Here is a 72,089-nt window from a genome sequence, read left to right on the forward strand (position 1 = left end):
CTTCCTCCCTCCCTTCCTTCCTTCCTTCCTCTCACCCTCACTTTATTCCCTTCTCTTATCTCCTTCCTTCCTTCCTCTCTCCCTTCCTCCCTCCCTCCCTCCCTCCCTTGCTTCCTCTCATCCTCCCTTTATTCCCTTCTCTTATCTCCTTCCTTCCTCTCTCCCTTCCTCCCTCCCTCCCTTCCTTCCTCTATCCCTTTATTCCCTTCTCTTATCTCCTTCCTTCCTTCCTCTCTGCCTCCCTCCCTCCCTTCCTTCCTTCCTCTCATCTTCCCTTTATTCCCTTCTCTTATCGTCCTTCCTTCCTTCCTTCCTTCCTTCCTTCCTTCCTTCCTTCCTTCCTTCCTTCCTTCCTTCCTTCCTTCCTTTCTTCCTTCCTTCCTTCCGTCCTCTCACCCTCCCTTTATTCCCTTCTCTTATCTCCTTCCTCCCTTCCTTCCTTCCTTCCTTCCTTCCTCTCATCCTCCCTTTATTCCCTTCTCTTATCCCCTGTCCTTCATTCGTCCCTCCCTCCCTCCCTCCCTTCCTTCCTTCCTTCCTTCCTTCTTCTCACCCTCCCTGTATTCCCTTCTCTTATCTCCTTCCTTCCTCTCTCCCTTCTTTCCTCCCTTCCTTCCTCTATCCCTCCCTATACTTCCCTCCTATAACCCTCCCTCTCTTTCCTTGGTCCCCACTCAATCCTTCGACTCATCCCCCCATTCCCTCCCCTGTCTCCTGCCCTCTCCTCTGCACCTCTCCCTGATTCCTTCCTCTCTGCCTTCATCCCCCCCCCCATCTCCTTCCCCTCTGCCACCACTCGCTTTCCTCCCACGTTCCCTTCTGACCTGTAAACGTCTCCTGCCCAGGGACGGCCCGCGCTCCATCTGACACGGAGGGGTGGGGGGGGGGGGGGTGATTGAATTAGGAAGGAGCCCCTTACGGGGCGACATTGAAAGCCAGGTCCGCTTTCAGTGAGAGTTAATGGCTCCATTAACCAGTTAATGACCAGAGGCATGGAGACGCCCCTTGCCTCCCTCGCTATCTGTCTGCGCCCAAATGTACCCTTATTCCGGTCACCTGCCGGGGGCGTGGGGGGGGGGGGGGGGGGCGCCGCAAACCTGGCAGGGGCATTACATCGCCGGGTTCCGGAAGCCACCTCCCTTTTACACCCTATCGAAAATGAGCTCCAATTGCTTACGCTCATATGCCCGCGGTAAGGTTTTGTTTTTTAGTAAATGCATATAAACGTGTGTGCATATGCACACACACATATACACACACACACACACAAACACAGCGTATATAATCGCAGTGCACAGGCCATCCATCTTTAAATGCAGCCGCCCGCTCCTTCACTATGCGACGGCTGTCACAGGAAGTAAATAAAGCGTGTGTGTATTAAATAGGTGTGTACATACGTATGCACAATTTCTGCATGTATATCAATGTATGTGTATCTATAATAGATATAATTTAATTATAGTGCGGCAGCCGCTTCTCTATAGTTGAGGTAAAACAAACGTGCATGTACTTTTCTGAAAATGTTACTCCTACCGTCTTCGCTTGTGTGTGTGTGTGTGTGTGTGTGTGTGTGTATCGCACACATATGTCAGATGGCATTGGTTGTAGATTACACGCGCACGCACGGACTCTCAGATGAAATGCGGGCACGGTCGGGCTGTTGTGATCAATTGTATACGAATAATAAGCAGATATTCTACAAACACACGAAATATACAAAGTTAAAATAAAGCATTTGAATACTGCAATTTCCCAATTTCACCATTTTTTGGCAGACTGCGGATACTCCTTTTCGATTAGAAATAGTTGCGTTTGTCTCGATTCTTTGAGGCGTCCCGGAACGGTTCGAACTCAGCGCGGCAACGATAATCCTTTTCGTGGTTGCGCGGGCTACACCGCGCGTGTCTTGCCGCGGAGGCAGGTCGGCTACTATCGAAATAATAACCCCGATTGGATAATATAGTAAGGCCGATATCTGGCATCGCCGACGGTTGGGGGCAACAGAAAGGTGCAGCGAGGCGGGTATAAATGCGCCTACTGTGCGTTTACAATAATATGACATGTTCGTAGAGCGCTTCGTGCTGATTTCCTGTCCGTTCTAAGCGCTGTAACAGCGTCGTTAAATCGGCGTTGGTGTTAATTGCTCTTCAGTAGAATCGCATTTTTTCGATTGCAGAAACGGATGTTGTGGGGTGCAGGGGACGGCAACACAACAACCTGGGACTCCTGACATCCACTTATTTAGAAAACGGGGCTGGCGGATAAAATGCGAATCGCAAACTAGAGCTGTGCGAATCATACGCCGGTGGTTGCTTGGAACGGGGTGTAAGTGCGGATATTTAGATGCTCTTGGCAGCTGTGAAGCGCCGTCAGCAAATTAATAATACAGCACGCATCTACCTCCACCCACTTATGGGCTGAAACGCGGGGTGCAGGGGTGTGGGGAGCGCCCCGGATCGGAAGAAAAGAGAAGGGGGTACAGGGAGAACGGACCAAGGAAAAGGAGGTGTGCGAAAAGAAAGGATCACGGAAGGAAGCTGTGGAGGGGAGAGGGCGGGGGGGGGGGGTGACATAAAGGGCCTACAATCGGGAACATGGAGAAAAAAGAAGGAAACTAGCGAAAGTGAAAGGAAAGGAGGAGGGGAGGGGTGGGGGGGGGGGCAGGAGAAGGAACGTGAAATGAACCAACACGTGCCAATGAAATAGAAGTGAAACGACACGAAAATAAAGACACGTAATAGAAACGGGGGAGCAGAGCAATCACAGAGAAGTGAAACAGAGCCCACGGAAACGAAAAGAGGAGGAAAAAAGCGACGGAGAGAACACACCAAACGGGGGCTAAGAAAGAAACAAGAAAGAGGGAAAATACACACGAGGGAAGGAAAACGAGAAAGAAATCCTGCCCCCCTGAAGGGGAAAGCGCGAGGTACTAGGGGGGAGTCAGGAGAAAACGGGACAGGTGCAGGGTGAGCTTGAAGGCAGAGGAGGGGGTCACTGGGGGCGGGGAGGGATGAGCGGAGCTGGGGAGGGGATACAAGGAAGACAGGCGGCTAAAATCAGACGGGAGACGCCAAAGAACACACGGCACAAAAGCGAGAGTCCGGATTCTCTCTGGAAGGAGGGAGGGGAGGAAAGAGGAGAGGGAGGAGAGGGAGGGAACGAGGGATGGAAGGGAGGAAGGAGAAGAGGGAAGGGAGTGAAGGAAGGGAGGACGGGGAGCGGGAGGGCAGGAAGGAGAGTGGGGAGAACAGGGTGGGGAGGAAGGAAGGCGAGAGGGTCGAGAGAGGGAAGGACGGAAAGGGCCGGGAGGAAATAATGAAGGAAGGAATGGAGGGGGGACAGGCGAGGAGGAAAGAAGAGTGGAAGGAAGGGAGGATGGAATGAGGGGAGAAAGGATGGAAAGACGTAAAACCGATGGAAGGGAGGGATGGAAACGTGAAGGGAGGAGGCGAAAAGGTAGGAAGAGAAGGACGGATGAGGCGTCTGATGCTGCAGGTGCGGTGCATGGGCCCTGAGTGCAGACACCTGGGGCCCTGAGTGCAGACACCTGGGCGTCTGATTCTGCAGGTGTGGTGCATGTTCCCTGAGTGCAGACACCTGGTTATCCGATGCAGGCGGTGTGGTGCATGGGCCCTGAGTGCAGACGCCTGGGCGTCAGGTGGTGCAGATGTGGTGCATGGGCCCCGAGTGCAGACACCAGGGCTTCTGATGCTGCAGGTGTGGTGCATGGGCCCTGAGTGCAGACACCTGGGCGTCAGGTGGTGCAGATGTGGTGCATGGGCCCCGAGTGCAGACACCAGGATTCTGATGCTGCAGGTGTGGTGCATGGGTCCTGAGTGCAGACACCTGGGGTCCTGAGTGCAGACACCTGGGCGTCTGATGCTGCAGGTGCGGTGCATGGGACCTGAGTGCAGACACCTGGTTATCCGATGCTGCAGGTGAGGTGCATGGGCCCTGAGTGCAGACACCTGGTTATCCGATGCTGCAGGCGTGGTGGATGGGCCCTGAGTGCAGACACTGTGGCGTCTGATGCTGCAGGTGGGGTGCATGGGCCCTGAGCGCAGACACCTGGGCGTCTGATGCTGCAGGTGAGGTGCATGGGCCCTGAGTGCAGACACCTGGTTATCCGATGCTGCAGGCGTGGTGCATGGGCCCTGAGTGCAGACACTGTGGCGTCTGATGCTGCAGGTGGGGTGCATGGGCCCTGAGCGCAGACACCTGGGCGTCTGATGCTGCAGGTGTGGTGCATGGGCCCTGAGTGCAGACACCTGGGGCCCTCAGTGCAGACACCTGGACGTCTGATTCTGCAGGTGTGATGCATGGGCCCTGAGTGCAGACACCTGGTTATCCGATGCTGCAGGCGTGGTGCATGGGCCCTGAGTGCAGACACCTGGGCGTGAGATGCTGCAGGTGCGGTGCATGGGCCCTGAGTGCAGACACCTGGTTATCCGATGCTGCAGGTGTGGTGCATGGGGCCTGAGTGCAGACACCTGGGGCCCTGAGTGCAGACACCTGGGCGTCTGATGCTGCAGGTGTGGTGCATGGGCCCTGAGTGCAGACACCTGGGCGTCTGATGCTGCAGGTGCGGTGCATGGGCCCTGAGTGCAGACCCCTGGTTATCCGATGCTGCAGGTGGGGTGCATGGGCCCTGAGCGCAGACACCTGGGGGTCTGATGCTGCAGGTGTGGTGCATGGGCCCTGAGTGCAGACACCTGGGGCCCTCAGTGCAGACAACTGGGCGTCTGATGCTGCAGGTGTGATGCATGGGCCCTGAGTGCAGACACCTGGTTATCCGATGCTGCAGGTGCGGTGCATGGGACCTGAGTGCATTCACCTGGGCGTCAGGTGGTGCAGATGTGGTGCATGGGCCCTGAGTGCAGACACCTGGGCGTCTGATGCTGCAGGTGCGGTGCATGGGCGCAGAGTGCAGACCCCTGGTTATCCGATGCTGCAGGTGTGGTGCATGGGCCCTGAGTGCAGACACCTGGGCGTCAGGTGGTGCAGATGTGGTGCATGGGCCCCGCGTGCAGACACCAGGGCTTCTGATGCTGCAGGTGTGGTGCATGGGCCCTGAGTGCAGACACCTGGGGTCCTGAGTGCAGACACCTGGGCGTCCGATGCTGCAGGTGAGGTGCATGGGCCCTGAGTGCAGACACCTGGTTATCCGATGCTGCAGGTGGGGTGCATTAGCCCTGAGTGCAGACACTGTGGCGTCTGATGCTGCAGGCGTGGTGCATGGGCCCTGAGTGCAGACACCTGGGCGTCTGATGCTGCAGGTGAGGTGCATGGGCCCTGAGTGCAGACCCCTGGTTATCCGATGCTGCAGGTGGGGTGCATGGGCCCTGAGTGCAGACACCTGGTTATCCGATGCTGCAGGTGTGGTGCATGGGGCCTGAGTGCAGACACCTGGGGCCCTGAGTGCAGACACCTGGGCGTCTGATGCTGCAGGTGTGGTGCATGGGCCCTGAGTGCAGACACCTGGGCGTCGGATGCTGCAGGTGCGGTGCATGGGCCCTGAGTGCAGACCCCTGGTTATCCGATGCTGCAGGTGGGGTGCATGGGCCCTGAGCGCAGACACCTGGGCGTCTGATGCTGCAGGTGTGGTGCATGGGCCCTGAGTGCAGACACCTGGGGCCCTCAGTGCAGACAACTGGGCGTCTGATGCTGCAGGTGTGGTGCATGGGCCCTGAGTGCAGACACCTGGACGTCTGATTCTGCAGGTGTGATGCATGGGCCCTGAGTGCAGACACCTGGTTATCCGATGCTGCAGGCGTGGTGCATGGGCCCTGAGTGCAGACACCTGGGCGTCTGATGCTGCAGGTGCGGTGCATGGGCCCTGAGTGCAGACACCTGGTTATCCGATGCTGCAGGTGTGGTGCATGGGGCCTGAGTGCCGACACCTGGGGCCCTGAGTGCAGACACCTGGGCGTCTGATGCTGCAGGTGTGGTGCATGGGCCCTGAGTGCAGACACCTGGGCGTCTGATGCTGCAGGTGCGGTGCATGGGCCCTGAGTGCAGACACCTGGGCGTCTGATGCTGCAGGTGTGGTGCATGGGCCCTGAGTGCAGACACCTGGGGCCCTCAGTGCAGACAACTGGGCGTCTGATGCTGCATGTGTGGTGCATGGGCCCTGAGTGCAGACACCTGGACGTCTAATTCTGCAGGTGTGATGCATGGGCCCTGAGTGCAGACACCTGGTTATCCGATGCTGCAGGTGCGGTGCATGGGACCTGAGTGCATTCACCTGGGCGTCAGGTGGTGCAGATGTGGTGCATGGGCCCCGAGTGCAGACACCTGGGCGTCTGATGCTGCAGGTGTGGTGCATGGGCCCTGAGTCCAGACACCTGTGCGTCAGGTGGTGCAGATGTGGTGCATGGGCCCCGCATGCAGACACCTGGGTGTCAGATGCTGCCGGTACATGGGCCCTGAGTGCAGACACCTGGGCGTCAGGTGGCGCATGGGCCCTGAGTGCAGACCCCTGGGCGTCAGATGCTGCAGGTGTGGTGCGTGGGCCCCGAGTGCAGACACCTGGGCGTATGATGCTGCAGGTGTGGTGCATGGGCCCTGAGTCCAGACACCTGGGCGCCTAATGCTGCAGGTGCAGTGCATGGTTACTGAGTGCAGACACCTGGATGTCTGATGTTGCAGGTGACACCTGGTTGTCTGATACTGCAGGTGTGGTGCGTGGGCACTGAGTGAAGACACCTGGGCATCTAATGCTGCAGGTGCAGTGCATGGGTAGTGAGTGCAGACACCTGGGTGTCTAATGCTGCAGGTGCGGTGCGTGGGACCTGAGTGCAGACACCTGGGCGCCAAATGCTGCAGATGCCGTTTATGGGCACTGCGAGTAGACACCTGGGCGTCAGGTGCTGCAGGCGCTGCGCATGGGCCCTGGCCGCCCTGACTGCAGACACCCGGGCGCCGTAGCCCGTTCAGCACCCTTCGATATCTAGCACCCAATGCCCAGAACTCTCTCCTCACTTCCCAGACTCTCCTTCCAGGAAACCACTGCAGCGCGCCCGGTGTCTGACGCACGCCCTCTGTTGCCCCCTCCCCTCTCCCATCCACCCCTGGCTGGCTTGCGCCCTGTCCCTCCCTTGGAACGGCTGATGCCCCGCCCACCCCCCTCTCCCCTCCCTGACAGGCCTTATGCCCTGTGGGCGTGCTCGGAAAACATATTTAGCTTATTGTTAAAAAAGGCCAATTAGGTGCTGTTGCAGAAACGACGCCATTGCGAGCTTTCAAGCCCACACGGGCCTCTTGATCAGCCGGGTAAAGGCACGCCTCTGTACGGTCCTGCCGCTGTGTTGGCTGAATGTGTCCCCTTTCCGCATATCTGGACCTTGGGCCCGATTTTCCCGGATCCAAGAACCGTCCAAATAAGGTCTCCTTGGATTTGGGGAAATCGCTTACACCCTTCAGAGTTTTAATGCTTTTAATTTGCTAATGGACTCAGACCCACAAATCACCTTCCACCACAACACAGTACTACTGATGGACCCAGCCCCACCAATCACCTTCCACCACAACACACTACTGATGGACTCAGACCCACCAATCACCTTCCACCACAACACATTACTGATGGACCCTGCCCCACCAATCACCTTCCACCACAACACAGTACTACTGATGGACCCAGCCCCACCAATCACCTTCCACCACAACACATTACTGATGGACCCTGCCCCACCAATCACCTTCCACCACAACACAGTACTGATGGACCCAGCCCCACCAATCACCTTCCACCACACCACAATACTGATGGACCCAGCCCCACCAAACACCTTCCACCACAACACAGTACTGATGGACCCAGCCCCACCAATCACCTTCCACCACAACACACTACTGATGCACTCAGACCCACCAATCACCTTCCACTACAACACATTACTGATGGACCCTGCCCCACCAATCACCTTCCACCACAACACAGTACTGATGCACCCAGCCCCATCAATCACCTTCCACCACAACACACTACTAATTGACTCAGACCCACCAATCACCTTCCACCACAACACATTACTGATGCACCCAGCCCCATCAATCACCTTCCACCACAACACAGCACTGATGGACTCAGACACACCGATCACCTCCACAACACAGTATTAATGGTCCCAACCCCACCAATCGGCTTCCTGAACAGAACTCTCTTGATGGACCCTGTGCCATCAATTGCCTCCTTCCCCAGCACTCCATATGTGGATCATGACCCACCAATCACCTTTTACCCCAGCACTCTACCAATGAACTGAGCCCCAGCAATCACCTTTCAGCACAACACAGTACTGATGGGCCCAGCCCCACCAACCACCTTCCACCACAACACAGTACTGATGGACCCAGCCCCACCAATCACCTTCCACCACACCACAATACTGATGGACCCAGCCCCACCAATCACCTTCCACCACACCACAATACTGATGGACCCAGCCCCACCAAACACCTTCCACCACAACACACTACTGATGGACCCAGCCCCAAGAAACACCTTCCACCACAACACAGTACTGATGGACCCAGCCCCACCAATCACCTTCCACCACACCACAATACTGATGGACCCAGGCCCACCAAACACCTTCCACCACAACACAGTACTGATGGACCCATTCCAACCAATCACCTTCCACCACAACACACTACTGATGGACTCAGACCCACCAACCACCTTCCACCACAACACAGTACTGATGGACCCAGCCCCACCAATCACCTTCCACCACACCACAATACTGATGGACCCAGCCCCACCAATCACCTTCCACCACACCACAATACTGATGGACCCAGCCCCACCAAACACCTTCCACCACAACACACTACTGATGGACCCAGCCCCACGAAACACCTTCCACCACAACACAGTACTGATGGACCCAGCCCCACCAATCACCTTCCACCACACCACAATACTGATGGACCCAGGCCCACCAAACACCTTCCACCACAACACACTACTGATGGACTCAGACCCACCAATCACCTTCCACCACAACACATTACTGATGGACCCAGCCTCACCAATCACCTTCCACCACAACACATTACTGATGGACCCTGCCCCACAAATCACCTTCCACCAGAACACAGTACTGATGCACCCAGCCCCATCAATCACCTTCCACTACAACACACTACTAATGGTCACAGACCCACCAATCACCTTCCACCACAACACAGTACTACTGATGGACCCAGTCCCACCAATCACCTTCCACCACAACACACTACTGATGAACTCAGACCCACCAATCACCTTCCACCACAACACATTACTGATGGACCCAGCCCCACCAATCACCTTCCACCACAACACACTACTGATGGACCCAGACCCACCAATCACCTTCCACCACAACATATTACTGATGGACCCTGCCCCACCAATCACCTTCCACCACAACACAGTACTGATGGACCCAGCCCCACCAATCACCTTCCACCACAACACACTACTGATGGACCCAGACCCACCAATCACCTTCCACCACAACACATTACTGATGGACCCTGCCCCACCAATCACCTTCCACCACACCACAATTCTGATGGACCCAGCCCCACCAAACACCTTCCACCACAACACAGTACTGATGGACCCAGCCCCACCAATCACCTTCCACCACAACACACTACTGATGGACTCAGACCCACCAATCACCTTCCACCACAACACATTACTGATGGACCCTGCCCCACCAATCACCTTCCACCACAACACAGTACTGATGCACCCAGCCCCATCAATCACCTTCCACCACAACACACTACTAATTGACTCAGACCCACCAATCACCTTCCACCACAACACATTACTGATGCACCCAGCCCCATCAATCACCTTCCACCACAAAACACTACTAATTGACTCAGACCCACCAATCACCTTCCACCACAACACATTACTGATGCACCCATCCCCATCAATCACCTTCCACCACAACACAGTACTGATGGACCCAGCCCCACCAACCACCTTCCACCACAACACAGTACTGATGAACCCAGCCCCACCAATCACCTTCCACCACAACACACTACTGATGGACCCAGCCCCACGAAACACCTTCCACCACAACACAGTACTGATGGACCCAGCCCCACCAATCACCTTCCACCACACCACAATACTGATGGACCCAGGCACACCAAACACCTTCCACCACAACACAGTACTGATGGACCCATTCCAACCAATCACCTTCCACCACAACACACTACTGATGGACTCAGACCCACCAATCATCTTCCACCACAACACAGTACTGATGGACCCAGCCCCACCAAACACCTTCCACCACAACACACTACTAATGGACTCAGACCCACCAATCACCTTCCACCACAACACAGTACTATTGCTGGAACCAGCCCCACGAATCACCTTCCACCACAACACACTACTGATGGACTCAGACCCACCAATCACCTTCCACCACAACACAGTACTACTGATGGACCCAGTCCCACCAATCACCTTCCACCACAACACAGTACTGATGAACTCAGACCCACCAATCACCTTCCACCACAACACATTACTGATGGACCCTGCCCCACCAATCACCTTCCACCACAACACAGTACTGATGTACCCAGCCCCATAAATCACCTTCCACCACAACACACTACTAATGGACTCAGACCCACCAATCACCTTCCACCACAACACAGTACTGATGGACCCAGCCTCACACCAATCACCTTCCACCACAACACACTACTCATGGACTCAGACACACCAATCACCTTCCACCACAGTACTGATGGACCCAGCCCCACCAAACACCTTCCACCACAACACAGTATGATGGACCCAGCCCCACCAATCACCTTCCACCACAACACACTACTGATGGACTCAGACCCGCCAATCACCTTCCACCACAACACATTACTGATGGACCCAGCCTCACCAATCACCTTCCACCACAACACATTACTGATGGACCCTGCCCCACAAATCACCTTCCACCAGAACACAGTACTGATGCACCCAGCCCCATCAATCACCTTCCACTACAACACACTACTAATGGTCACAGACCCACCAATCACCTTCCACCACAACACAGTACTACTGATGGACCCAGTCCCACCAATCACCTTCCACCACAACACACTACTGATGAACTCAGACCCACCAATCACCTTCCACCACAACACATTACTGATGGACCCTGCCCCACCAATCACCTTCCACCACAACACAGTACTGATGTACCCAGCCCCATAAATCACCTTCCACCACAACACACTACTAATGGACTCAGACCCACCAATCACCTTCCACCACAACACAGTACTGATGGACCCAGCCTCACACCAATCACCTTCCACCACACCACAGTACTGATGGACCCACCCCACCAAACACCTTCCACCACAACACAGTATGATGGACCCAGCCCCACCAATCACCTTCCACCACAACACTCTACTGATGGACTCAGACCCACCAATCATCTTCCACCACAACACAGTACTGATGGACCCAGCTCCACCAATCACCTTCCACCACAACACAGTATGATGGACCCAGCCCCACCAATCACCTTCCATCACAACACACTACTGATGGACTCGGACCCACCAATCACCTTCCACCACAACACATTACTGATGGACCCAGCCTCACCAATCACCTTCCACCACAACACATTACTGATGGACCCTGCCCCACAAATCACCTTCCACCAGAACACAGTACTGATGCACCCAGCCCCATCAATCACCTTCCACTACAACACACTACTAATGGTCACAGACCCACCAATCACCTTCCACCACAACACAGTACTACTGATGGACCCAGTCCAACCAATCACCTTCCACCACAACACACTACTGATGAACTCAGACCCACCAATCACCTTCCACCACAACACATTACTGATGGACCCAGCCCCACCAATCACCTTCCACCACAACACACTACTGATGGACCCAGACCCACCAATCACCTTCCACCACAACACATTACTGATGGACCCTGCCCCACCAATCACCTTCCACCACAACACAGTACTGATGGACCCAGCCCCACCAATCACCTTCCACCACACCACAATTCTGATGGACCCAGCCCCACCAAACACCTTCCACCACAACATAGTACTGATGGACCCAGCCCCACCAATCACCTTCCACCACAACACACTACTGATGGACTCAGACCCACCAATCACCTTCCACCACAACACATTACTGATGGACCCTGCCCCACCAATCACCTTCCACCACAACACAGTACTGATGCACCCAGCCCCATCAATCACCTTCCACCACAACACACTACTAATTGACTCAGACCCACCAATCACCTTCCACCACAACACATTACTGATGCACCCAGCCCCATCAATCACCTTCCACCACAAAACACTACTAATTGACTCAGACCCACCAATCACCTTCCACCACAACACATTACTGATGCACCCAGCCCCATCAATCACCTTCCACCACAACACAGTACTGATGGACCCAGCCCCACCAACCACCTTCCACCACAACACAGTACTGATGAACCCAGCCCCACCAATCACCTTCCACCACAACACACTACTGATGGACCCAGCCCCACGAAACACCTTCCACCACAACACAGTACTGATGGACCCAGCCCCACCAATCACCTTCCACCACACCACAATACTGATGGACCCAGGCACACCAAACACCTTCCACCACAACACAGTACTGATGGACCCATTCCAACCAATCACCTTCCACCACAACACACTACTGATGGACTCAGACCCACCAATCATCTTCCACCACAACACAGTACTGATGGACCCAGCCCCACCAAACACCTTCCACCACAACACACTACTAATGGACTCAGACCCACCAATCACCTTCCACCACAACACAGTACTATTGCTGGAACCAGCCCCACGAATCACCTTCCACCACAACACACTACTGATGGACTCAGACCCACCAATCACCTTCCACCACAACACAGTACTACTGATGGACCCAGTCCCACCAATCACCTTCCACCACAACACACTACTGATGAACTCAGACCCACCAATCACCTTCCACCACAACACATTACTGATGGACCCTGCCCCACCAATCACCTTCCACCACAACACAGTACTGATGTACCCAGCCCCATAAATCACCTTCCACCACAACACACTACTAATGGACTCAGACCCACCAATCACCTTCCACCACAACACATTACTGATGGACCCAGCCTCACCAATCACCTTCCACCACAACACATTACTGATGGACCCTGCCCCACAAATCACCTTCCACCAGAACACAGTACTGATGCACCCAGCCCCATCAATCACCTTCCACTACAACACACTACTAATGGTCACAGACCCACCATTCACCTTCCACCACAACACAGTACTACTGATGGACCCAGTCCCACCAATCACCTTCCACCACAACACACTACTGATGAACTCAGACCCACCAATCACCTTCCACCACAACACATTACTGATGGACCCTGCCCCACCAATCACCTTCCACCACAACACAGTACTGATGTACCCAGCCCCATAAATCACCTTCCACCACAACACACTTCTAATGGACTCAGACCCACCAATCACCTTCCACCACAACACAGTACTGATGGACCCAGCCTCACACCAATCACCTTCCACCACAACACACTACTGATGGACCCACCCCACCAAACACCTTCCACCACAACACAGTATGATGGACCCAGCCCCACCAATCACCTTCCACCACAACACTCTACTGATGGACTCAGACCCACCAATCATCTTCCACCACAACACAGTACTGATGGACCCAGCTCCACCAATCACCTTCCACCACAACACACTACCGATGGACTCAGACCCACCAATCACTTCCACCACAACACAGTACTGATGGACTCAGCCCCACCAATCACCTTCCACCGCAAAACACACTACGAATGGTCCCAGCCCCACCAATCGGCTTCCTGATCAGCACTCTCTTGATGGACCCTGCGCCATCAATTGCCTCGTTCCCCAGCACTCCATATGTGGATCTTGACCCACCAATCACCTTTTAGCCCAACACTCTACTGAAGGACCCTGCACCACCAATCACATCTCTCCACAGAACTCTACTGATGGACCCATCCCCACCAATCATCTTCCACCCAGACACTCTACCAATCGACACTGCCCACCAATCACCTTCGACCACAGTGATCTGCCATGGAGCCAGCCGCACCAATCACCTTCTACCCCAGCACTCTACTGATGGAAACTGCTCCACCAACCATCTTCCACCATAGCCCCCTACTGATGGTCCCAGCACCACCAATCAGCTTCCTGATCAGCACACTCTTAATGGACTCTGTGCCAACAATTGCCTCCTTCCCCAGCATTCCACATGTGGATCCTGACCCACCAATCACCTTTTACCCCAGCACTCTACTAATGGACTCAGCCCCACCAATCACATTCCACCGCAACACACCACGAATGGTCCCAGCCCCACCAATCGGCTTCCTGATCAGCACTCTCTTGATGGACTCTGTGCCATCAATTGCCTCCTTCCCCAGCACTCCATATGTGGAGCTTCCACCCTAACACTCTACTGAAGGACCCAGCCTCACCAATCATCTTCCCCCCAGACACTCTACTGGTGGGCCCAGCCCCACCAATCACCTCTCTCCCCAGCCCTCTACTAATGGACCCAGCCCCACCAATCATCTTCCACCCAGACACTCTACTGATAGACACTGCCCATCAATCACCTTCCACCACAGTGATCTACCATGGATCCAGCCTCACCAATCACCTTCTACTTCAGCACTCTACTGATGGACACTGCTCCATCAACCACCTTCCACCGTAGCCCTCTACTAATGGACTCTGCCCACCAATCACCTTCCACCCCAGCAGTCTACTGATGGACACTCCTCCACCAATCACCTTCCACCCCAGCCCTCTACTGATGGACCGAGCCCAACCAATCACCTCTCTCCCCAGCCCTCTACAGATGGACCCAGCCCCACCAATCACCTACCGCCCCAGCATTCTACTGATGGATGCTACCCCGCCAGTCACCTTCTACACCAGCACTCTACTGATGGACACTGCTCCACCAACCCCCTTTCACCACAGAACTCTACCAGTGGTCCCAGCCCCACCAATCACCTTTTACTCCAGCACTCAACTTATGGACCCAGCCCCACCAATCATCTTCCACCCAGACACTCTACTGATAGACACTGCCCACCAATCACCTTCCACCACAGCGATCTACCATGGAGCCAGCCTCACCAATTACCTTCTACCTCAGCACTCTACAGATGGACCCAGCCCCGCCAGTCACCTACCACCCCAGCAGTCTACTGATGGAACTGCTCCACCAATCACATTCTCCCCACCACTCTACTGATGGACACTTCTCCACCAGCCCCCTTTCACCACAGCACTCTACCGGTGGACCCAGCCCCACCAATCACCTACCACCCCAGCACTCCACTGATGGACACTGCTCCACCAATCACCTTCTACCCCAGCACTCCACTGATGGACACTGCTCCACCAACCACCTTCTACCCCAGGACTCTACTAAGCTCCACCAACCACCTTCTACCCCAGCACTCTACTGATGTACACTGCTCCACCAACCACCTTCTACCCCAGCACTCCATTGATGGATGCTACCCCACCAATCACTGTCCACCACAGCATTCCACTGATGGACTCAGCCCCACGATTCACCTTTCTTTCCCAGCCCTCCAATGTCGGACCCTGGCCCACGAATCAGCTTCATCGCCAGCACTCTCTTGATATACCCCGCCCCATCAATCCCCTTGTTCCTCAGCACTCTATTGATGGACGCAGCCCCACCAATAACTTTTCTCTGCAATCTATTATTGGACCCTGCCCCAACAATTAGCTTCTTCCCAGATACTCTCACGATAGACACTGCCCTCGCCACTCTGTGCCTGGACTCTACCACCCAATCAGACGACACGTCGTTGGTCGCTTGTCTCCTGACTGCTACGATAAATCATCGCCAGTCAGACCGTCACCCTAACTAATTCCAACTCCACCATAACAACGTCACTCGGGTGGAGAAGCGCTCTGAAGTAGCTGATGGCGACACCTAGCGCTAGACAAAGCACCTAAAGAAATTGGAAACATATAGAATAAAAGGCCGAGCATACGACATAGCATAGCGCATGTAATATGACTAGACATATACACTAATTTACCGTAACATAGCATAGTCCGGGAGTACACTTCAAGCCTTAGTACGACAGAACACAGCAGAAAGAAGCACGTGTTGCCATGGCGTAGACTGGCCTACCACATCAGAGCATGACATATAATACCGTATACCACGGCATAGAACAGATCTTATTTTACCATGGCACAGTTTAGCATAGCACATCATAGCACGGCATATAACCTAGTATAGCATTGCACAGTCTAGCATTGCATACCACATCATAGCATGGCATATAACAGACTATAGCAATGCATAGTCTAGCATTGCATAGCACATCATAGCATGGCATATAACATTAGAGCATTTCAAAGTCTAGCATTGCATAGCACATCATAGCATGGCATATAACAGAGTATAGCATTGCATAGTCTAGCATTGCATACCACATCATAGCATGGCATATAACAGAGTATAGCATTGCATAGTCTAGCATTGCATAGCACATCATAGCCTGCATATAACATAGTATAGCATTGCATAGTCTAGCATTGCATAGCACATCATAGCACGGCATATAACCTAGTATAGCATTGCATAGTCTAGCATTGCATACCACATCATAGCATGGCATATAACAGACTATAGCAATGCATAGTCTAGCATTGCATAGCACATCATAGCATGGCATATAACATTAGAGCATTTCAAAGTCTAGCATTGCATAGTACATCCTGGCATGGCATATAACAGAGCAGCATGGCATGCACAGAGCATATTATAGGATGCTATAGTTTAGTGTAACATGGTACATCATAGCACGGCATATAACAGAGTATAGCATTGCATAGTCTAGCATTGCATAGCACATCATAGCCTGGCATATAACAGAGTATAGCATTGCATAGTCTAGCATTGCATAGCACATCATAGCCTGGCATATAACAGAGTATAGCATTGCATAGTCTAGCATTGCATAGCACATCATAGCATGGCATATAACCTAGTATAGCATTGCATAGTCTAGCATTGCATAGCACATCATAGCCTGGCATATAACATAGTATAGCATTGCATAGTCTAGCATTGCATAGCACATCATAGCACGGCATATAACCTAGTATAGCATTGCACAGTCTAGCATTGCATACCACATCATAGCATGGCATATAACAGAGTATAGCAATGCATAGTCTAGCATTGCATAGCACATCATAGCATGGCATATAACATAGTATAGCATTGCATAGTCTAGCATTGCATAGCACATCATAGCACGGCATATAACCTAGTATAGCATTGCACAGTCTAGCATTGCATACCACATCATAGCATGGCATATAACAGAGTATAGCATTGCATAGTCTAGCATTGCATAGCACATCATAGCCTGGCATATAACATAGTATAGCATTGCATAGTCTAGCATTGCATAGCACATCATAGCACGGCATATAACAGAGTATAGCAATGCATAGTCTAGCATTGCATAGCACATCATAGCATGGCATATAACATTAGAGCATTTCAAAGTCTAGCATTGCATAGTACATCCTGGCATGGCATATAACAGAGCAGCATGGCATGCACAGAGCATATTATAGGATGCTATAGTTTAGTGTAACATGGTACATCATAGCACGGCATATAACAGAGTATAGCATTGCATAGTCTAGCATTGCATAGCACATCATAGCCTGCATATAACAGAGTATAGCATTGCATAGTCTAGCATTGCATAGCACATCATAGCCTGCATATAACAGAGTATAGCATTGCATAGTCTAGCATTGCATAGCACATCATAGCCTGCATATAACATAGTATAGCAATGCATAGTCTAGCATTGCATAGCACATCATAGCATGGCATATAACAGAGTATAGCATTGCATAGTCTAGCATTGCATAGTCTAGCATTGCATAGCACATCATAGCATGGCATATAACATTAGAGCATTTCAAAGTCTAGCATTGCATAGTACATCCTGGCATGGCATATAACAGAGCAGCATGGCATGCACAGAGCATATTATAGGATGCTATAGTTTAGTGTAACATGGTACATCATAGCACGGCATATAACAGAGTATAGCATTGCATAGTCTAGCATTGCATAGCACATCATAGCATGGCATATAACAGAGTATAGCATTGCATAGTCTAGCATTGCATAGCACATCATAGCCTGCATATAACATAGTATAGCATTGCATAGTCTAGCATTGCATAGTCTAGCATTGCATACCACATCATAGCATGGCATATAACAGAGTATAGCAATGCATAGTCTAGCATTGCATAGCACATCATAGCATGGCATGTAACAGACTATAGCAATGCATAGTCTAGCATTGCATAGCACATCATAGCATGGCATATAACATTAGAGCATTTCAAAGTCTAGCATTGCATAGTACATCCTGGCATGGCATATAACAGAGCAGCATGGCATGCACAGAGCATATTATAGGATGCTATAGTTTAGTGTAACATGGTACATCATAGCACGGCATATAATACAGTATAGCATTGCACAGTCTAGCATTGCATAGCACATCGTAGCATGGCATATAACAGAGTATAGCAATGCATAGTCTAGCATTGCATAGCACATCATAGCCTGGCATATAACAGAGTATAACATTGCACAGTCTAGCATTGCATAGTACATCCTAGCATGGCATATAACAGAGCAGCATGGCATGCACAGAGCATATTATAGGGTGACATAGTGTAGTGTAACATGGTACATTATAGCATGGCATATAATACAGTATAACATTGCACAGTCTAGCATTGCATAACACATCATAGCATGGCATATAACAGAGTATAGCAATGCATAGTCTAGCATTGCATAGCACATCATAGCATGGCATGTAACAGACTATAGCAATGCATAGTCTAGCATTGCATAGCACATCATAGCATGGCATATAACATTAGAGCATTTCAAAGTCTAGCATTGCATAGTACATCCTGGCATGGCATATAACAGAGCAGCATGGCATGCACAGAGCATATTATAGGATGCTATAGTTTAGTGTAACATGGTACATCATAGCACGGCATATAATACAGTATAGCATTGCACAGTCTAGCATTGCATAGCACATCGTAGCATGGCATATAACAGAGTATAGCATTGCACAGTCTATCATTGCATAGCACATCGTAGCATGGCATATAACAGAGTATAGCATTGCACAGTCTAGCATTGCATAGCACATCATAGCATGGCATATAACAGAGTATAGCAATGCATAGTCTAGCATTGCATAGCACATCATAGCATGGCATATAACAGAGTATAGCATTGCACAGTCTAGCATTGCATAGTACATCCTAGCATGGCATATAACAGAGCAGCATGGCATGCACAGAGCATGTTATAGGGTGACATAGTGGAGTGTAACATGGTACATCATAGCATGGCATATAATAGAGTATAGCATTGCACAGTCTAGCATTGCATAGCACATCATAGCATGGCATATGACAGAGCATCTTATACAATGGCACAGTCTAGCATAGAACATCACAGCATGGCATATAATAGAGTACAGCATGATACAGTCTAGCATTGCATAGCACATCATAGCATGGCATATAACATATCAGATTGGCATGCACAGGGAATATTATAGGATGACATTGTGTAGTGTAACATGGTACATCATATCTGGCATATAATAGAGTATAGCATGGCACAGTCTAGCATTGCATAGCACATCATAGCATGGCATATGACAGAGCATCTTATACAATGGCACAGTCTAGCATAGAACATCACAGCATGGCATATAATAGAGTACAGCATGATACAGTCTAGCATTGCATAGCACATCATAGCATGGCATATAACGTATCAGATTGGCATGCACAGGGAATATTATAGGATGACATTGTGTAGTGTAACATGGTACATCATATCTGGCATATAATAGAGTATAGCATGGCACAGTCTAGCATTGCATAGCACATCATAGCAGGGCATATAACAGAGTGGCATGGCATGCGCAAGGCATATTATAGGATGACACAGTGTATTGTAACATGGTACATCATAGCGTGGCATATAATAGAGTATAGCATGGCACAGAACATCATGGCATGTATAGAGCATATTATACGATGACACAGTGTAGCATAGCACAGCATATGAGAGAGCATGTTGTACTATGGGGCAGTCTAGCAGGGCAGAGCACATCATAGCATGGCACATAACAGAGCATGTTCTATCATGGCAGCAGTGGCGGCTGGTGAATTTTTTAACTGGAGGGACATAAATATTTGTCCCAGATATGCCAGAGCGACCGAGCCTAGCGAGGGAGCCAGCAACACTCAAAGGGGTGGTGGTGGGTTCTCCCCCGATAATGTATTTTTAAAAAAATAATGGGTGAAAATGGTGCATTTTAGAGCACACTTTGAGACAATTTGAGTAAAAAGCCAAACAGTTTGCAAATGGGTTTTGTAGGGTAACTCATTAAAAAAATCCAGTAGATGCAAGTCACCAATAGTGAACATGAGCATTTCTCCAACACATTTTCATGATGCCTTTTCCCACAATATGTGCCAGTATAAAACATGTTCACACTGGCTGTGTCCATTCATTTCCATGCTGACTGCAGCATTATACCCTAGTGTTCCCATATAAGAACATTCTCATGTGTGCTTTGCGCATAGTGCCAGTAATGATACTATAAGAAAACATGCCCATGTCTGTTCTGCCAATATATGGCAGTATCCCCACATAAGAACATACTCCAGTTGACTTTACCATTAAAAATGCACGCCCAAGTATGAAAACATGTCTAAACTGGCTGTACTAAAATGGCAGTCGAGCTACATAATAACACTTATCATGCTTGCTTTATCAACGATGCCCAATACAAAATTCATACCATATGACTAGACTGGCTACATTGAAATGCCAGTCTAGCTACATAATAACACTTATGCTTGTTTTACCAAAGGTGCCAAATACAAAATGTCATGCCACAGTAAGAATAATACCACTGATCCTGCTTTCTTTATCAAAGATGCCCAATACAAAATGTTGTGTCTCATTAAGAAATGGCTAGACTGGTTGCATTAAAAGATAAGTCTAGCTACATAATACAATGTATCATGCTTGCTTTATCAACCATGCGCAGTAAACAAAAGCCATGCCTGCTCCATGGTGTGCCAGCGCCTTGCAATCAGACCTAATCACATTCATGATGAATGTGATTATGTGTGATTGCGAGGCGCTGGGGGGCCCAGGGGGCATAGGCGTGTCAGGAGCTGGGGTCCCAGGGTAAGTCATGGCATTTTTTATTGGACATAGATGCCAAGGGAAAACTGCCATGCCCACCCCTGAGGCCCCGAGCACCTCACAGGCACACATTAATTGTGTGCATGCGAGGTGCTGGGGGGCCCAGTCACTGTATTTTTTAATGGGCATCTAAAAGATGCCCATTTATAAATGCCATTCCTTCCCTCATTACCCTCCAGCACCTCACATGCCCAGATAATCAATTGTGTGTACATGCGAGGCGCAGGGGGGCTTAGGAGTAAGGTTTGACATTGCATGTGAGGCGCTAGGAATCCCAGCAGACTGGGCTGGCATTCTTTACTGGGCATACCCAGTAAAAAATGCTATGCCTGCCACCTGAGCCCCAGTGCCTCACGCGCACACAATGAATGTGATTGTGTGCATGCGAGGTGCTGGGGGGCCCAGTCACTGTATTTTTTAATGGGCATCTAAAAGATGGCCATTTATAAATGCCATTCCTTCCCTCATTACCCTCCAGCACCTCACATGCCCAGATAATCAATTGTGTGTACATGCGAGGCGCAGGGGGGCTTAGGAGTAAGGTTTGACATTGCATGTGAGGCGCTAGGAATCCCAGTAGACTGGGCTGGCATTCTTTACTGGGCATACCCAGTAAAAAATGCTATGCCTGCCACCTGAGCCCCAGTGCCTCACGCGCACACAATGAATGTGATTGTGTGTATGCGGGGTGCTGGGGGGCACTAGGGTAAGGCTTTTTTTTTTTTTACTGCCCATCTATCATAGATGCCCAGTAAAAAAAATATGTGCCTTTCCCCTGGGTCCGAGCTCCTCACGCGCGCACACAATCAATGTGGTTATGTGTGTATGCCAGGCACTGGGGGTCCAGCGGGTGGGGATGGTATTTTTTAGTGGACATCTATCATAAATGTCCAGTAAAAAAATACTGTGCCTGTCCCCCACAGCGCCAAACACACAATCAAAGTTATTATGTGTGGGTGCAAGGCGTTGGGGGATCAGGGGGCAGGTATGGTATTTGTTACTAGACATCTCCCATAGATGTCCAGTAAACAAAATACCATCCCTGTCCCCTGGGCCTCACAGCACTTCAGACGGAGAGCTGATTTTGGCCAAAATGCCTTTGTTGTACAAACATCCTACCCCCACTCGCCAAAATCATCTAAGACCAACACAAACACACACACTTACACAACATACACACAGCAAGCACTTGCTGTCTCATTCATAGTCAAGAGCACTCATCATGCTCTCACTTATAACACAAGCATACATGTATCCATACACATATTTAAATAATAAATTAAAATAAAAACACACACACTTACACAACATACACACTGCAAGCACTTGCTGTCTCATTCACAGTCACGAACACCCATCATGTACTCACTCATAACATAAGCATACACGCATCCATACACATATTTAAATAAATAAATGAACATACAACCACACATTTACACAACACACAGCAATCACGCTCTCATGCACACCAGCATCTATCATTATACATTCATTCACCTAACACCACAAGCATGCACGCATCCATACACATAATTTAAATTTTAAAAAACAGAACATAAACAAACTTACCTTCTGCCACAGGTCTTTCCTCACCAGCGCTCAGGCCCCTGCTAGCATGAACAGGAAGCTTCCTGGTTTCTGCTCATGCGTAGAGGGGCCTGAGCGTGGGTGATGGGACGCCCCACTCCAGCCTGCTCTGTCTGTACATGGAGGAGGCGCAGCAGCACCCCCTTGCACATACAGACATGCAGTTCCCCAGCCAGCATTTCCAATGAGCCATGCGAGGCTGGGGAAGCAAAACGCCCCCAGCCTTGCATGGCTCATTGAGCTTGCACGGCTAGGGAACTTCAACTGTTAAAGGGAAATGGTGTTTCCCTTTGACAGTTAAGATCACTCCCCCGAACTGAAAAAAAACAGCTGAGGGAGTGTTTGTATTTCAGTGGGCTAGCTCCTCCATAATGGGTGAGAGGAGGCCAAGACCTGGGGGGTCGACGCCCCCTCGCCCATTATGGACGAGCCGCCAGTGCATGGCACAGTGTATAGCACATCATAGCATGTCATATACCAGCGCATACTATCAAGTCATCAATTCCTCCTGTCAGTTGGGCTCTATTTCTGTGGAAATTAAACAGGCGTGTGTGATCCCTCTTCTCAAAAAGCCGTCACTGGACGCCATGGTTCTGGCTAGTTTCCATCCTATCTCTCTTCTTCCTTTTTTCATGAAATTGCTAGAATGTGTGGTGTCACCTCTTCTCTCGTCTTTTCTGGAAACTGCACCTTTTCTTGACCCCTTTCTGTCTGGTTTCTGGCCAGGGCGTGGAGCCGAGTGTGTCCTGGTGTCCGTTGTGGACGATCTAACCATGTTGGTTGACCAGAGTAGGAGCCCTGATACTGTTAGGTCTTTGCTTTTTAACATCTATGTTCAACCTTTGGCTGGTATCATCCGCTATTGCGGCTTCCGGTGCTATTCCTATGCCGCCGATACACAGATCCAGGTCAGTTTAGATCTGGACCGGCCTGAGGTGTCGTTGCGCCTGTGAGAGTGCTTGGTGGCCGTGAGAGGCTGGATGAACAACTGGCTCAAGTTTAAGAGGGACAAGACAGAGGTTCTGGTGGTGGGTTCTCCCCCTGACTCTTCACTTTGGACCTCTTCCTTTTGGCTGTCTACTTTGGATGCCTCTCCCATTCAGGTGACGGCGGTCAAGAATTTGGGAGTCTATCTTTCTTCTTCACTTTCGATGGTCCCCCAGGTGAGCTTGGTGTGCAAGATGGGTCACTTTCTTCTTAAAGTGCTCTGTAAGGTCTTACCATTCTTGCTTGCTTCGCTGAGGCCCTTGGTGGTTGCATCGCTAGTTACAAGTCGTATAGACTACTGCAATGCCCTGTTCCTTGCCCAACCTATTGGCCTTGTACATCAGCTGCAGCTCTTGCAGATTATCGCTGCTCGGGTTGCCACTTCCACCCCATATGGATTCCACATTAGCCCTGTGCTACGCTCCATTCACTGGCTCCCGGTGGCCAAAAGGATCAGGTTTAAGTCCCTTTGCCTGGCCGCCCGGGCGTACTATCTCCAGGGGAAGGATTAACTTCAAGACAAGTTTCTGCTTTACAGTCCAGGTCGTGCTCTCCGCTCTGGTATTGCTTGTCTAGTGGTTTCTCCTAAATTCTGCTTATCCAGGATTGGCGGCCGCGCATTCTCAGTTTCTGCTGCTAAACTTTGGAATGATCTTCCCGTTACCCTTAGGTGCATGGAGAACCATCCGAAATTCTGGCGCTCCCTGAAAACCTTGTTATTTTAGGCATCAGTATTGATCAGTATTCTGTTTGAGTCCTAGCGCCAGGGTGCCCTTGGGGGAACGTGCGTGGTAGAAATTAATTTAGCATAACCTATTCTATCATGGCACAGTGTAGCGTAGCACAGCACATCATAGCATGGCATATAACAGAGCCTATCCTATCATGACACAGCACATTAGAGCATGCCATATAATAGAGTACACCATTGCACAGCACATCATAGCATGGCATGTAACAGAGCATATTATACGATGACACAGTCTAGCATAGCATAGCCATACCACATCATAGCATGCCATATAATAGAGTACACCATTGCACAGCACATCATAGCATGCCATATAATAGAGGACACCATTGCACAGCACATCATAGCATGGCATGCACAGAGCATACTATACGATGACACAGTCTAGAATAGCATAGCCATAGCACATCATAGCATGCCATATAATAGAGTACACCATTGCACAGCACATCATAGCATGGCATGTAACAGAGCATATTATACGATGACACAGTCTAGCATAGCACATCATAGCATGCCATATAATAGAGTACACCATTGCATAGACCATTATAGCATGCCATAGAATAGAGTACACCATTGCATAGCACATTATAGCATGCCATATAATAGAGTACACCATTGCATGACCATTATAGCATGCCATATAATAGAGTACACCATTGCATAGCACATCATAGCATGCCATATAATAGAGTACACCATTGCATGACCATTATAGCATGCCATATAATAGAGTACACCATTGCATAGCACATCATAGCATGCCATATAACAGAGCATATTCGATTATATTGGGTGTGGTGCGCTATATAAGCAAATTATGGCACACTGTGGCATGGCATATTACAGAGCATGTTATACAATGGCACAGTTTGGCATAGCACCTCATAGCATGGCATATAGCTGAGCAAATTAGGTCATGGCACAATCTAGCATAGCACATCACATCATAGCATGGCATAAAACCGAGTATGTTAGAGCCTTGCACAGTCTAGCATAGCACATCATAGCATCTCATATACCAGAGCATAATCGATCATGGCACAGTGTGGCATAGCAAATCATAACATGGCATATAACAGAGCATGACCATGGCACAATCTAGCATAGCACAGCACATCATAGCATGGCATATGCCAGAGCATAATCTGTCATGGCACAGTCTAGCATAGCACATCATAGAATGGCATATAACAAAGCATATTATATCATGGCACACAGTGGCATGGCATATAACAGAGCATGTTATTCAGTGGCACAGTGTGGCATAATACCTCATAGCATGGCATAAAGGAGAGCATGTTAGACCATGGCACAGTCTAGCACAGCATAGCACAGCACATCATAGCATGGCATATGCCAGAGCATAATCTATCATGGCACAGTCTAGCATAGTACATCATAGCATGGCATATAACAAAACATTATAGCAAGGCACGCTATGGCATGGCATATAACAGAGTATGGTATACAATGGCACAGTGTGGCATAGCACCTCATAGCATGGCATATAACAGAGCATGTTAGACCATGGCACCGGGTAGCACAGCACATCATAGCATGGCATATAACCAAGCATGCTATACCATGGCAGAATCTACAATAGCACAGCACAACATCGCATGGCATATGCCCGGGCATATTGTACCATGGCCGATAATAAATAGCCTAGCTGGTACGACGTTACATGGCACATCAAATCAAAGCATTAAACACAGCATGGCATGACATGGCACAGCAGAACATAACGCAATACAATGCTACATATCATAGCTCGGCAGAACACGGCATATTGCTTGCAGAATGTATTTGCTTATTGGTCAATTATATAGCACCTATAGACTTAAGCGTTTCAAAGCGCTCGAGCGCATAATGACCATTAGAGTGCAGCCCCCTACCCGAAGAACAATGCCCGTTAATTCACGACAAAAGGGAGGGATTATGGGGGTGTAAACCCCCGCAGGGGGCGCGTGGCGGGGGGGTTAGGGGGGTGGGGTGGACAACTTCACACGTTTTGGTACTAACACATTTTATCCGGCAGGTCGGTCGCTTCAGAAACCGCACCCGAAAATGTGAATTTGCGCGACAGGTGACCCGGAAACTTCACAGGGGCACTAGAAATAAGCTCGAACGCCCAAAGCCTTTATTATTTAATTATTAATCGCCTGCCCGGGGTTCACTAGACCCCGAAAGACAGAGCAGGCGAAAACTTTCAAAGCACACCCCAGAAAAAAAAAGAATATTTAAAAAAACGACTCAAGTGTGGAAGACGCCTGCAAAGGCTCGCTCGCCACTCGCCCGCGTCACAGTATTTCCCGAGTCCCCGCGAAACGGCGGAAGCGGGGCTGCCTTTGTAAATAAATAAATAATACGCGCCTAATTAAATTGTTCCGTTTAATGGGAGAAAAGCCGGTGCGAAAATCAAATAACGAAAAATTAGCGAAATGTGGTTTCTTCTCTAGAAATAAACAGACTGGAATTACATTACAACGGTTTAGCGCGTAATTCCCGGCGCTCGGGTCGGGGAGAGGACTTCCCCGGTTTAAAAAAAATGAAACAAAAAAATCTTGATATTAAAGAACAAAAGAAACCACAGTTTATACGTTTTTTTTTTCTTCTTTGAAAAAATAAAAAGGAATGGAGGCAGGGTGCCCCCGAAGGGTTAAAGGCAGATTATTGGTGCGCGCGGGGTGGGAGGGGCTGCGCTCTTTCCACTGCCCACCACAGAGCGCGGACACATTGTCATGCAAAGAGACCGGCGCCTGCCATTGTCTCCCGCGCCTCCCAACTACTTTTAAGCATCTCCTCGAAGCCGCAGGAGCATTCGCAGCCAGAGGGGGCTACAGACAGGAGGAAGCCAGAGAGAGAGAGGGGGTACAGGGAGGGCTTGCGGGGCCTGGCAGAGAACGCGCGCCATGAAGAGCAGAGCCTGCGCAAAGGACGCTATACCCAGAGCCGAGTGAGACATAAAAATCCAGAGACTTCATCACAGAAAGGAGGCTCGTTCTGGGGAGTGGAAGAGAAAAGGAGTCTTGATCGAGGGAAAGAAAAAAATCCGCATAGCTGCCAGCGCACAAACTGGAGCCAATCTTCAAGTCAACGTTGGAAGCGCGACAAGGACATTTAGTGGGGTGCGCAGCAAGGGGATTGATTTTCGTGATAGGGGAGAAAGACAGAAGGAAGTAGGGCAGCAAAGAAAAAATAGCCACAAACAGAGAAAGAAGATTGCCCCTTTTTTTTTCTCCAAAGCCCACTTGTTCCGAAGGAGGCGGGGAGTTTCTGCTCCCGGGTCGCAGGTTTCTTCTCCCCGTCCTGGACTTCGACTCTCCCCCAGGGCGCTTTGATTCGATTCTCTGCCTTGGCCCTGGTGCCCGAGCCTTCTCTCCCCTGGACTTGTCCCCTCTCTATGTACAAAATGGATTACTCGTACCTCAACTCGTACGACTCGTGCATGGCCGCCATGGAAGCGTCCGCCTACGCCGACTTCAGCTCCTGCAGCCAGGCCAACAGCTTCCAGTACACCCCGCTGCGGGGCAGCTTCGGGGCCAGCCCCGGGTGCCCCCCGCTCAGCACCGGCAACTGCACCCTGGGGGCGCTGCGGGAGCACCAGCCTTCGCCCTACTCCACAGGTAACAATGACCCACAGCCCCCCAAAGAAAATATCCATCATGTACTTCAAGTGTTTGCCCATCGTACGGCCCCTGGTACAACAGTAATGATGAAAAACGTAGTGCTTGCCGGGGCAGTCTTGACGCTTCGAAGCGCTTTGCATTATAGCAGGTGGCGCGCTGGCGGACCTGGCAAGTGCAAGGCAAACGCATTTTATATACAAGCCATTATGAAACCATCCTGACAGCTATCTCAAGCACCCACTTAAATGCACGAATTCTAGCTATAGTGGTACCCTACATGTACTTAGACGGTTCTGTTCTAAGAGTGTGTGTTATACAAATAAATAAATAATAAAAGCATGAATAGAGTTGATTTTGGGACACATTCTCGCAATAAGTATCATGTGTGTGTGTGTATATATATATATATATATATATATATATACACACATTAGCCTAATAGTGTTACCTTTTTCCCCCGGCTTCTGCATTCCGCCGCCGTCCAGGAAGCAGACACGGGGGGGAGGGGTCCGCTTTCTCCCCCCTCCCCCTAAGTGGGTGGAAACTGTCATTAGAAGGGGGACCCCCGTGGGAGCTTGGGGTGTCCGAGAGATTCGCCTCGTCCCTCTCTTGTCAGCAAAGCTGGCCCGCAATATCTTCTTATATCTGTTGGAATTGGGGAGAGGGAGAGAAAAAAACATACGCATAGTTTCTAACCCAATTTTGGCGAAATGTGGTTACGGAGGTATAAGGTTCGTGGGAGGGGAGGGGGCTGTAATCAGGTTAGGGCTGGGCGCTCCGGGTGTCACAGCTTCGCTGCAAATGAATGGGTAACGAGGTTACCGCAGGTGCGGTATTAATTCCGGGCAGTGGCATTTCGAGACGAAATCACGGGATTTCTTTCTGTTTAGAGCGTTCAGAAAACAAAATATTCAACCACCCCTATTCCAGTTTCAAGACTGCAGCGTACCCCTTAAAGTGAGGCAACACCCAGTTTGTTCTAAGAAATGACTTGTTTTCATGTAGCGCACAGTGCGGTCTGATTCGCCTCAAAGCACTTCTGATGTTGACACCGTCGCGATCAGAGAGAGGCGTCGCTAGGAAAAGTGATTTGCCCACGCTCACACAGCGCCGGTAATGAAGCCGGGAAGCCAGCAACCCAGGTCTTCAACCCCCATTCCGAGGAGGGTATTTTATTCAACTATACGAAACAGCCAAGGCGTAATTGCTAACGCACCGCTAGAATCCTAATTGTGGGTCGTTCATTGCAATTCCACAACAGGTGCTCGCACATTTGGTGTTAAAGCCTCGGTTTGAACAAAGCGTGTTTTCTTATACTGGGGGGAGGGGGGGCGAAGCGCGCATATTGCACACACCAAAGCGCCCAGACAAGCGCCAGTGTGTGCTTTGTGCTATATAATGCTCCATGTTATGCGCAGGGGGTGGGGGCAGGGGGTTGCTTCCTGTGTTGTCTTTTGCCATGGGGGAGCCGGAGCGTGTCTCTGGAAAGCCGAGCAGTGCCTGCCTATCACCCCACCCTCACCCCTCGGGCGAGGTGACTGCAGGGGCGACATCTGACAGACCACCTCCTCCCCAGGCATTTCTAGGCAGCGTTCTTCCACACACGCAAGGTGGGGGGTGGGGGCAGTTGCAAAGTATCCGACTTGGGACTGTCTAACAGGTCGTGATAATCAAACATTCTTAGTTGCAGTCGAACCTTCCCCGCGATAGTCAAATGGCCCCTCGAGGTGCGCGAATACTCTTTGCGATAGTCGGATATTCTCTGCGTGATGGTCGAACATTCCTGTGACAGTCGCGCGCTTCCTGCGATAGTTCCACGTTCCCTTTGACGTTGGGCTGTTCCGTGTGACAGTGGCATTCTATGTGGAGTAGTCGAGTATTCGCCCGAATAGTCGAATCTTCTTTGTAATGGCCGAATACTCTAGAACTTGGTGCTGGGTGTTTTAGAGCAGAGCATTCTTATACTCGAGTATTCTCTTCAGTACTGCTGCAATCGCAGGGATGGTCGGTCGCGCTTTGTAACAGGCTAGTATTTTTTGTGACATTTTTCTATCTTTCTTATATTTGAGTATTTTCACTGTAGGCAAATCGTTTTGCAATTAGTCTTAGTGTCAATCTGCGAGAGAGTACTGTCTACAGGGGGCACGTATTTTTAAGTGGCCTGTCACAATTGACTATTTGTTCCAATAATTAAAAGTTCTTTGTTAAAATACAGTAGTTTTGCGGAAAACGAGCGTTCTTTGTAATAGTTGAGTATTGTTTGGCAGAGGCAAAGGAGGCTTTGCAATAACGGGGTACCCTGTGCACTAGTGAGGTACTCATCGCGATTGTTGAGAGTTTGAGATAGTTGAGTACTGTTTTTGATGCCAGAGTACTCTTGTGGCAGTCGAGTATTACGTGTTAACGGGTTCGATATGTGGCGATCAAGTACCTTTAGTGATGTCCGGGCATTCTTTGTAAGAATCGGGTGTACTGTGTTCTTCACGAGTACCCTCTGTAATACTTGAGTGTCTTCTGCGACAGTAGTTTGTAATGGAGCAGCCATGGGCTTTTGTGACAGTTGAGCATTCTTTGCACAGTTTAGGGGGGGTTTAAGCGCCGGCGACCAGGCTCTAAGCGCGGGACCGGGATTAGATCCTGCGCTGCTCTGCGCGTCTTGCTTGTAAGATCCACACGCTGCCCCTGCGCTGTCCTGTCGGCCTGCTTGAGGCTGTCTTTGCATAGACGAGTCTGCTGCGCGACAGTCCAGGGCTCCTGGCTTTGCTATGGGAAAGCCTTACTTGCCATGCAGTATTTCCCTTAGCTCGCGCCTTCTCCGTATATTAGTAACCGCACCCAAGAACTCAGGGGCCAGTCCCACCGCGTGTGCTTGGCCACCTGCTCGCTCCCACGCGCCCCACGGCGGCCCCAGGGCTTCGGGTGCCCCGTCACAGTGGCCCCTCGCTCACACCAAGACCAGGTTGCATAGCACCCCATGGTGGCCCTCTGCTGGTAGCACCCGAGGGAGCTGTCTGCAGCACTAACCTTGAACCCAAGACAGCCCATGTGTGGGTCTGGCACACACTGCGTGACTCTCCTTGCATGCACACTGGCTGTCATCACACCATGTTGCAATTCCAGAAAAGGTCAGGAGGGTTCGGGGGCCAAATAGAACTTTTCAGCTCTGGTGCTCCTTCTCAAGAAAACGGGGCGCTTCAGTGCAAATGCAAAAGGCCTGTACAGCTCGTCTACGCCTCCTTGGGGCACGAGGGGTGTGCTTCCGAAGCGCACACTTTCACTGAGTGCTCAGAAGGGCTGCGCGCAGAGGCGGCGCCCCAGTGCCACTCTCAGTTTAAAGCTGTAGCCATGCTCGTCTCCATTTTTTTTTTTAAAAAAACACCCCCTTTCCTCGTTTTCAACATCATTTGAACCCCCCCTTCTTCTCGAAATCAAGGAATCCACAATGACAGCGCCCTGATGCTTGAAAATGTCTTACCTGCACAAGGCAAGCAGGCAGCGCCGTGTGTCGCCCCACTGGTCTTCACGTCACAGAACTGTTTTACACAAGCAGCTTCTGCATGCAGTACACTGTTTCAGGCTTATGTGGTGCAGGCATTTACTGTGGCGAACAGGCAGAATGAGGGGCTTTGGAATGCTTATGGCCCCTTCTCAGTGAGGGGCCATTAGCACCCTCCAAATCACAAGCATCTGCCCCACTCAAAAATAAAAGATAACGCAACAAAGAAACAGACTTGGGAATTACCTGAGGGCCTGTGAAGCCCAGCTATATGGCTTTTGCCATAGGTGGCTTTTTTACTTCTAAGCCCCCCTTAGAGCCAACTTGCAATATGCAAAAAACAACCCTTATGTTGGGATTTCAAGGAGGCAGGCCTGTGTGTTTTACACATCAAAAAAGAACCCCTTTTCCTCGTTTTCAGGGATGAGAATGCGTACCACACAGCAGTTTAAGTGCCAACACCGGCCGCCCGGCCAACCTCCGGCTAGTTACGGCGCCGGGTATTTAAGGGGCCACAGTGTGCCTATTGGCATCCAATGGTTGCAGGGGGCAGAATAGCAAAGCAGGATTTCAGTCCCAGGAATTGCCAGTGTTATGCATGTTCACACCAACAGACTCTCCAAAGAATCACATGTCTATTTTTTATCACGATAGGCTGGTTTTGCTCATTTAGTGTTTCCAAATAGTTTCAAAATCCCATAATTCAAGGGGACAACGTGACACTTGATGAGTCATCAATGTACAGGAGTAAAATCATGTACTGTCCTTAAATCTTATCTGAGTAGTTCATATTCCTTCCAACAAGGCTTACCACATACAGAAAGATAAAACTGACGCCACAGGATATACAATCATTATAATAGTGTATGGTGGTTTGTTGGGATACTCCATGGCAACGATCCTGATGACATTTACAAACACCTATCCTTTTTGTCTCATAGCCTACTGCGTCACCAGCGCTTGTTGATGCCACTGTAAGGCCACCAAACACAGTTATCCATTGGTGCCACTGTAGGGCCATATTACACAGTTATCAGTTGTTGCCACTGTAGGGCCATAGTACACAGTTATCCCTTGTTGACACTGTAGGGCCATATTACACACTTATCCCTTGTTGCCACTGTAGGACCATATTACACAGTTATCAGTTGTTGCCACTGTAGGGCCATAGTACACAGTTATCAGTTGTTGCCACTGTAGGGCCATAGTACACAGTTATCCCTTGTTGCCACTGTAGGGCCATAGAACACAGTTATCAGTTGTTGCCACTGTAGGTCCATAGTACACAGTTATCCCTTGTTGCCACTGTAGGGCCATAGTACACAGTTATCAGTTGTTGCCACTGTAGGGCCATAGTACACAGTTATCCCTTGTTGCCACTGTAGGGCCATAGTACACAGTTATCAGTTGTTGCCACTGTAGGTCCATAGTACACAGTTATCCCTTGTTGCCACTGTAGGGCCATAGTACACAGTTATCCCTTGTTGCCACTGTAGGGCCATAGTACACAGTTATCAGTTGTTGCCACTGTAGGTCCATAGTACACAGTTATCCCTTGTTGCCAATGTAGGGCCATAGTACACAGTTATCAGTTGTTGCCACTGTAGGGCCATAGTACACAGTTATCCCTTGTTGCCACTGTAGGGCCATAGTACACAGTTATCCATTGATGCCACTGTCGGGCCATAATACACAGTTATCCGCTGATGCTACTGTAGGTCCGTTATACACAGTTATCCACCGATGCCACTGTAGGGCCATAATACACAGTTATCCACTGATGCCACTGTAGGGACATAGCACAGAGTTATCCGTTGTGGCTACTGTAGGTCCATATTACACAGTTCTCCACTGATGCTACTGTAGGGCCATAATACACAGTTATCTGTTGATGGCACTGTAGGTCCGTATTACATAGTTATCCACCGATGCTACTGTAGGGCCATAATACACAGTTATCCACTGATGCTACTGTAGGGACATAGCACAGAGTTATTCATTATGTGTTCCATATTTAACGCCATTTTCAGAATGTTCATGGGGGCTCAGTCAATCAGGTTACAGGAATTTCGGGCACTATTAGCCAGAAGCGGCTTTGAATTGCTCTCCCCTTCATGACTTGGATTACCAGAAAGTTCTTACCACTGCCCCAGCCACCACTATGCCTGTTCCATGGTCCTTACCTGTCCTTAACGGCCCTCGCTTCCCCCCACACTGCAAAGTCCAGCTTTCTGGGCACCTAATCCCCAGCATTGCCCTGTCTCCGCCCTGTGATGCTTAAATAACCTCATAGTTATGACATCACGGTTGACACATTATGTAAGCATCAAGATGTCAGTGAATGCATCACAGTTGATCGCTTAGATCATGTAAGCATCTAGCTGTCTTGCCAGGGAATGCATCGGAGTTGATCGCTTAGATCATGTAAGCATCTAGCTGTCTTGCCAGGGAATGCATCACAGTTGATCGCTTAGATCATGTAAGCATCTAGCTGTCTTGCCAGGGAATGCATCGGAGTTGATCGCTTAGATCATGTAAGCATCTAGCTGTCTTGCCAGGGAATGCATGACAGTTGATCGCTTAGATCATGTAAGCATCTAGCTGTCTTGCCAGGGAATGCATCGGAGTTGATCGCTTAGGTCGTGTAAGCATCTAGCTGTCTTGCCAGGGAAAGCATCGGAGTTGATCGCTTAGATCATGTAAGCATCTAGCTGTCTTGCCAGGGAATGCATGACAGTTGATCGCTTAGATCATGTAAGCAGCTAGCTGTCTTGCCAGGGAATGCATGACAGTTGATCGCTTAGATCATGTAAGCATCTAGCTGTCTTGCCAGGGAATGCATCGGAGTTGATCGCTTAGATCATGTAAGCATCTAGCTGTCTTGCCAGGGAATGCATGACAGTTGATCGCTTAGATCATGTAAGCAGCTAGCTGTCTTGCCAGGGAATGCATCGGAGTTGATCGCTTAGATCATGTAAGCATCTAGCTGTCTTGCCAGGGAATGCATGACAGTTGATCGCTTAGATCATGTAAGCATCTAGCTGTGATGCCAGGGAATGCATCGGAGTTGATCGCTTAGATCATGTAAGCATCTAGCTGTCTTGCCAGGGAATGCATGACAGTTGATCGCTTAGATCATGTAAGCATCTAGTAGTTTTGCCAGAGAATGTTCACTGATGGGAACTGACGAATCGCACCCATGGTCAACTGCACCTTCCAAAATCAAGGCAGCCTTTCCATGCCCTGCATATATCTGAGTTTAAGGCGCGTTGGGTCAACTCACAAGGAGAACGCCAGTTTTCATTTTGGTGTCATACAGAATAATCCACCCCCAATACAAATGTCATAATCCTGGATTTTTGATTTGCTGATGGATTCTGAATTATGTTAATCGGCTTTTGTTATGATGTAACTATTTGTTTTATCATGGCCAAGGCGAGGAAATCCATGTTTATAATGTGTCACATCAGTTTTGTTGCAGCTCCGATGTTGGCAGGCAGGGCATTCTGGGATCCACTGGCACCATAAGTAACACTGGCATTACCAGCCTTTATAAATCAATTGCTCAGTGGCCTAGTACTTTAAAAGAGAAATTACTACTGGCATTATTATATCCTAATAATGTGCAGGTGGGGGAACTTTGTTCTGAATACAGCGTAGTCTGCCTCTGTTGCGAACACTTATGAAGACCCTCAACCTTCAGGCTTCATCATGTGACCACAAACCCTCAACAGTTCTATAGGGTAATGATTATTCTCAAATGCTTCAGTCTGCCACTGCTACTTCTGTCCAAGAAGCAAACCAGAGGCCTACATCTCGAGTCTGTGCGTCTTATTCAACGCGCCAAGCGGGCTGTATAATTGGTGTCACTACCTATGCACCATTGCTGAAGGTCACCTTGAGCTCACCCAACCTCTTTCTCCCTTCTGCCTCTCCAGTTCCATACAAGTTCTTCTCCGACCCGTCGGGGATCAACGAGAAGCGCAAGCAGCGGCGGATCCGGACCACGTTCACCAGCTCCCAGCTGAAGGAGCTGGAGAGGGTCTTTGCCGAGACCCACTACCCGGACATCTACACCAGGGAAGAGCTGGCCCTGAAGATTGACCTGACGGAAGCCCGGGTTCAGGTGAGCACGGCTTGTGTGGCGGCCATTGTAACCGTGAGCCTGTTGTTCTGGGGTCTCCGGGGGCTTTGAGTGGATGGCGATGGATGAGTGGCTCACCTACAGAACTGGGTCATGTATAAGCGTTCTGCAAGCCATGGTTTGCGAGGGGTGGCGACACGCCCCGTCATTCACATCACCAACACGTGCCTCAAATGTCCTTCCACCCAACTTCTACCGTAACTGGTACTGGGCGCCTTGCTCGTGACTGGACGAAGCAATACTCCTTTAATGATCTCTATTTAGAGGGAAACCCTTATGAGGAGTTTCTTGTTTTTTAAAAACTTTAGATCAGATTATCTGCGATGCCATTTTAATAATGTAAAGGATGTAGTCAGGGCCGGACTGGCCTATAGGGAACTCTGGAGATTTCCCAGTGGGCCTCTGCACCCTGGGCCTCTTTTGTGTGGTATTTCCAAATTTTCTCATAGGAAAAGCATTGGGCTTGCTGAAAATGTGTCATGTGGGGCCACTTTCAACTTTATTTCCAGGGCCTCTTTTGGTGCCCAGTACTTATTTCCAGGGACTCTTAGTTCCCAGTCCACCCCTGGATGTAGTCGTTTTTTCTGGAATAGTTAATGTCGGTGCCATTTCCTGGCTCAGCCTGGGTGGCATTTAAATGCCCACTGCTTAAAGGCCAGGCCAGAATCCAGAAATGTTAAACGGCAAAATAGGGTGTCGCTGGTGTGATGCAGAGAGCACGCAGGATGCTCTCCATCGAAAAGAGTGCTTAGAAGAACTCTCTAGATGATGTCTCTTCCCAGCTCTCCATAAATGGGCTCCAGGAAATGACGAAATATTCAGGGCCTCCCTGTGCACTACATGGTGGGCAGACAGGACTGGACTCCCTTTGCACTAGATAGTGAGAGGTGGGGACCGGACCCCCTGTGCGCTACATAGTGGGAGGTGGGCTTCCTGTGCACTAGATAGTGGGCAGACGGGACTGGACCCCTTGTGTGCTAGATAGTGGGAGGTGGGCTCCCTGTGCACTAGATAGTGGGAGGTGGGGACCGGACCTCCTGTGCGCTAGATAGCGTGAGATGGGCTCTCTGTAAACTAGTTAGTAGCAGGAGGGGACCAGACTCTGTGCCAGGGTTGGGGGGGACGTCCGTACTCCCTGTGCGCTAGATAGTGTGGTGAAGGCCTGGTGGGTGGACATGTCAAGTCTCCCACCAGTCTAGCCTATAGCAGAAAGAGAGGCAGTCAAGGCCCATGGGATGGGAGTGCCCATACTCTGAAAAACATGACCTTTGATGGGCAGTTGTGCTCCATGAGTAAGGGAAAGTGCAATGCTGGCAGGGGTCTTTTCAGAAGCTGGTTAGCGATGCCCCTCCCCAGCTGGCAAGCTCAGGCACCTGGCATCCATTGAGGCATAAACACAGCCTTAGGATGTGTTGAGAGAAGGTGGCATTGCGGCACCAGAAGGAGTCCACATGGGTCCCTAAGCCATGCAGTTTTGGTCCATCACCACCTCGTGAGCAGTGGCGTCGCCAGGGTGGGGCCAAGTGGGGCCCAAGCCCCTCCTCTGAAATCCTGCCCACCCCCCCCACAGTGGCGTACTGAGTGGGAGGGCAAGACCGGGATGTTTGTCAGTGGGACACCTCTCCCATTAGGCACGTCAATGATGGTGCCCAACGGGAACGGTGTACCGCTAGGAGGACAATATCTCAGGGAGCTCCGGGCAGCCGAGGCGCTCTCATGTTGCTCTGTGTCAACGTAGCATTTCAATGTGAGCCATTAGGCACTGATGGGATAGGGGACGGGGGGGGCGACTATTAGCAGGGACTTTTGTCCCAATGGGAATGGGAGGAGTGATCAGAAGTGAGAAGGGTGCATAATATTGCATACTTTATGAAATTACTATGGCTTGAAAAACCCAAGGGGGATTGGTTAGGCTCACTTCAATCTACATGATGCTATTGTGACTTTGCATGCAGGATGGGAAGAATAAAACTAAAGCCATACTCTTGTTGCTCACTCAACATATTTCTATGACAATTTATATAGTGTATAGTTAGTTAACTATGAAAGGCTAGTCTATTATGTAAGCTCAGTTGCTTAAATTGTCCACATCCCTGTTTCACCATTTAACCAAAGTGTGTGATCCTGGGCACCTCATTTAATTGCACTGTGTCTTATCTGCAGCTCAGTAAGTGATTCACTTCATAGCTTATGTTATATCATGCTGGCTGTTATTTTAAAAAAAGCCCAAGGATTATAGAGTTGCTCCACATATAACAATAGTGCAATTTAGGTATTTTGCACCACAAAGTTATTTGCCACTTGGCTTACGTATGGCAACTTATTCTAAAGTCACTTCCATGGTGCCTCCACGTATCAAAGACTGACGATGCTCCTTGCAATGTCCATTTCTGTGAAGTCACTTCTGTTGGTGCAATCTTTATGCAAATTAGGAGGTTTGCATGTATTTTGCCCCAGAGTGCCTGGACAGAGCTCTACTAGTTGAGTTTCCTGCATCTGTAATGATTCTAGAGTTTTATTTTTGTTGTGTTCAAATGCCATCTGCCACTAATGTTATCAAAAAAGTATATTGAGGCAGGGGTAGGCGGGTTGGGGGCACAAATGAGACTGTATTGAATTGTGTGCACTGCATTTGGGGGGAAAGTAGCAGGATATTTTTTTTTACTTGCCCCTCACTCTTGCAATGCTGGATACTCCCCTGCCTCCCTACCATGGCTATTCTCTCTCCAGCGCTGCCTGTGGTCCACCTGCAAATCACACACACACACACACACAGGGCCGCCGTAGACAGTGCCACAATGCTGCGCCAGGGCTGGCTAAAGGCACAGCAAATGCAGTGAAGAACACACCATAAAGGGGAACACAGAACAGCGGCACAGGGGTGATGTCAGCAGTCGGGGACCTGGGCTTGCCATTGCTACTGCATGCGTGCGTGTGCACGCATGCACAGCTAGGTGAAAAGGCAAGCTCTGCGCCCTGCCCTGCCTGGGGGAGTGAGGGCACAATGAAAAAAGACCCCAATTTGAATTACAACAATCGGCCGGGCCAGCCGCCGATTGTTGAAATTCAAATTGGCGTCTTGGCTTTTAGTTCGCCCGTGACAAGGGTTTCCCGGCCGAGCCCCCAGCTCCACTCAAGGAAGCAGGGGGCTCGATGATCTAATCTGCTGTCCTCCTTTTCCCAGCCGTCACTTGCACATGTGCAGGGGTTTTTGCTGAGCATGTTATTTTTCTTCTGGCCTGAAAGGGACACGCTGCCCTCGAGACATCAGAGTAGCTCCCTCTCTGCTGAAGACACTGCTTTAAAGGATCATATGTTGCCGCTGGTTGACCGCTGTTATAGCGCGCACACTGACACACACTGTGCTCCTCTAGTTCACATGCCCGCTCTGGATATTCTCAGTGCTCTGGCTACATCTGTACTATAAAATGTCCACACAAAGATACTGCTGAGAAAGGAACCCCACAGCCCCAATTGCGATCGGCACAGACCTTCCAGAAAAAAGCACCCGCAGCCAGAGGCAAGAGGCACAAAAATGCATCGTGAACCGTGGGAATTAATGGCACACTTGTGAAAGGCCCCCTACAGCAGATGCGTTCGCGACACAATGTGGACACTGTATAATTTGAAAGTGCATAAAAAGGCAGTAAAAAGGCAGGTGTCCATTACCAGCCAACGACCACAGGCAACATCTGGACAAATTGCCCATGAAGGCCAGAAACTAGGAGTGAACTTAACTGGTGCTGTGTGTGCGCTGGGCGATATATCGAGGTATTGGAGATATACCGATATATATTTTCAATATCGATATAGGATGAGACAATATCGTTAACATCAAGATATAAACATATTTAGAACAGTAATGCTTGCTGTATAAATGCATGATTTTTACCTCCACCCCTTAACGTGATTCCTGGAGACAACACTGATCGTGAGGCCACATAGTTGTTGCTCAAAGGTAAAGCGCCACCATTAATTTCGGCTAATCAGTGGCACTTTAGCACCACCCAGTAACGGCATATAATTTAGCCACATAGAGGTGCTTTAACGTAAAAAAAATGTCACGAGTAGCCCTGGAAATGCAAACACCAGCAGCTGCTCCCCACGGCAGTGCACGCGCAGTAATGTCATAAGCGCGGCCTTTGCGCCGAGTGCGTCCATGATCTTCTAGAACTCCCACAAGGAACCATTGTAGGCTCCGCCCACTCCAGCATTTATTAATTTATTAATTTATTTTCATTTTGGCCTTTGTTAAGCGCACTAAACCCTGAGGCATCTGGGCACTGATTAATGACCTGCATTGTTGCATGGTCAGCAAGACACCTCCCCCTCTCAGGTCAGAATCCCCCCCCCCCCTCCATACTGGTCCACTTGTAGAGAGCACGACACACACTGAGAAGTCTCTTACAGATGAGAAAAAAGGTCCCCACCCGTCCCATCTCCCCGAGTCAAGCATTTCACTCACACCTTAACCAGTGATACAGCACAGCGCGCGCGCACGCACGCACGCACGCACGCACGCACGCACGCACGCACGCACGCACGCACGCACACACACACACACACACACACACACACACACACACACACACACACACACACACACACACACACACACACACACACACACACACACACACACACACACACACACACACACACACACACACACACACACACACACACACACACACACACACACAAAAGCTCACAGGCTAAAAGAGCTGGTTGTGTGGGCTGTAACCCACTTCTGGTGTAAAACTCGCTGCCACATCAGAGCTTATCCATCAGTCAAAGCAGATAGCGCCACACACAGAGCACGCGTGTCTGATGTCGAGGCGCTGTGCTCAGACATGGTTCGCGCCTTCACCCTCCCAGGTTATAAATCTTGCCTCACACCGGATACCAAGTGCCCTGAAACCGGCATGCCAGACATGCAGCGCTATGTGAGACACCGAGTGTTGCTCGGATTATTATTTGCATATTGGTCTGGCCCCTCCCACGCGAGCACATCTCCTCGGAGCAAGAGGATGACCCCACACGTGTTTCGGCCTCATTGGGGAGTGGGTCATCAGGGAGGCGCAGCTGCCTAATGCACAGAGAGGAAGGGGGCTTCCTCCAGGTGACCCCACCCTCTTAGGGTGGAACCCCAAGAGATTCAACACAGGCGAGGAAAATGAACGAAAGCAACGGTAGCTTCTTTTCAGGGCCATAACCCACTCTGGAGGCCCTCACTCACCTCATCCCATAGCCATGCTGCGCCGTCCCACCCCTATCCCACAGGGTCCCACAACACACAAGATATCGCATTGTAAACCATCGTGAGGTAACACAACACCACAATACGTGACAGGACATAGCAAGTGATTACATAACATGGGGATCAATAAATATGAATTATTCAGCAGAACATGTGGGTGTTTCATATTTAAAGGTGGCGAAAAAATCTAAAACCGTCTGAATGATAAAAGTGAATTCATGTTGGTAGGTGTGGTCTCTAGAGAGGAGAGTGTTGTTAGAAGGGTGGAGGGTGAACAGTGTTTCTTTGTTGGGCCTTAGAGGGTAACAGGGTAGTTAGTAGAGGGTGGGAAGGTTATCTATTGCAGTATGGGGGGGGGGTGTAAAGAAAAGGATGTCATAATGTCGACCTACATCCAATGAGGGGGCGGTAGCATCGGCTTCCCTCCCTCTTCATTGTTCTGCCCCCACACGCCCCCCACCCAGTCTCCCCCTATTTACCTGCATCACCCCCCCCCCCCCTTGCCAGGAGCTCCAGATAACGGCCGGGCAGCTACCTTAACAGCGTGGAGACGGTACTAAGTTCCAAGCCACCCCTGGGTTGAGAAACAAAGGGTTTCGGGGAAATCATTGCGAGCGAAAATTGCACCACGATGAATAAATAAAGCGATGGAACTGTCACAATGAAACGGCTGCGCGATGAAATCGAAAATCCGATTTCCCTGCGTAGCAGCGTTTATGCTGGTGGCTTAGTTCTCGCGTGAAAGGGCTTGCAATAGCGTGAAAAGGGGGTTTAGTTCTGGGGCTGCAGTGACATCATTCCTGACATGGGTCACTTAAAATCCAACGATGGCATTTTTGGGCAGAGGGGTGTGCCTCTGGTACCCCCAAAGGCGTGCCAAAGCACCAGTGGTGAAATGTGTCTGCTCTAGTGCTTTACTAACAGCTCTTTGGCTAATGAATGCGCCCCTACAGTGCCAAGCCCTAGATCAATGCTAGGGGACGCCCCCTAACCCCCAATCGACCACAGGAGGCAGTAGAAGCTCTCTGAATGCAGAGCGCTTAGAAGTTGTTGATGGGGTCTTGATGCAGCACACCTTTGATTCAGTCATTCATGTCTTTCCTTCCCTGTGCATACACCACACACCAGATTTAATTAATGATTTCCCAGCTCTTTTCACAATGTTTCGTCAATAAAGAAAAACGTATGTGCCTTCATCAGGGCCATAAAAAAACGTTAAGGCCTTAAAACAACCAGCGTCTACTTTTCCCACCAAACTTTCTGCAGGGTGTGGAGGGGTCCCCCAAACACACTCTAGGCTGCCACTTTCCCATTCCCCAATCCTGTATAATGATGGCAAAGGGGACACTTTAACCACCACCTTCATTCCCAAACATTGCAACCTTAATTTTTTTAATGCTTTTGCAGAATATATATTTTGTAGTCAGCATTTTCACTAGCTTTTAAAAAAAATGTTTTTTCATCCGGCTACTAGGGTATCCCCACAGCTTTTACTCACCCAAGTAAACTCCATGACGAGGGACAGCCACCGACTAGGCCTTGTTCGTGTTTTTTTGTGAGCAAGAAGGACGCCTGCGTCCCGGCAGCCCAAAGAAGCACTGGTGTCCCTGGCGGTCCTACCGGGGCCAGGGACACCGAAGCGCAGCAGCGTCGCTTTTTGCGGTGAACGTACAGAGCGCGCCACGACTCCCTTTGACTTGCAACACCTCCATCACATATAGCCCTCGGCTGCTGCCTGAAATCATTGTTTATTTTTATTTTTTATTACCAGCATCTTTGCTTAACACAAAAAAATGATGCACGTCGTTTTTAGTTATATTCATTTTATGGTAACAAAATAAATAATGCTCATGGCAGGCAGCCGGCAAAGTATGAAATATGATTATAATAAGGCGGCGGGACAGCGCGCTGGAGAGGCAGCGAGAAGCTGGCAGTCGTGAAGTGAGGTCTAGAGTAAAACACAGGCAGCGGAGAAGGTGGAGTGGGGGGCAATTTGTAAAAAAAATGTTTTTTAAAATGGTCATTGCCTACAAGGGCAACTACTGTTATTTCTTGAGTGCTGTGCCCCCCCCCCCTGCATGCAATCTTTTACAATTACAAAATGGAGTTCCAAATTAAACAGTAAAACAGGGAAAAGCTCATTTACTCTTGCATTTTAGTCTCTTATTAGTAAAATAAATGAAAATGTCCCCAGCAAATGACACTTTGCAGACGCCACTTGTAATGGATTCCTATGGAATTAGCCTGCTTTTAGCAGGGGCTTTCTAAAAATGTATTAACTACAACATAGACACATTGTGCAATACATATAATTGCACAACCTTTCAAATCAATGAAATTTAAAACATGTATACATAAGGGTAATTCATTTGAATTCATCAGTCGATTCCACACTCGATCTTGGGATAAAGTACATCACGCGCAGGTGCTCATTCCAGGATTTGATAGTAATCCATGGGTTTTACACCAGTGTGAAAGATCTCATGGCTGCGTAAAATGGTTTCGCAAGTGGACTGGGAAGTACAATGTAGGCATGGATTTCCACTTCCCCTCCTCGTCCTCCTCGTCCTCGTCCTCGTCCTCCTCCTCCTCCTCCTCCTGCTCCTTCTCCTCCTCCTCCTCGACCTCCACCTCCTCATCTCTCCTCCTCCTCTTTCCTCCTCTCTCCTCCACCACCTCCTCCTCCTCCTCCTCCTGCTCCTCCTCCTCCTTCACCTCCTCATCTCTCCTCCTCTCTCCTCCTCCTTCCTCCTCTCTCCTCCACCTCCTCCTCCTCCTCCGCCTCCTGCTCTCTCCTACACCTCCTCCTCCTCTTTCCTCCTCCTCCTCCTCCTCCTCCTCCTGCTCCTCCTCCTCCTTCACCTCCTCATCTCTCCTCCTCTCTCCTCCTCCTTCCTCCTCTCTCCTCCACCTCCACCTCCTGCTCTCTCCTACTCCTCCTCCTCCTCTTTGCTCCTCCTCCTCTCTCCTCCAGGACTAGCTGCAGCACACTGTCCACTGCCACTGATTAGCCCACTCCTGGACATCATCTCACAAGTACCTTACCAGAAGGGCACCACTACTGACACATCACCCCAAGAGGCACCCCTAACGAGACGTTTCCATGGCCACCCAGAGTTGCTCACAGGGCACTCCACGAACCTACTCGCACTAACATTCTAAAGTTCTGCGCTCAAACACACTATAATCAGGACAACTAACCCACCTGCACAAAGCAAACTATCCACACAGCAGACATCAAACAAGAGAATGCTACACGACTTCTCTCAACTTCCACGTTCCATTCCCGGCCACCGCATCCTAACTCCATGGGCACGGCAGGCACCCCTCTGGACACCACAATTGTCTCTATGCTTTCAAAACCAACACCTAATAACAGACCTGCCTGGCTGCCTGGCAAATTCTATGTTTTTAGTTGTGGTGCGACTAGAATGTTCCTTCAAATGACATTTTTCCACTGGATTTGCACGGTTCTTAAAATGTAGGAGTAGTCATTACGTCCCCTGAACAATTTTATAAAGGTTTTTTTATTATGGAAGAAGTTTTTAATCAATGTTACTGAAGTGAACTATACTTATTTAAAAATAAACTCTTTTTTCGAAACTTAACCATAACATCATTATGTTTGGGAGCCCCTCTACTGAGGACCAACATGGGTCAAATAATGTGTTCTATGAAACTTCTTCCATTCAGGATGTTCCACAACCACTCACTGCACCTTTCACAGAGGAGACATAGCAGTCTGTGTCCCACTCACTTGGGCAGTCCAGCACCAAAATGCCAGGCAATTCTTCTCTGAGCAAAAGTACCATCAACAACCGCAGACACGTGTTTCGGCCTAGTCGGGCCTCATCAGTGAGGTGAACCTGGGCCTCTCTAAGCACAGAGAGCAAGGGGTCCATGTCTGGATTACACAGGGTTACTTAGGGTGAAACCCCAAGTTTTACAAAATTGAAAAGGAGTGTCAAAGCCCCTCTACTGTGTACGAACATGGGTCAGATACCCTGTTCTATGGTATTTCTTCCACTCAGGAGGGTCTACAACCAGGTTTTAGCTCAATGCACCCTTCAAAGTAGAAATATCCATTTGCATATCAGTCTGGTCCCACCCACAAGGGCAGTCCAACACCGAAATGCAAGGCAATTCTCCTCTGAACAAGTGTACTACAGCAACGTTTTTCGGCCTTGTTAGGCCTCCTCAGTGGGGCGAAGCGGAGCCTCTCTAAGGCACAGTGATCAGCCGCGGTTATCATGCCGGTGGAATCAATCCGTCCTTATACAATAACGAGGAATTAGAAATTCAGGTAAAAATCAAGAACTTTGTGGGATAGAAAACTAGAAAAAAGAAATCACGCCAAGAGCAAAAAGAGCAATAACTATTATTGATTAGCGACAAAAGAAAAAACATATAACCAATCTTTTTCACGTTCAACCGATACAATTAAATTGCAATGTGTGAATTTTAGACCCACCCTCCTGAGGAACCAAATGATTGTTTTGGAGAAACACGTGTCAATGTGAAGCAACATCAAAAAGGTTGTAACTGAAGATAATAAAACGTCAACCATTTGAAACAAAGAGTGAATCAATGACTATTCTTGCAAATTTACAATTGAACTCTTTTGTGGAGGTCAGATTATGAATTTGTAATTCCACTTAATCTTGTTTGCATTTCCTCGGCACACTCGGCGGCCTCAGTGTGAGAACACCCCATTTCCGCAGCCCCAACGTACAATAAATTAGAACTACACGCTTGAATTCAGAGCTGGCCTAGAGGTTGCCATAAGGCTGCAAATAGGTCACCTTTTCACAGTGATCAAAGGGTCCACGTCTGGATTATCCTTGGCTGCTTAAAATGACATCCCTGCTGCCCCCAAAGGCAATCGCTACAAAACATGGGGAGTGGGGGGGACACTCCCGCAATCCCCGCGTCCCGTGTTTGGTAGTGATTACCCAAATTGGTTGTGTCCAAACAACCAAATGGAAGTGGCCCAATTCGGCCAGTTGTAATATACGGTCAATTAGAAACGACCAATTTGGGTAATACTGTTTGTAGACTATTTTTTATAGAAAGTAACCATAATGTTTTAAAAAGTGAAAAATCACCAATATAGGTCTATATTGACTATATCTGTCACGTATTTACTCTTGTACTTATAATTTTAGCTCGTGTGTGACAATTTACTATTTTCTCGGTTTTAAAATATGTATGAGACAGATTGAAAAGGGATTAACTGAATGTGGTTTTCAAATTCTTAGTATGCAACTGCACACGAGCGGTGTGGAAATGTTTCATGCTTTACTGTAACGATTTACGTTTGACTCTTTAGCGCTTCAAAAAATGTATAAATACTTCTATGATTACCTATTTTGGATGTGCGAGTGCAGTGCAGATGGCAAAGGTTTGAATGAAGATGCCCTGGGTTTGGCGTGGCCATGCCGGAGGTCATTGCTGATGGACTACGGCGTGTTCACGTCGGCACAGCATGAGGGCGCTGCATCCATGCACTCAACCCCAGAAACATCCTCAGTAAGCAACATTCTACAAGCCTAGAGACATGCTGATGCAGCAGCCGCACCAGACGCGTTGCCGCATGTGAGCGCAATGCTAAACTGCAGCTCAGCACAAAACCAGACCGAGCGGTCATTGCAACTCAGCCAATGTGGGAGCTTCTGCGAGAACCACTGCATGGCAGACCGGCCGAACACTCCAACCTAGGCATGGAAAAGGCGGTTGACACAGTGGAATTGTATTCCAGTAGTGAAACAGCTGTTCTAAGAGTAAATGGAATATAAACCATTTTCTACTCCTCTCACTCGAGATGTGGCCCAATTTTGACACTGGGAAAAGTTCATTAAAGAGGTGTGGACGATAGGAGAGGGACATTGCGCTTGTCCTGGCTATTGTCCTATCCTACCTGGATTAGTGCAGCGAGAGCTACGCATGCCTCCCATTCTAAATCACTGCTAAACTGCAGTGAATTCAACTCTCTGCACCGTGACTCCTCTTCGGCCTGAAACAGGCATGTGATAGATTGGTGGTTAGAACAACACGGCGATGCCAAGGGTTATCATGCATTGAATGGTAAAGTGTTACAATAGCTTCGGCGAAATGGGGTGCATTTATGGAAGGATTATCATTGGCTGTCTATTTTAATAGGATTATTATATTTGTTCTCAAGGTTGATTCCTCTCGCTTCTGTCTCATCACTTGCAGGTTTGGTTTCAGAACAGACGAGCCAAGTTCCGCAAGCAAGAGCGGGCGGCCAACTCCAAAGGAGGAAACAACGGCAACGGTGGCTCCATGAACAAGAAGTCGGACACCCGCTCCTCATCCGAAGACGACGAGTCCAAGGAGTCCAACTGCAGCCCCACCCCTGACAGCACAGCCTCGCTCCCCAACGCAGGCAGTCTCAACAGCCCTGGCAGCAGCCTGAGCCCCAGTCCCGGCAACGTGTCAGGCCTTGGACCCAACCACATCAACCAGTCATTAAAGGCCCCTCTCTGGCCTGGTGTCACCACCAGCAGCCCCAACACAGCCGACCTCCTGAAGGCCTGGCAGCCAACTGATGCGGTACCGGGACCTTTTGCCGGGGTGCTCTCTTCCTTTCACCGGAAGCCCAATGCTCTCAAGACAAACATGTTTTAAATTTGCCATGATCAGAATGGTATGAAACAAAATGACTGCTGTCCTCCTTGGGGAAGTCAGAAGACCCTTTCCATCTCATAACATTTCCAAGATCTTCATTCCTTCTCTTTCCTGGCCACTCATAGAGGCCAGGATGCAACTCGCAATCTTCATTCTGCGACCATGAAATCCTTTTCACCTGTCGAAAAAAAAATTCAGGTGTCATGAGCCTCAAAGGACTTCGACAGGACCTCGATTGACCCGATTGCATCTTGAGGGCTACAAAACATCCATATCCTTCCGGGGTCCGCAATCGTTGGCTCTCGAGATGTTTTGAACTATAATGCCCACACCTACCATCCAGCAGACTCAATGGGTAGAGATCGCAGGAGTCCAAAACATCTAGCGAGCCAATGGTTTGCAGACCCCAGAATCTATTTGGAACCTTATGCCTTGGCACATTTGGGTTTCTTACGATGAAAAGAAAACATATTTCTAAGGTCACAATTAGTTCACTAACATGCTTATTTGACAACAACAAATGGTCCCGTCACCAATTGAAAGCAGGGTCTTTGCAAGCATAGAATCGGAGCACAGACATGGATGTCAGGACTCCTCATCTAGAATCACTCTGTATGGACAAGTCTACTCCGATGGGACGAGGCACGACGAAGGGTCCAGCAACTAAGAGAGGAACAAGAATATTGAGGGAGGTCACCCAACCAGCCATCAATTTCATCACTCGTTTGTTATTTCTAATGGCTCAAGACTGCGCGGCGGTGGAAACAAACATCATTTGATCCCCCACTACTAGAGCAGATGTGCAGGAACCTCTTCAGCCCCAACATTGTCACTTGCACTATAGGAACACTGTGGTCTTCATGCCGCAGCATAAGGACCAAAAATTCCAAAACACCCTGTACTGCGTGCGCAAAAGACACACGTACTGCTAAGGCTCACCAACCCCTTTTCATGCTGGTACTTGTCAAGTCAGATGGTGGACATTCTCAGCTTCACCCCTGCCCAAATTGATGCCATCATTATAATTATTATCACATTGCGTGATCACAGAAAATGCTCCCCTTGATTTTCTGAATGTTGAACAATTGGTTGTGTCTTTTGTTTGCTATACATTGTGCATTTTGCTGTGGATTACATATTGCTGGCTCCTGTGTGGTAGCACTACATGGATGGGCGCCCGAGTTGAAAGATAGCCATAGAAAACTGTCTCTGTGTGTGTAACGATTATGCGGATTAAGGCTCACCGCAGCATCGACAGCCATGTCACGTCCCAGGGTTAGAGGGGGTAATCAGGATATCATCACGCGCGTTCTCAGGGCGAGCATCATCAGTAAGACCGATATTTGAGATCCTTATGCAGGCGTGACCCGTTGATGGCAATGCAGGTTCCAACCGTGAGAGCGGTTGCAGAGTGGCCCCTAGTGAAACTCAATGGTTGGATCCAATAAGTCGCATCCCATCCACTGAGCAACCAGGTCTCTGTTCCTAGTTACAAACATTTTTGAGTATTAATTCTGGGGTAGCTCATCATGCTCATGCCCAAATACCCAAGTCCTAGCTGTTGTGGCCCAGAACTCTCATCAACCGTACTTGGCATAGTCAATGGTGTGGGATTGTGGAGGTCGTAGGACAAAACATCCGAAAGGCCACATGTTGGCCAAGCAATATCCAACCATGCTGGAGAGGGAGGAAGACACATAGACAATGTATGTTGCCAGCGGATGGAAACTGAAAAGGGGAGCATTACTGATTTAAAGGAAATCATTTAGGGCAGTGGTAATATATTGCAAATCTCCTGGCTGTTGGCCTATTACAGCATTCGGAAATACACTCTCAGTTTCTTGTAATGCCACTTTAGCTGTTTTCATTGAGTTGTAATCTATCGCTCCATGAGGGATTGTATAAGATGCACCTAAAGGGTGTAGCTGGTTGGGCTAGTGGGTAGAGGAGGGTTGCCCAAAAGTCTTTTCTGAAAAACAAGAAGCACTATAGCGAAAAGTTCAGACGCGACGTCTGTAGACGATCCTGAGGCGGTAATCATTGGGGTTCATTGCCTTCTCCATGGCAAGCTGTTGAGGTGCCAGAGAAACCTACCGCAGACATCAAGCATTTATTTTATTAAACAACCTATACTTAAAGCTGCCCAATGTAATCTTCCCTATTCAACACCCATTCACAAAGCTCCTTAGAAACTATTAAGCGCAATTGTGCTCAAGACCAGTTTGGTGGAACGGCTAGCGCTAGAGAGCAGTCCGATCCCTGGACGGGGCGGGTATAAAGTCGTCTGCTTTTTTATGAATCTTTGCATAAAGTGTGTGCCAAAAGGCTACAACAACTCTTGACAAAGTGCCCAACTTGCTTTGGCCCGAGTCAGAGAAATATCCCAAGCTATTAGTGCCCAAATGGGCACGCTGTAGCCGGTGGTACTTGTCCCATGCACAATGAGTTACAACGACTTGCGAGGAAGACATGTGATGCCCAAGGCACCACAAACGTTTCACTTCGTGCCACTGTCTTCAAAATGACAAGAAGTTGGCACAATGCCCAAGTGATCCCTACATTTCGTTCCTATTGATGGTACCTAATGCTGCTGGCTGTTGCACCCCTCAGAGGCACACCATCCCAAGCATAGAACCTGCCAGTGGCAAATCCATGGTGCAAAGAGCAAAGCAATGTATTTATTTTAGAAATGTGTAAGGCACAGCATACAGAAACTGCCCATGCGCGGGCCAGCATCAAGTGGTGACGTGGGCTTCAGAACCCAGTGCTGAGCAAAACCGAACCTAAGTTGGAAGTTTCAAGCGAGATGACAACATAAGGACTTGCCAGTTTGGTCTGTCAGTGCACACCACTGCTATTATTTTATTTATTTATTTAGTGTATTTGAGTGTATTGAGTGCAAACCTAGTTCTGGGAAGCTAGGGTGTGCTGTATATTGGTAGGGGTTCGAAGCATACATTAGATCCGGGCTCTGCAACCTTCGTCTATGAAGATGTTTTTGCACTATAGCTCCTATTAGCCCCAGTCAGCCTGGCCAATGCTGAGGGAGCATGGGAGTTGTAGTCCATAACATTACGAGAGCCACAGGTTGAAGCCCCTGGCATGAGATGGTGATTTCTAGGAAAAGAAGCATGATGCTTTCAGTTATACATCACAATACATTATTCCTGTCTTTCTTTCCTTAGACTCTACCCACTGACCCTATGGCCATGTGCAGGGAGACGGTCCACTGGCTATTCAATAACACCACCTCCACCACTACAATACAATGGTGCTTTGGTGCAGAAAGCTCAACAGCACTTGTCCGACAAGTGGGTTACATGTCTTTATGCATTTTTTAAAATTGTTCTACATTTTTTGGGGGTTCTCCCCCGAACTCCGGTTTCCCACCCCTAAAAACCCATCCCGACCATTTCCCAAAAATATTTAACCCTTTACACCGCCCTAAATACATTCACTATAAAGGTTTTCATGATAAAATATTCAATATATGTCATTCAGTATAAAGGATTCGATATAAACACTGTACATCAGACTTGCCAATAACTTGAAAAATGTAGACATACCTTTGCTCCTCCTGAATCCCAAGACGCTTTGATGGCAATGCCCAGTGCGTGTGCCAGGGCAGACGGTCTATTGTCAATCTGTGCTGTGCCCTGGTGCTCCATCTCAGAAGATCTAGGAAACCGTCCTGGGTAGATACAGCATCTGGCAGGGCTCAGAATGGTCACACAGCTTCCCTAGTCCAGAAGGTTCTGCCAAAGCACCTCTCTGTGCCTAGTCACATACAGAAGGCCGGCGGCAAAGTGATGGAACCATCACGGGGCTTAAGCCCTTAAGTGCCAAGGACGAGGTATCTCGTCCTTGGGATTACCTCCCTGTTGCCAAGGACGAGATATCTCGTCCTTGGCACTTAAGGGGTTGATGAAAGAGAAAACGGTAGACGGCATTGTATGGCGATATACCAAAATCACCAAAAAAGGCCTTGGCATTGGGGAGGTGGTGGGGAAACCCATGGCAGAGGAGGGAAGACTGATTCCAATTGATAGTGGCTATGGTCTGGGAAATCCTGGCCAACTTGGTGGTGCAAAACCTGCTTCCTCTGGGACAAGACAAAGCACAAAGGTAGAGCCAACGTAACCTCTACCACAGTCCAAGGATAGCAATGGGCCTCAATCGCCATTACAGTCATCAATACAGAGGGCCTTGTTGACACTCAATGGACATATCCAACAACACTTCTGAAGAGTAACCTTCTCCAACACAATCCGAGAGTGTCAATGGCATTGCCTTTACACAACTAATATAATGTTCTTCAGCACACTCTGACAGCTCGGGTGGGCCTTAAAGCAAACACAAGTGGGCCGCGTTAGGCCGCTCGGTAACATGAAGGCAGCCTTCAGAAACTCCTCTTTGCCACCTTTCGTTATAAACACAGTGAATGTACAGCAAGGAGAGCAAAACCGAGCGGAAAGCTTGCAGGTTAGACTCAATGCCCGTGGAGGCCACACACCCCTGGGACCCACAGCACCCCATCCCTGGAGATTGGCATCTCAGGAGAGTCAACGGCCTTTTGAAAGGTCACCCCTGTATTAGCAATGAGACTGATGCATTCTCATGTCTTCCCCTGGAGCCCTCTCCACTCATTAGGTTGCTTGCATTATTTCCACATTGTGGAATACATGATTCTGCCCTAAAAAGACACTGAGCACTCAAAGATATCCCAAGAGGTGGGAGCCCCCCTCTCTAGATACCAAAGAACCAGCATTGAAGATATGGGGAATGGTCACACACTAGACTCCAGCTGAAAAAAAAAGTCTCCAGGTCATTTTAGATTGAATCAGAGTCAACGCTCCTGTTCTTAACGTTAAAAGTCCTCTTTGATGAGCAACATCGTGTGCTTGTTCAGGACCTTTTTAAATGCCCTGTTTCTGACTATTTCTACAGCACGCGCTTTCAGCTTCTTTTCCTGATGTCAATTACAGAATGGCCAGTACAGGCAATCCCTATTCCTGATGTCAATTACAGAATGGCCAGTACAGGCAATCCCTATTCCTGATGTCAATTACAGAATGGCCAGTACAGGCCATCCCCCTGGTCGACATGAAACGTGGAACTGATGCTTCTGCTCCCGAGTAGACCTGGCATTGCTCTCCCACTGGACTCTGCTGCACCCGAGGGTTTCCACAGTGTCATTGAGACCTGGCAAGTGCAAGGACCAATCGCTTCATCATAGTGCAATTCTGAAATCAGCATGGGCACATCCTACATGAGACTATACAAACGCATGGGCAAAATAGCCCACTCCTCTGTTGGTCTGAAGCAACATGGCTACCATGGTTAAGTTTTCCAGTTTCCCAAAACCTTGTCTTAAGGGACACAGCTTGCAAAGACCCATACGTTTGTATTCTCCAAGCTCCGTATGATCTAGAGCAGGGGTCTGAAACATCGGCGTTCAAGATGTTTGAGACTCCAAATCCCATCATCCCTAGACTGTGTAGCCAATGAAGAGGGGTCATAGAAGTCACAGTGCAAAACATCTGGAGAGCCACAGGTTGCAGGCCCTGATCTAGAGCATTGGGTAGCTCCATATGGCACGTGCGTCCATGTATTTCCTTGTCATTGAATTTTCTCTGGCCAACTATGTATCCTTGATCTGTGAAACTGAGCATAGTCCAGAGGAGAAGGGGTAAAGAGAAGTGGGCGGTGATATGGGTGGGCCAGTGACAGCGGTCCTTGAACAGTCAATTACATGCAAAGACCTTTCATAGCATGAGCAATTTTTGTCTGGTTCAAATCAAGGGTTGACTATGTCCCATAGGTGTTCTACTGGGCAGATGTGGATCACAAGAAAACAACCTAATTATTGCTAGTAAACAGGTGGGCCGGACATGGATCAGCATTTCACATATTTGGAGCTCCAAATGGCGCACCAGCTCCATTTTACAAACCAACAGCTATTGGGTTCCCGCAAGGACGTTTTGGGAAGCCCGCTGAGAAGCTCCGGCCGATTAAACATGGAATATGTTTTCTTTTTCCCGTGCTGCCGCACCAGCCCTCATGTTACCTTATAGACAGTTTTTATGCTGCGATACGTATCCAGATGTGTGTCATTTTTATTTTTGGTTGATCTGTAATTTATTGAACCCATTTGCAAATTATGCTATTCCAAATAAAACTTAATTTATTGAAGAAGCATCCAAATGACTTTTTCCATTAATAACTGTGGAATTTGTGAACAAAGGGGTTGTTGATGCTTTACAACTGGGTACACGACCCTGCACTACCGAAGGTTGATGGCTGTAAGGTGTTGAATAAATCATAACCTCTGGCATTGGCCTGCGGAACCATCCAGAGCACAGCTTTTCAGCCTGCCATGCCATTAGAGAAATGGGAACACCATATACAAATCAGGCTTGGTAAAAGTGCCAGTCCAGCCAGAACAGCTAGGTCACATCCCTTCTGCACGAGACTGCAAGCATCCCCAGACATGTTTCGGCCTCATTGGGCATCGCTGTGAGTTGTACCATGGATCCCTGGGCGCATCCAGCTTGGGACCCACATCGGGGCATACCGTCCCACGCAGAGTGACATTTGCAAAACTGAAGTTTGTGAATGGAAGGTTTTGAACTAATCACCATTCAGACCACTACTTTTCAGCCTATCATGCCATCAGAGCAGTGTCAAGAACATGTGCAGATCAGGCTTGGTTCCACTCCAAAAATGGCAGTCCAGTCCCAACTGCTAGGTCACGTTCCTTCTGCACGAGACCACATTCTTCCGGAAATCAACCATCAGTTTTGCTGATGTCCCTCCCTGAACTCAGCATTGCCCTGACAGAACACCTACCTGAAACACACACTATTGCAGACTTGCAAGTACAACGGTATGAAAACAACGAATTGCAAAATAACAAGGCCAAAAGCACAGAATGTTCAAAATCAAATTTGTTGACTTTTTTTGCACATTTATTTTGCAGATAATAGAGGGTTGGGTAAGGAAATATATTAAGGTGGGTGGATGTGGGTGGGGCGTCAAGGGGTTTCCCGCCGCTTTACATTTTTAATTTCTTTTCAAAAAACGAAAAGGATTTTGGGGAAATTCGATTAAAATCAAATTCCGTTTTTTCAGCTTTGTTATTTATTTTGTTGTTATTTTAACATAGATCCAGGTATTACATGCATGTGACACAACGTAACTAAGACTCACAGTTTTATGGTATTTATTTTCCCGTCATTTCTTGTCTGTATTTATCCATATTTATTTTGTGGCCATTTTGTCTGTATTTATCCACACTATTTGTCATATAAAAAGATACATTTCAACCAGTATTTTTCAGCATTTATTTGAGTCAAATGTGTAAGGTATGCCAGAGGACCGGGGGTTCGTACCACAAAACCACAGCTTAGCAGAGTACCCAAGGCCCATCAAACCCTCCCCGGTATACAGACGGAGGACTCAGCCATGGGGCAAGTTAGAACTGTCTTTTATTTTCCAAACAGACAGGGATCATACAGGAAATATTAGAATCTCTTGCAATCACAGCTCCTGAGCCCGTGACACAAGCTTTTATCCCGTAGTGACATCACAATTCCCAAATAACGTAAGAACCAAACCCCTTGGGTAGCTTGGGTAATAACGCCTAGAGAGATCCCCTATATGGGTTGTTCGATTAGTCTTCCCATGTCAGATGGGTTCGCCTGAGACTTTCTCAAAAACAATCTATTAGAGTGATGCAGGGCCGCAAGATGACCATTGGCCCTTGCATCCTCACACACCAGCCCAGGGATGGGCTTCATGATTGGCTGGAGCGGGTCTCCCCGTGCCTGGGACCCTGTTATGTTCACAGCACTCGGTTTACCTTTTCAAGGTAACGAGAAAGACTGTGTGTCCCCATTGTTGCCACTGATATATCCACCTAGCCTGAGAGAGGGCCTGCAGGTTGCAATGTTTGGTGGGCAATGCATGTATCAATTCTGACTGTCTTGCTGTGAACGGCTCCGCTTCTCATGATGAGTATAAGGTCATTGTTCAGCTCGGCTGAGTCACGTGCGTGAGGACCACAAAACAGAGCATTTCGGTTTTATTCTGTTATTTCACAGGTGGCTCCCTGCCCGGGAGCCAGGAACTTTCCACCCGCCCTTGTCCTTGGCTGCGAGCACTGGCCCTGTGCTTCGCTGTAGAGTCTGCATCTCTTCTTCCCTTATTTAAAGGTCTGTGGCTTGATGTGAATTCACTACAGTCATTCTATGGTCTCCCTATATATTGTATTCTTTTCTTTAGAGGTTAGTAGTGCTCGAGCCCTACCTAGTTTCTTACACATCCCTGTAGCTCAGAGGTCTTCTAACTGTGGGTGCACCCCCCTCAGGGGGGCACGGCCACATTCCAGGGGGGTGGACGGGTGCGAGACCTGAGCCGAAAATGTAAAAAATATATATATTTCTTTTAATTGGAGGAAATGGGCAGGGGCAGTTCACAGGGTCGGACTGGAGCATAAAACTGTCTCTGGCACCAATTAAAAAGTGGCCCACAGTTGCAAAAGGCAATTCATTCCTTTAGTGACAGACTGTATGAATAGTACTCAAGGGGGTGTTCTTTGCTAAAATGTGAGCAAATTGTGATATTTAAAGAATATATATTCAGCAACAATGGTCAAAACTACTAGCTGCATAGTGAAGTAACTCATCAAACTTGCCCACATTGGCCAAGTGTCCCATTTTGACCCCATAAACTGGCCCACACTAGCATTTTGCATTTTTGGCCTGGTCATTGCCCTATTGCCCTGTAGGCCAGTCCGAGCCTGGCGGCTCATCCAAAATGGGTGAGGGGGTCGTCGACCCAGTGGCCCCTTCATCCATTATGGGGAAGCCGAGGAGCCAGTCCAGTGAAACACTCAGTACTCCCTAAGCTGCTTTTCCCAGCTGAGGCAGTGCTCCTGGGCTGACTGAACTGTCAAAGGGAAACACTGTTCCTCTTTGACAGTTCAGTTCCCCAGCTGCACATTTTCACTGAGCCATGCAAGGGGGCGTTTTGCTTCGCCAGGTTTGCGTAGCTCATTGGAAATGTTGGCTGGGGCAATGCATGTCTGTATGTGCGAGGGGAAGCTCCTGCGCCTCATCTCACATACGGACAGAGCAGCCTGGAGCGGGGAGCTTCAGCACCCACTCATGTGAAGGACCCTGCGCACACATGTGCAGGAAGCTCTTGCTTCCCAATTCCGGTTCATGGATGCGTATATATGATATGATATATGGCATTTATAATGCGCCTATACACAAGTGTTTCAAGGCGCGATGAGGCAAGGGGGGGAACAGAGGGAAGAGAAAGACAACAATCCTACTAGGCCAGGTGCCATTCAGATCGCACAAGTGCATGGGAAGGGGGAGGGGAGAGGGGGAAAGTGCAGCGGGGAGAAGGGTGAGCGGACACTGCATAACATGGGATAATAGAATAAAAAACAATAAGTAAAAGGGCGGCCAGCTGGTGGCAAGTGCAAAGTGTAAGTGCAGACAACAGGTGTCACGTGCTGGTAGTGGGACTGAAGTGATAAAGAAAGCAGTCCGCAAGTGCGGGGGTTGCCAGGAAGGCAGTGCAGGTGTGCGACTGGTGGGGGAGGGGACCTGGGCCCGAGATCAGAGGGTGGCCAGGTAACCAGTGCAGTTTCAGTATCAGCCAGGAAATTCAGCAGGGGAGAGGAGGAGAGAAAGCAGAAGCAAAGAGAAGGGTTTTGAGGTGCTTCCGAAACCAGAGATGGTTCTCCTCAAGTTTCAGGGAGGCTGTTCCAGAGGGAGGTCCCAGCCGAAGAAAGAGATCTACCACCAACTCGTTGCTTGGAGAAGGCGATTGACCCTGAGGGAGTTGGAGGCGGATGAGCGAAGAGCTTGAGAAGGAAGATATTTAGGAAGGGAGTGTTGAAGGTATTGAGGCCCCAGAAGGCCTTGTGGACAATGCAGAGGATTTTTAACTTAATCCTCGCAGCCACTGGGAGCCAGTGCAGAGATTTCAGTCCTGGAGAGATACGATCCCCGAGCTTAAGGCCAAGGACAAGTCTTGCAGTCCTGTTCTGGATGAGTTGCAGAGGGCGGAGAGTAGAAGCAGGCAGATTTAGAAAGAGGCTGTTGCAATAGTCAAGCCTAGAGAGAACCAGAGCTCTGGCGACAGAGAGCTTATGGGGGAAGGAGAGAAAAGGAAGAATACCTCTGAGGAGGTGCAGCTGGTAGTGGGACTTCTTAGAGACATCAGAGATGTGAGGAGAGAAGGAGAGTGCGGAGTTGAAGATGACCCCTGAGGTTTTTAGTCTCACAGGTGGGAGCAGGAAGAGTGCCAAGGGAGGCCGGCCAGAGAGTGACAGGAAAGGAGGGAGCAGGTGTGCCGATGAGGAGAATCTCAGTTTTACTGGCATTAAGAAAGAGATCATTGGCGGCACACCACTCCTGGATGGCGGACAGGCAGTCCGAGATGAGAGAGGGAGAAGAGGTGGCTGAAGGTAGCCTGAAAATGAGCTGAGTTTGATCCACATAGCACTGGAAGTTGGGGCAGAGCGCGTCAATGCGGTGGACAAGCAGTGCCAGGTATTGGTTGAACAGCCAGGGAGAGAGGTTGACCCCTGGGGAACACCACAGGTAGAGACAGATAAAGAGATAGAGGAAAGGAGGGACCCAGGTTGAACCTGGGAGGGTTGATTAGAGAGGAAAGAAGTCAGCCACGCCCGGGCCTGACCGGTGATACCCAGGTTATCACAGAGACGGTTGAGCAGGATGTCATGGCTGACTGTGTCAAAGGCAGAAGAGAGATCAAGTAAGATGAGCACACATGGGGTGTTGGAATCAAGGTTGGAAATTAGGTCTTCATGAATGTTCAGGATCTGAAGCCAGACTGATGATCATAGAGACAACCAACAGATTCAGTGTGAAGTATGAGCTGGAAGATGGCCAGCTTTTCCAGGAGTTTGTCCAGGAAAGGAGTGATGGAGATTGGGCGATAGTAAGCCGGGCAGGAAGGGTCGGCACAGGGTTTCTTAAGAAGAGGGAGTGCTTCAGGGGGGAAGGAAAGACTCCAGTGGCGAAGGAGTGGTTGCAGAAGTCAGCAGAGCAGGAGCCAGTGAGTCAATGTTGTCCTTGATGGTTTTGGAGGAGCAGGGATGCACCTGTTTTGACAAGACTTTCATAGATCGGACTTGTCTAAAAACCTCGTCTGGGGAGAACAGGGGAAAGGCAGAGAAGGAGGGAAGAGAGGTGGCCGAAGAAGGACCAGAGGAAGAGCATGGAGTAGAGGGAGGAAGAGGAGAGAAAGGAAGTCAGGGAATGGATAGAAGAGGTAGAGACTGCAGCAGGATTGGTCAGTTCCATGCAGATTTTAAAGAGTTCAGCCGAGTTGTTAGATGCCATAGAGACGCAGGCTTGCATGTGAGCTCTCTTCTACGTGAGGACAGAGAGCCGGTATTGCCTTTGAAGCAAGCGGCAGGACAGTTTGTCAAAGGATGTTCTACAAGCATGCCATTTCCTCCCAGCCACCCTGCACTTGCATTTGAGGGTGACGAGGTCTGAGTCATACCAGGAGTTGCACTTGGCTTTGGGCTTCAGGCGGATCCTCATGACAGGGGCAAGAACATTGAGAGTATCAGATATAGCAGAGTGGAGCAAGGAAAGGGCTGTGTCAGGTTGTGAGCCAGCCAAAGGTGGAGGGGCCAGGGAGTGAGAAAGTGGTGGCAAAAGCCTCAACTGACACGTGCTTCATGGGTCGGATAACCAAGAAGGTGGGTGGCAGTGCTGGTGTTGGCTTTGCCTGAGGGGTAGAGAGGGTGAGCTGTGAGAAAAGGAGAAAGTGATCACTCCAGGAGAGAGAGGAGTGGTGAGAGGCATAGAAAGGGGAAGGTCTGTAGAGATCAAAACATCAAGAGAGAGAAAGTGAGTGAGTGAGAGATAGATAGATAGATAGATAGATAGATAGATAGATAGATAGATAGATAGATAGATAGATAGATAGATAGATAGATAGATAGATAGATAGATAGATAGATATCTGGGGGAAATAGTTATGCCCCTCCACTTACAAAATTCACCAGCCACCCATGGGACTGTGCTGGGAGTAGTGTGGGGAAAGCCCAGGGACTAGGGACTGAGTAAGAGTGGGATGAAGGGGGTCAGATATTATGCTGGGAGCTGGTATGGGAGCCCATGGACTATACTGGGAGTAGGGTGCGGGGACGGCGCATAATAGTTCATAGCCATTTGGACTTACTGTCCATGTGGCATTTTTGGGGGGGGCCCAGTCCTATAAAGTTTGAAGACGATTGCAGGGGTTAGTGGCAATAAGCCGTTGCAAGCTTGCATTAGGTGAACATTGCTTTCTGGAGTTTCTGCGCTTGGCTAGTGTAAAAGGAAAAGATTTTGACAGCATGCATATGTATTGGTCCTATTTACAGAATGGTGTGTGTATGTTCTTCGTATATGCAGTGTGTCTTCTTAACTTTGTGCAGGAATGCAAGTTTACTTCGTGACTAACACTGCTACATCGTGTTCTCACTAATGACGTCAGTATGGCTGGACATTTATCATTAGTCAACCTGGTCCAGTGAGGAGGCACCTGTTTCCACAAAGGCATCAGTTGGATAGGGTTTGAACGGTTGTCTAAGAGAATATTTGTTACCATACGTGGAATACACTGGTCCCCCTGGGGGTTGGCCAAACAGTGAGAGAGTGCATCTCTCACTTCTCATCCTGTGGGCTGACATGCGCATAGGGGGCACAAGTGCCATTCCGGGGACCCTCTCTTCAGTACCCCATCTGGTTGACTTGTCTACCACTTCTCCAAACGTATTCACCTTCGCCCTTGGGAGCCAAATATTTGTCACTCCTCCTAGATGTCCATAGAATCTTGCATGTTCATCTAAACTTCATGTCATGTAACAGCAGTCTCTTTCTGGGTAGCACCACACCCATTAATCCCAATATTCTTTGTAGATATTGGGGTCCTTGAACACTATTCCGGTCAAGTATAGTGGACACCCTGTTATTTGCGTCCTTCGAGTAGCTCAGACTGCTATTATCTTGTCTTCTTTCTACTAATATTTTTATTCCAACAGTTTCCTCTGTCATTTTTCAGCATTGTGTGATGCATATCATGATCACACACAGTGTCAGTAGTGCTAGTACTAATGCTGCCGGTAATACCATCAGTCAGTTGGCCATCTATGTAGGTATCCATGAGAATATGTATGACAGCCAACCTTCTTCGTTTCTGGCCCCTTTCGCTTCTTCCTCCATTTTGCCATGCATTTGCCATAATCTGGTAACTGCCTCAGTGAGTGTCTCAATAGCTTCATCGTTTGCTGGGGAAAAAACGTGCAGCAAGAAGGTCCGATCTTGGTGCACACTCCTCCTTCCATCGCCCGAAGAAGATCCAGAACATATCTTTTCTGGAGGGCCATCAACCTTACTGCTCGGAGCTCTTCTTTTATGCCGTTGACATTTGAGTTTATTGTTTGCATCAGTTCCCACCTCGTAATCTGGAGCCATTTTGCATTTGGGTATGTCTGTACTGCAGGAACAATAGAAGCGAAGAACATTTCTGTTCTGCTGAACAATCGGTGTTCAGGTGGTATGTCATCCAGAGAGTCTTGCATTGCTGACGATATGTAGTTCCCTTTTTTTACCTTAGTTAATTCAACAGACCTTATCTTTCTCCTGGTAAAGTCTCTTTTAGGGAATTTGTCTATTTTGATGTCTTTCTGTGGAACTACTAATTCTGGTGTGTTGATGTGCACCAACGAGCATACTCCTCCCCAGTTGGGTGGCAACTTTTCATATGCCTTGGATCCGCAAGCCCAATAGTGATCCACTAATACTGCCACCCCAACATTCATGCGAGGAGCTTTTACTGTCTGCTTGTAAACTTTGTTTTCTCCATCCTTTGCTGCTCCATCATTCTGGAAACATAATGCTGCCCCTTTAAGTGGTATTATGGGCATGGGCCCAGCTTCATTTTCTACCCAAGTTAGTAGTTTTGCACTTGTTTCCCATTCCTTTAGGCATTCATCATTTTCTTCTTGTACTACATGAACTGGAATGGTTAGGAGCCTATGCGCCTTGCTCCCCACTACTACCTCCTTCCATCCTACACTATGTATACTTGGCCATATACAAGCATCTGTGGTCTTTCCCAGCAGCCTGGTCCTCCTCCTATTTCTATGGGTCCCTTCTTAGGACATGGTCATTCTTTCAATGTCATGGATTTTGTCTCACCTTTCTATGGGCCGTCGGTGATATATTGTATAGCCTGGTCTTTTTTCCAATAACTATCCATTGTGTCTAGTGTTTTTATATAGCTTTCTTCATTGGGAAATGTTGCCTTGAACATCCCTATTAAGATTGCCGTTTTCCCTTGGGACATTCCTCGGCTGGTACACATTGTTAGGTTCACAAGACATTGTGCTCTTGCTGCTGGTATTTCAGTTGTCACACACGTTCTGGAGGCACTCATGGCCTAGGGGATGAGGGAGCAGACATAGCAGCTCTGTCCAGTGGACTGTTTACCTTCTTTAGTCATGCATTGGTAAGATAGGAATCAACCCCTCCTACAGCTACACTGTGTCTACCTCTCCTTACTGGTCTGGCAGTGTCTACCTCCCAACCTGACATGTTAGCCACACCTGCTGAAACTGGGATTGTGTTTGTAGGGGTAACAGCTTTATTTTCTATAATAAAATAGATTTGCCCAAAAATAAGGGCAAAGGTACCAAGCAAAAATTAGCATTATCACACTTTTAATAATGGCATTCATTACATACACTGCTTCGGAACCTTGTGTAGTCTTGAAGATATTGATGAACTGCCTGAAATGCGCTCAAAATGTGTTATTTTGCTGTTAGTACCTATTATTTTAAGCCACACAGCCGCAATGTTGTTCTACTGCAATAAGGAATAACTGTTCCCACACAATGCATATTCTAAGGTCATGAAGCACTTCAAGTATGGACAGATTTCCTTGATGAAGTCGTGGGTATTTTTGGGACAAATAGGACAGGAAAACACAGAAAAATAAACTGGGTCTTCTTACACAGCTGGATCTCCTAACAAAGAGTACAAATTTGCCTTGGAAGGTCATTGGGTGATGGTCTTCAGGAAGCATGGGACACTGGAGGGATAACAGTTGTAACTTTCACGATGAATGTTGTCAGTGTGCGAAAAGAAAAATAATAAACAAACAGTGTATCCTCACTCTGGATGTGTAGGAAGCCCATTCCATATCTCTCTTGTTCTGGAGAGAGTAATCATGGGTTGGCCTCTGCTGGGCTGCGATAGTCGTAGGTGATCTTTTTGATCTTCCTCTTGTGGAGCGTTGGCCCTTTCGCTGTTGTTGCAAGGAAAGGGCTCTGCTCGACAAGGCTTGACACTCTCAAGTTAGTTCCATGCTTTCTTACCCCTTATCTTCACAGTGCAATGAGTTATTTCTTCAACCTGATGGGGGCGTGCGAATCTGGGTGTAAGCCAAGTCCTCGTAAAATCGCGCAAGAGAACCATGTCCCCAGGATAAAGTTGTGGTGGTTTAAATTGTTCCTTGTTTGTTTCTGTATTGTTACCTTCTTCTTTTCCTTTGGGCGTCTCCCATTGTCCCTGCAGTTGGCGAGAAATAAAACAGGCACTGGCCATCAAGGCAGTAGTGTACTCATGCATTTCCTGTCCCAATAAATCAGAAAATTACGCCCTAGTTGGAGGAGACTGGGGAAGTCACTTGCGCCGTCCTGTTAACACCTCATGTGGAGTTAAGTGGTGGTCGGACCCTGGTTTGTTGCGCAATGCAAATACAGTTAAGGGCAAACAGTGTAGCCAGCTCTTATTCAGAGTTATCTTTGTTTTTGCTATGTTATCTTTGAGCAGCCCGTTGAGGTGCTCACACTATCTGTTTGCTTGCGGGTGACACGCACAGGAGGATTTGAGTTGAATTCCTTGCAAAGTTGTGATGTAATGAAACATCTCATTGGCAAAGTGAAACCCATTGTCAGACTGCAGGACCTCACACACACGCCATCATGGGAACATTTCTTAAACCAGGAATTTTTCTGCTCAAATGGCATCAGGATGGGAACAGGGATGACTTCGATCCATTGGAAAATGGGCACACAATCACTATCATGTAGCGGTAGCCCTGGCATACTTAGAGCATGTCAACATAGTCGACATGAAGGTGTTAGAATGAGCCCATTGGACGAGGTATGACTCCGCTCACTACCTTCAATGAATGACCTGCTGTGAAACTTTTACAGACAATGCAATTGGTCGTAAATTCTGCCACATATTCCACCAGGTTGGGAAGGAACCGATCTTCTCCAATATGAGCAGCAACTACATCCTTCCCCATATGGGTAGGATGGTGCAACTGTGTTAATGCAGTATGTAATAACGATAATGGCATCACTACCTTCCCTGTGCTTTCCTGCCATCATAGGGCATCTGTCAGAGATATAGAACATCCCCTTCTCAACCATAATTCCTTTTTCTACCGTAGTGCAGGCCCCTGCAGCTCCATAATTTGCATCACTGGTAATGGGTTACACCCTTCCTTCAATACCATTGTTCATATATAGTTACGCATCTGGGAGGGGGTGTCCATCTCTAAGATGTCATCAAAATATGCAGCGTGTTTTGCTTCTGCATCTGCTGTCTTGTTGCACCTGGAGATGGTATTCTTCCCCCTCGTGCGGGCCAGGCATTTCGCTACAACTATGCTCATTGGGAATTGTAGTGCTTCTATCAGTCTGCCCAATAAGAGCGCATGCTGCATCGGTGACCCGTCAGCATGTCGGAAGTCCCTCCTTAGCCAGTGTGGCAGTCCAGAATGCACTGTAGATGTTACATAGGCTGAATCTGAATATATTATCACTTCCTTATTCTTGCTCACTCCAGTGCCAGTATTAGAGCTACTAGTTCCACAGCCTGTGCTGAAAGATGTGACAGTAAACGATCGCTTACAACCACCTTGCTTTTCCCAAACTCCTTTACTCTCACTACTTTTTATTTATTTCTTTATTTAAAAATGCCATAGTTTTTTTTACAAAACTTTTCATTTATACATTTGATATCATACATTTCCAAAATCTGCATTATAAAATTAATCTCAAAAGCTTCCTTTGATTGTCTATTACTTTCCATTGTTCGTTACATTGTCTATTACTCTCCATAGTTTGTTAGTTCATTTTCTTTTCTACTTTTACTCTCACTACTGCATCCCAGTATATCTTTCTCCTGTAGTGTGGTCTATTGTTGACGACCCAGCAATATAAAGCACTTCTCCCCCTCAAGCGTGTTCTCCTTTACCTATGGTATGTCGAAATGGGTTTCTATGTTTGCAGTGCAGTCATGTACATAATCTCCTTCATCTGTGTGCTCCGCGACCAATGTCACCAGTTTCACCAGTCGGCACCTCACTACTTTGATAGCCGGGTTTGACAGTATCACATCATATTCCGTAGCTCTTTGTTTTGTCAGTGTACTTTTGGGTTGCTCTAGTATTGCAAAGAGAGCATGCTCCACAAAAACAGTGCTGCTGCATCTCATGGTAATACTCGCTGATTTCTCCACTGCAAATGCAGCAGCAGCCCGTGCCTGCTCACAAGAGTAGTGTCCTCTCATCACTAGGTCTAGTTTCCCGCTTTAATATGCCAATGGTTTGTGACCGAGGGATGTTTTCTGCGTCAGCACTGCAGTCATTACTACTACGCTGGAATGTGAAAAGAAGTAAAACTCGTCCTGATAAAGTGGGATCCCTAACACTGGAGCTGTACATATTGCTGTTGTCAGCTCTTCAAATACCTCGGCATATCTTCTGTCCACTGCAATGTACCGTCCCCTCTTTCTGCTTATTTGAGTGCCCTTAACAAGGGTAAAAACTGCTGCATTCTCTTATAGTCATGGGCTTTGGTGTCTTGTGAATTACCTCTGCTCTTTCTGGTGTCACTTTCCACCCCTCTTGCAATATCAGTTGCCCAATTTATAATACTTCCTTCTGGAAATAATGTAATTTGGCCTTGTCTACCTCTGCTAGTACAGTCAACATGAGCACAGAGTCATTCCTACACAGAGTTTCTGTTTTGCTGCAAATCGAGATGGCGTCAATGTATTGTACAACAACACTTTCCAACTGCACATTGCCTAAGTACATCCGGAGGACCCTGTTGAATATGGAAGGGGACTCACATTACCCTTGCGGTAGCCTAGTGTGTTTCCATTACTTATTTCTATATAGGAAAAAAGTTAAATCTTGCGACTCTGGCCATCACAGCTCCTGAGCCTGTGTCACAAGTTTTTATCCTGTAGTGACGTCACAATTCCCAAACCTTCCCAAAAAACCTAAGAACCAAACCCAGTGGGTAGCTTAGGTAATGACACATATAGAGATCCCCTATATGGGTTGTTCAATTGGTCTTCCCATGTCAGGTGGATTCGCCTGAGACTTCCCCCAAAAATATCTATTACATTGCATCAGGGTCGCAGGAGGACCATTGGCCCTTGCATCCTCATACACCACCCCAGGATTTGAGCATCTTGATCAGCTGGAGTGGGTCTCAGTGTACCTTTTCATGGTAATTAGAAAGACTGTGTCCCCATTGTGCCCACTGATATAGCCACCTAACCTGGGAGAGTGCCTGCCGTTGCAATGTTTGGTGGGCAATGCATGTATCAATTCTGTCTGTCTTGCCAGGAACGCCTCCACTTCTCACCACCAGTATAAGTCCATTGTTTGGCTCAGCTGGGTGAAGACCGCAAAACTGAGCTTTTCAGTCTGCAATTAGTGAGGGGTTTATTCTGTTATTTCACACGTGGTTCCCTGCCCCGGGAGCCAGGAATTTTCCACCTGCTTTTGTCCTTGGCTGGCTCTGCGCTTTGCTGTAGAGTCTGCATCTCTTCCTCCCCTATTCTGAGGCCTGTGGCTTCATGTGAATTCACTACAGTCATTCAGTGGTCTCCCTATATATTGTATTATTTTCTTTAGAGGTTAGTAGTACTCAAGCCCTTCCAGGTTCCTTGTACATCCCTATAGCGCCATATGGTTAGTTGCAATAAGAGGTTGCAAGCTTGCTCCGGATGAACTTTGCTTTCTTGCATTTGGCAAGTGAAAAAGGAAAAGGTTCTTACAATAAGTATATGTATCTGCCCTCTATTCACAGAGCGGTGTGTGTATGCTCTTCGTGTATGCATGCGTGTCTGCGTACCTTCGTGCAGGAATGCAACTTTACTTCGTGACTAACGTTGCTATGTCATGTTTTCACTAATGACATCAGTACGACTGGACATTTCTGTCATGCCGTCGGCGTCTAGTCGCCGGTGGAGGCTATGGAACGCCTGGCGTTGGCAGCGCCATTAGGTCGTCCATTGTTTTTCCCTGTCTGTTTCCAGTTTTACCGCTCTAGTTTTTCTCTGTCTTCACGGCTCCACTACTTAAGCACCGCCCACTTCCGGGTTCGGTGCGTTGCAACTTTGTTTCCTCCCTTGTTGCTTGCTCCGAGTGTTTTTTCCTCCGTGCTATTCCTTGCTACCCTTGGGCCTCCAGTCGGCGTCTCTTCGCCGTTCTCTCTCTCCCTTCCTTTTCCCTTTCTTGGCGCTCCTTCGCCGATCTGGTTCGCCTTTCTTCCTTCTCTTTTTTCCCTTTGCTTCTTGCTCTCACTGACTCTCTCCAACGTCCTCCTCTCCTGGATACTTCCAAGGACTCACCTTGCCTTCCGTCTCTTGCCCAGGATCCTTGCTCCAGTCATCCCCGGATCCACTGAATTCCTTCGCACCGCTCTCCGGAACTACTGGACCGTAACTTTGTTCTCCGAGGGTTTTTTTAAGCATCCGCTTTTTTCCCTCGTTACCCGGTCCCTGCGGGAAGGAAGCCTCTTGCTTCCCTGCTTGGCAGGGAATCAGGGTGGCTTCTCACCGCGGACGACCCTACCTCTTCTCAAAGAAAAAGAAGATTGGAAAAAAGGTTTACCGCCGCGACACTTCTCCAGAAGACTCAGGTGAGGAGGAAGCGAAGGAGGTAGTGGATATAATTGAAAGGCCTTCCAAGGCTGCGGAGGTTGACAGTTTGCAACGCCCACAGTCAAGAACCATGGCCTCACCTGAACAGGTGCAAGAACTGCTAACAGCTGTCCATAATCTCACTCAAGAGCTACAGGTGGTAAAAACGGAAAACACTACCCTTAGACAGAGGTTGGACCGCTTTGAGCAGTCCCGCAGTGATCTTCCTCCTATGCCGTTATCCTGCGGCAAATACGACGGATCCCCTAACAAATTTAAGGAATTCATGGAGGCTTGCGTGATCTATTTCACATTTAGACCTCAGTCTTACGCTTCAGACCAAGCCCGCATAGGGTTCCTCATCTCCAATTTGACCGGGAACGCCCTGTCTTGGGCAGCTCCTTTGGTAACCAGTGCCAGTCCTCTCCTTCAGGATTATGCTGGATTCACCGCCCAGTTCAAACTTGCGTTTGAACAACAAGAGACTACAATGGTGGCTAGTGAACAGCTACTAGATATCCGTCAGGGAAGCATGGACCTTTCGTCCTATATCTCCCGCTTTAAAAGGGTGGCTGCTGATGCGGGTTGGCAAGAGAACGCCCAGTACACTATTTTTCGTCGAGGCCTGAGAGAAGACCTTAAGGATGAACTTGCTAGGGTTAGCCGCCCTTCCACACTCTCGGAGCTTTGGGCCACGGTCCTCCAGCTCGATTTTCGGTTGTCCGAAAGACGGTCTGAGCGGCGGAGACAACGTGGGTTCCCCATTCCCGCTAACCCAGCTCCGTCCTGCTCCGTTCCCTCGGGCTCCGTAAAAGACGAGCCCATGCAGATCGGAACCACCAGGGGACCGCTTACCCCCGAAGAACGGAAGCGGCGCAGAGACCTCAATCTATGTATGTACTGCGGTTCCAACACCCATGTCTTAAGAGACTGTCCTGGAGTACCTCCCCGCAGGTCGGGAAACGCCATACCTCGGAACTAGTAGGGACCAGTTACCGAGGGGGCTATTCCGGTCCCTAGGTCTCATTATCCATAACACCTACCAACACCTCCTCCGAAGACAATCGTCTCATGGTTATTGCTGTCCAGTTGAACCACTTACATCAGACATACGAAGTCCTAGCTCTACTGGACTGCGGGGCAGCTGGTTGTTTTATGGACGTCGTCTGGGCTAACAAGACTGGCATCAGTCGTCTGGAGAAGGAGGAAGACCAAAAGGTTGAGGGCGTTGATGGGACACCCCTAAACTCCGGTCTTATTACTCATGCTACCTCTCCCATGATCATGAAGGTTCTCCATCATACTGAGACCATCCAATTCGACTTGATCCAAGCAGCTCACTTTCCCGTCATCCTGGGGATTTCCTGGCTCCGGAAGCACAACCCTACTATTGATTGGACCAAAAACCAACTGTCTTTTTCTTCTGGCTTTTGCAAGAAGTCCTGCTCAATACAATCCTTGGCTGTAACGATCCATACCCTTCCGGATCCTCATACCCAAACGGATGTTCGGTCCGTGAACAATATCCCTAAGGAGTGTCTTTGTTATCAGGAAGTTTTTGAGGGTGAAGGTCCTCAAGAACTTCCCCCACATCGTCCTGAGGATTGCCATATCACCTTGGTGTCCAATGCGGTGGTACCCTTTGGCCGCATGTTTTCCCTTTCCCTCAAAGAGAAGAGAGTCCTCAAGGACTACCTGGACTCCAATTTACAACACGGTCTCATCCGACATTCCCATTCGCCTGCAGGGGCATCTCTGTTTTTTGTTCTGAAAAAAGGTTTGGATGAATTAAGACCGTGCATTGACTACCGGGGTCTAAATCAAGTGACAGTAAGAGACCGTTACCCCATGCCTCTCATGAAGGATATCCTAGAGGCGGTGCAGGGAGCACAAGTCTTTACAAAGATCGACCTCCGAAGAGCCTACCATCTTCTACGCATCCATCCTGGGGACGAATGGAAGACTGCGTTCCGGACTCCGTTCGGTCATTACGAGTACCGTGTTATGCCGTTCGGCTTGGTTAATGCACCGTCTGTCTTCCAGCGCTTTATGGACAGAACATTCTCTGATCTTCTTTATCACAGTGTCATAATCTACCTCGATGACATTTTAATCTACTCATAAACCGCACAGATCCATAGCACTCATCTCGTCCAAGTCCTTAAAAGGCTACAGGACCACCATCTCAAGGCCAATGTAGAGAAGTGTGTCTTTGGAGTTTCTCAGGTGACCTACCTCGGGTTTATCCTTTCCGCGGAAGGCATCCGCATGGACCCAGCTAAGACCGAAGCTATTTTGCATTGGCCTACTCCGGAATCAGTTAAGGAGATCCAAAGGTTCCTTGGGCTTGCGAACTTTTATCGCAAATTCATTCAAGGTTTCTCGGAGACGGTTCTCCCTATTACCAGGCTACTCAAGAAGACTTCCAAACCTTTTTCCTGGACTCAAGAAGCTGATCTAGCCTTCTTGCTGTTAAAGGAAAAGTTTTGCTCTGCACCCATCCTCCGGCAACCGGACCAAGGATTAAGATTCATTGTGGAGACCGATGCCTCATCAGCTGCTTTGGGGGCAGTCCTCTTGCAGGAACATGCTGGACTCGAATACCCAATAGCCTATCTTTCCAAGACCTTGGATGATAGTCAATCACATTACTCCGTCATTGAGAAGGAGCTTCTGGCCATGAAGACCGCTTGCGAAGAATGGCGTCACCTACTGCAGGGGGGAATCCATCCTTTTGAGATAAGAACGGATCACAAGAACCTCAAGGTCCTGCAGAAAATGGAGTGCGTTAATTCACGCCAGGCCCGGTGGGCTCATTTTTTCTCCCAATATGACTTTCTCTTGACCTATCTCCCGGGATCTAAGAATATCCTAGCAGATGCCCTCTCTCGGAGGCCATGCCCCGGTGGCGCGACCAGGGAACTTCCCAGTTTGCTTCTAACAGACGTAAAGTTCGTATATACCGTAGATGCCTTTTTGGAGAAGGTACGGAAAGGCACACTATCCAAGGGAATTCCCCTTACCGTTCTCCGCTCAGATGACATCTCCATACAGGACGGACTGGGATTCAAGCGACAACGTTTCTACTTACCCGATTCCCAGACTCGACGCATCGCACTAAGATGGTGCCACGACGATCTTGTGGCTGGTCACCGGGGGGCGAAGAATACTCTGGAACTTCTTCGACGGAGTTTTTGGTGGCCAGAAATGTCGAAAGAGGTGAACTTGTATGTCCACTCATGCCCTGTATGCTGTAGATCTAAGCATTCTACCCAACGACCCATTGGTTACCTACAGCAGAGCGAGGCACCAAAGAGACCTTGGAGTATTGTCTCAACAGACTTCATCGTGGAATTGCCTGCTTCAGAGGGATGTTCCTGTATTATGGTCACGGTTGATTGTTTCTCTAAAATGGCCCATTTTACACCCTTGGCGGGGTTGCTCACAGCAGCGGAGATGGCAACCGTGTTTGCCAGAGAGATCTTCCGTCTACATGGCACTCCCAGTAGGATAATCTCGGACAGAGGTTCACAATATACGTCACGCTTCTGGAGAGAACTCTGTAAGAGGCTGGGTATTGATCGTGCCCTATCGTCTGGTTTCCATCCTCAAACCAATGGACAAACAGAAAGGACAAATGCTACTCTTGAGCAATATCTACGCTGCTTCATCAACAACCAGCAGGACAACTGGGTTAGTCTACTCCCGACTGCGGAATTTGCCTACAATAATGCTGTTCACAGTGCCACTGGTCTTAGTCCTTTCTACTGCTCTTATGGGTATCATCCCAGTTTTACTCCTTCCTTGTCTCTTGCTCCTTCTGCTGTCCCTTCTGTGGACTCCCTTCTCCTCACCTTGCAAGAAGCCCATAAGACTGCCATCGATAGTCTACGGGCAAGTAGCCAACGCTATTGTAATCAGTCTATCCCCAAGCGCTTACCTTCCCCCACTTGGCAGAGGGGGACTAAGGTATGGTTATCCACCAAATACCTCCCGCGTTGGCTTCACCCCTCTAAGTTGTCTCCCAGATTCCTGGGTCCTTTTCCCATACTGCGCAGGATCAACCCTGTT

General features: G+C 48.8%; 1 protein-coding gene across 1 annotated transcript; it reads left to right on the top strand.

The window, feature by feature from the left end:
- Positions 1-27,671: 27,671 nt before the first annotated feature.
- Positions 27,672-54,216, top strand: PHOX2A (paired like homeobox 2A). Its single transcript, XM_069640285.1, has 3 exons — positions 27,672-28,467; positions 35,905-36,092; positions 47,587-54,216. Exons 1-3 carry the CDS (start codon positions 28,245-28,247, stop codon positions 48,016-48,018), a joined length of 843 nt encoding a protein of 280 aa, XP_069496386.1. The 5' UTR covers positions 27,672-28,244; the 3' UTR covers positions 48,019-54,216.
- The last annotated feature ends 17,873 nt before the right edge of the window (positions 54,217-72,089 follow it).

This window comes from Ambystoma mexicanum, chromosome 7q (genome assembly GCF_040938575.1).
Source record: "Ambystoma mexicanum isolate Mex_15411 chromosome 7q, UKY_AmexF1_1, whole genome shotgun sequence".
NCBI lineage: Eukaryota > Metazoa > Chordata > Amphibia > Caudata > Ambystomatidae > Ambystoma > Ambystoma mexicanum.

Excerpts from the sequence above, each read along its gene's own strand:
- PHOX2A (XM_069640285.1), top strand. The coding sequence starts at position 28,245 with ATGTACAAAATGGATTACTCGTACCTCAACTCGTACGACTCGTGCATG. Across the intron at positions 28,468-35,904 it reads GCCTTCGCCCTACTCCACAG|TTCCATACAAGTTCTTCTCC; the intron begins GTAACAATGACC and ends CTGCCTCTCCAG. Across the intron at positions 36,093-47,586 it reads TGACGGAAGCCCGGGTTCAG|GTTTGGTTTCAGAACAGACG; the intron begins GTGAGCACGGCT and ends CATCACTTGCAG.